The sequence below is a fragment of the Ammospiza caudacuta genome, chromosome 1 (assembly GCF_027887145.1).
Source record: "Ammospiza caudacuta isolate bAmmCau1 chromosome 1, bAmmCau1.pri, whole genome shotgun sequence".
In the NCBI taxonomy this organism is placed as follows: domain Eukaryota; kingdom Metazoa; phylum Chordata; class Aves; order Passeriformes; family Passerellidae; genus Ammospiza; species Ammospiza caudacuta.
The window spans coordinates 133,504,314-133,564,564 of NC_080593.1; the positions used below are offsets into that span (position 1 = coordinate 133,504,314).

The following is a 60,251-nucleotide window of genomic DNA, read 5'->3' on the forward strand; positions in this document are numbered from 1 at the left end:
TCTGTTTTGAGGATCCCAACTTTTACAATGATTGTCCTGATTGAAAGAATTCAGTTCCAACGTTTGCCTGGATATCCTTCTGTCTTGTCTTCACACTTGCTATCAGCTCTTTTGTTTTCCAGCTCCACATTTTGAAGAAGGGTTCCATGTGAAAAGCAAAGCTGGACATAAAAGTTTACTGAAAATAAACTTTTCCCAGGTCTTACAGCTGCCTTTAAGAGTGTAAAATTGTCACAAAGTCATGTTCACGGATGGGATCTTGCTACTCTTTTCCCCTTGGTACAGGTAGTCAGAAAAAGGGTCAGACAGAAAAAGACCCATAGAGTTGAGCAGCCTGTGAGTGTGGTGGTGTGTGTCATGTCATGGAAGAGCAGAGTTTAGGAGGATATAATAAAAGCTGACAAGAAACCAGAAATCGTAAATGTTTTATATTTAACATTGGTAATAATTATTTCACAGTCTAAAATTAATTCCATTTTAAAAAGAATGCCCTATGCATTGTTACCTGCCTGATAGGTTTCACATTAATACTAGGGAGAAAATAATTCAAGTTCTTGCATCCACGATAATTCTAGTAAGTCAGTGTGGTCTACATAAATAAAAAAGGATATTATAATACTATTCTATAGCTATTCTACATTCCAAAGTTTTCAAGAAAATTCATGCTTTAAAAGTCTTTGCACTTATATAATGAAATAATTTTGTAGAGTGCATATAAAAAGATTATTCAGATTATCACTCCTGGGAAAAGTGAGTATATCATGCTATTGTAGCCAAAAACTTGCATCATGTAAGTTACTTGATGTAACATATATAAAAAAGGGCAATTTTATAAGTAGTGTCCATATGTCATGACAATGTGTCAAGTTCCTTTAACTCTGGTTATAAATTTTCATTTGAGACTGAATAGAGTTCTTTAAGCTTCTCAAACTTTGACCCCCACTCTTGGAGGCAATCATAATTCAGATCTTCATCCCCACTGATGGAATCTAATGAGCTAAGGCTCCCTGCTAGAGAGCATTGCCCTTCCAAGCAGTAAAAATGAATAGTGTCAGCTGGAAGACTCTTTAGATCATTGTCTGCATCCCGTACGATTTGAGAAACATATTCCTTGAAGTCTGGGATGCTGGTAACAGCTGATATTGATTGCTTTTGATGTGCATGTTTGGGGAGTGAGTCTCTTTTTGGGCCAGTTGGTGTCCTGGAGTGTGGAGCAGCTGCTCGCAAGGAGGAGCGGGGAGTTTTATGGAGAGGTTTCTTCAGTTCATCTATATTGTAAGCATTCTGGAAACAAAGAGAATGCAAATATCAGAGAGAAACAACTCAAAAGGAAACTGACTGAAAAAATGTTTTACAACACAAAACAACACAAGACTGAATTCTTTGAGTTTTCTACAAGCTGAAGAAGGGAGTGCCTAGTTCAGAGGACTAAGTTCAGATCATACCAAATCCCTTTGTGTAATGGTAATTTTCAGCTAAATCAACAATGAGGTGTCCAAAGCCCACCCTTGAAAGTGGGCACACACGACCAGCATCATTAAAGCTACAGACGGGGCTGAAATAGAAGCCTCCCAGTTAAGAGGATTTCAGGTAAAAAAAGAAGAAGAAAAAAGCCAATTTGAGAAGAAGTTAACTAAAAGGTCTGGGAAAGGAAAGTGAGGAGATGTTGGATTTGCAAAGCTGGATTGAAGCTGCATCATACCTGGTCACGTTCTCCACCTCCTTCTTCATTATAATTGAAGACATTTTCTCTAACATCCTCCCAGCTTTCACGCTCTTCAGGAATGTGGTAAATTCCTCCTTTCCGAAACCCTGAACTTCCCCACTGACTCCACACTGTGTAGGAAACCAAGAGTGCTGGAAGAAATAAAGACACGTACTTGTTATATGAGGTATGACAAGGTATGTTGCATGATAAACAAGTAGTTATATAATTCCTGAGATATTAAATCAACTCTTAATTTGACAGCTAAATTTGCAGGTAAGAAATGAGTATTATTAATATACAAACAACTAAAATTCATGAATGTAAAGAATAATCTATGTATATTACATCATAAACTTCATTAAAAGGGTATTTTACTTACCTAAAGGAATCCATTTAAATAGAAGGCATTTTGGCCAATCTCTGGCCTTTCACCAATCCTGAGTAAATAAGATACCCAAAGTAAGTAAACCACTGTTTTAATGAAGGTTACAAGTGTAATATAATCCTGGAGTCTTCGCTATTATGAGATGTCTGTGCAGTTTATCAACACAGTTTTATGGTATTATTAATTTATGGTGTTACTAATTTTTCAGCCAAAGTGCAGCTGAAAAAGGACACATTATGAACATCTCTCTGTGCCCATGCTTTTAATGAGGCTTGCCTTTTAAGACCATGAACTTTCTAGATCTCTCTTCTTTCCTAATATGTGAAGAGCATATGTAGCTGTAGGTTCTACCTACTATAAATGTAAGGGCTCAGGGCAGGTGGGGGTTTCACATGGATGTGGCTGCACACAGAGTTGGACACAAAGATGGAAAGCTCTTACTTAAGAGGGATTGAAAGTAAGTGACTGGAAAAGTCCTAACTTTGCTAGAACTGTCCTCAAAGCAAGTAAACTCTATAACTATGTCCTGATGTCTGTCTCTTAGCTTCTTCAAATAGTGATCTCCAGAAAAGGCAAAATACTGATCACAAGACTCAAAGGTAAAGCAGACTTAATTCAGTGGAACAAGGTACAAGATTAAAAATAAGGAAAAAGGGTACATGATCTCCTACCTAGGAAGACAAGGAGGCACATGCTGATTGCCAGAATAGAGCCAGAGCTTAGTCCAACAGGTCTTGCAGCCTTCACCTGGCTAATTTCACACCATCTTCCCTTGTAACCTTCAGGGCACTGGCAGATAGTCTTGTCTTGGGACTGAGCCACACAGGTACCCCCATTCCTACAGGTCCAGTGTCCACAAGGGGATGAGGTACAGTGTCTGAGCCCTGTAAGGGTGTCAGTCACTTCTACTTTCCCAGCTGGGCACCTGAACAACCAAAGCAGATGATGTCTTATAGGCAAGCAAAGCATCTGGAGCTGTATGTTGTTTTGTGCAAAGTTTGTTAATGTTTCTTAAAGTAAAGTTTAATTATTCTCAAGCAAACCACAAATCCACATTGCAAGTTTGAAATACATGGAGAGTCTAACTTAGTGAGCTAGTAGACTTATGAAAACATGAACACATGTTCTGGTTTCCTGATTGAGAAGATATGCAGAAGAGCTTCACTCTTTCCTTAAATGAGGGAGCCATCATTTTCTGACTAACCCTTTTTCTCAATCCATGTTCTAATCAAAGACCCTGAAAGAAAATGGACAGCTGAGATCAATAGGCAGAGAGCTAGTGAGCATGTGGTATAAGTTCAGTAATGTTCCTTTGGACCCTGGGGAGAAATATCATTGACCTTGGAATGACTCGTCTTGTCTTTTAGGATTGATTTCTTCTTGCATGTAATTGGAGAGGCCCTGGAGGTATAGTGTGAGGTCACAGATTTCTTTCTGCAATCTAAAGAAAAAATTGGACTGAAAAAATGGCAAAGACTTCATATTGTTCTTTCAGAAGCAGTCTGAAGAATGGAGTGTCCCCAAGCACACTTAAAACAATCTCACAGCCTCTTCTAGCAAAGAATCATCAGACTTCACAAGTGCCAAATTTCGTCTGAATTCCAAGAATTCAAGTGACTCTTCCTCTCAGTCCTGCATGTATTTATGTTTGGGTTTTTTTAAACAGAAATGCCTGTATTTTGGTTTGCATATTTTAATAAATATTTTGAAATTTTTCTTTAAATAGCAGATTTTCTCCAAGAAACTTACTGTGTAGGATAACAGCTGTTGGGCTTCAGCTCTGGCCCTGGGAAGCCAATTCTAGAATCCAGTTTTGTGACAATCTAATTTTGAAAGTCTCATTGTTTCATACAAATTATGATTAATTTCAACTTCTTTACAAGAAATATATGTAAACATGTATTTGCAATACACATATATATTTATAAAATATATATTTTATATACATGTATGTATGTATATATTGATGTGTATACACACACAGAGTCTATATACACTATAAGTGTATATATACACTATGTTGGTATTTTCATACAGAGGACAGACCAAAGCTTTTGCAATCCACCTTTTATTAAAGGCCATTTAATTTTCTCACTGGCCTTCTGGTGATCTTTTCACCATGGAAAAAAAGGTGGAGTAATTAGTAATTTTTCTGCATATCAGACTTGCATAGAAAGGCAAGTCTAGTCCATGACAGGATATGAGATGGAAAGAAGAATTTGTTCTCATAATGTCTCTCTCTGGCCAGCAGCTACAGGGAATTTCACTATTAGAAGCAAGTTGCCTGGTCAAAGGTGGAAAGAAAGAGCTTCCCAGCCATCCCTGGATGAAAACAAAAGCTTCATGTACCGGCACTCGTATTTTCTCCAAAGGTCTACACAAAGGAAGGGGCTGTAACAGGGCTGGCTGCTGCAGGCACTGGAGTGGCAGCCCATGGTGACCCCTTGCCGCCTCAGAATCAGTCCGAACTCTGTGCTCCTGCCCTCCACGAGGAGCGGCTGTCCGTCCAGCCGGACATCGCGCATACAGCCTGTAACAAAGCACAGGAGCACGCACAGGAGCACATTCCGTTTGCTTCTTCCCCACCTCAAGCCTTGCCCCCAGCACATAAGTAGGAGAACTTAAAGCATTGAAGAAAACTTAAAACATTGTTTAAAAATATCCTTATACTCCTCAGCTTTATTTTAGGAGAGAGACAGAAAATATGTCTACTGTGCTCTGGTCAATCTACAGATTGACAGTACTTCTGCAGGAGAGCTGCACTGTACCAATACCACAGTTCAGCAGAATGGTGCTGTGAATCAGAACAGCTCCACTAAATTAATCTAGATTTAAGATATAATCTTAAAAGTGGGGCTGAATAAAAAGCAACAGAATGGGAAAAGCTGTCTTCTTGTTGAACAACAATCTGTCTCAGCACACAATCCCAGGAAATGGAGAGAATACCACAAATTGCCTTGTAATTCTTTCTCCTCCTGCCAAAAGTTGTGTTGCCTGTTCCTTAGATCCTTCCAAGACAAAAACAGATCACACCACAAGTACACTGCTTGAGGCATGAGAAACCCTGATCTGGTAGAAGTGCCTCTGCCAGAGGGCTTGGAACAAGATGATCTTTAGGACCTCTTCCAACCTATTCTATGATTCTATGAAACAAAAAACTGAAGTGCTATTTTTTTTAATATTTACAGGAAATCTCATGCTTTCAACAGAACCAGATACAATGGCACATAGGGTTGAACACTGAATTCCCCAGTAAAGGAAGGGCATAGTAGTCCATATAGGAATTGTTACCTGGGTTGTAGACTATCCAATACACTCAAAGATGCCACTTTCAGGCTTTAATTACCCCCTATTAGGAATCCATCATATCACTTACCTTGGAAATCATTCTCTGAATGACTGGGAAGGCGGTTTCCTAGCACGATGCTTGCCCAATCCATTTCAAACCATCTATTCACACCCAAGACAGAGGTGACTTCCTGATCCCCTCCACCACTGTTAACACGCAGGGTAAATTCATTGTTGTAGCGCTCCATGGTCAGAAGAACCCACTGGCCATTGTTTATACGTAATGTTCTCATTCTCAAAAAGTGGGTGTTGTCCCCCAAACTGAAGTTAACACTAAAGAAACCCTCAACCACCTAGAAGAAGATGATAAAGACCTTTAATAACAGAATTGCACTTCTAAATGTTATTACACAGTCCTGCCTCAAGAAATGGATGACAGTTTTTAAAATGGAAATGGCATTCTTGTTTTTAAGTGCTTTATTCCCAGATAAAAGTTACCACAAGAAAACTACAGGTGGAGGAATTATCAACTCTTTTTTTTTTACAGGCCACTCTTCTAACTCACATGAACTCTTTACAATCAGTCTTCTCCCTATTGATAGCTACCTCTAAGTCTTCCCAGCTGACCCTCCTGTTTCAATTAGAATAAGTAGCCTCTCTCTGGCTAGTATAGTTCACACAGCTTTTTTCAACAGCAACAAAAATGTAGAGGCAAGTTTGACAGACAGGGAAAGAGAGAAGCCAAGGGAAAAAGCAAGCAGGACAAGCAGAACAATGTTCTTCATTCACATGCATCACATGGACATTTTATGGGCAGTGCAAACTAGAATTGATTGCAAAGAGTAATGCTGAGATGGACAACACAAATGAGAGTAGTTACCCTCATATGGAAAATTCTTGCTGTTTTTACATGACAGAACAAATGTCTTTAACCACAAACCGCGTGTTTTTCTCTCGCTGTGGTACTCCATGACAAACTGAGAGCCTCAGGCAGAGCAGCTCTGCTCACCTCCAGTCGGATGTGGCCGTTGCCGTCGGCGGAGGCCAGGCTGAGCAGGGTGCTGTGGGAGATGCGGGTGCGCACCAGCAGCTGCACCCGCGTGCTGCGCGTGCTGCGCGTGCTCCTTGGCTCGTAATGGATCCAGCTGTCCCTTCCGAAAGCCCACTCTGGAAGAACTGAGCACAGCACGCAAAAACAAAGTGAAAACCTCAGAAATGGCTGCTCCCTCAGATTTCTGCTCTTGGAGAATTTACTAGCTCTGAATGTCAGAGTTTTAGATCTTAAGGAATTTTGGTAATACGATGAAGCATTATGGAAAGCAACCTCTGTCCCACTTCAAAGGGAATTAAGAGAAAACCAGCAAATTAAGGATTCAGAATTTAAGCAGGAAAGGGACAATTAGATACTATCCCTTGCAGTCTGCCTGTTACAAGCTAAATGTTCTACCCCATCACTCCTACACTGTGCCCAAATCACTTTGGTTTTTTTTAAATCTGAAGCATATTTTCCAGTAAAGTAGCTTATGTTGATCTGAAAAATAGAAAAACCAAACAACTCCCAGAAAAACCAACCAAAGAAAAGAACCAAATATTTCCTTCAGTAGTTTAATCCCATGGTTAAAACCCCCACTGTTAGAAAATTTGCACTTTACTTCCCATTTCACTTGGCACAAGAGAAAGCCTCCAGGAAGCCACAGGACTTTTTTAACTACAAAGGGAGATTAAGTTAGTGTTTACTATTTTAACTAGGGAAAATGCACTGAAATTATTTGTTTCCCTGTCCCTCTGAGGAACGCAGGGTCCAGCACAGAGTTTGATGAAGTTGCACTGCATACTTCTGTGGAAATCAAGCACCACTAAACTACCCAGGCCCTGATGCTCTTGCAGAGTAGGCACCTATTTCAGTCTCATTAGCTGACAGCGATTCTAGATCTGTTTTGGGTCAAGCTTAGTAGAAAAAAAAAGAAATTTCTTTTCACCAGATAAAGAGATAGTTCAAGTTAGTTAACAGACAGGACAGACACTGGGTCACCAACAGCTCATCAGATGTCAGTGCCGTGCAAGTAGAAATCCAAAGAGTACCCAGCTCATCCTGGGGCATTTAGTTTGGTTCCCAGGACATGAAATATCAAATGATCAAGAGACTTAATTTCTGCACTCTCTTTTCCTTTCACCGTTTGTCTTCTCTCTTTCCTTTCTTGAAGCATGTTTTCTTTTCTCCTCTAGGTTTCCCCCCCACATCATTTTTCTTAACCCAGTTCTTTCTTGTTCACTGTCTCTGCAGCTACAGGTTCTAGCTGATGAGCAGGCATGGGTTTTCCTGGGATGCTCCAGTGACTCCTGTCCTCAGCTGTCTGCTCCTTGCTGTGAGAATGTCACAGTCATTCATAAAGCACTGGCTGGACACCAGCATTTTGCAGCCCAATATATTAGAAGAAGCTGGTGCCAATCAAAGTTTTTCTGTTACATCAGGATATGACTTACAGATTTTGAACAATTGCTTTCTGAGCCCTTGGTTTGTCCCATAGTAATGAGGGGTAGAACCAACACAGCAGCTGGGCTTGTGAAGCAGAATTTAAAAATAGTGCAAAACAGAGTAGGATTTGAATCCAAGCAGACGTTTATAAACCAGTATGTCTGTCTGTAATACAAATAGCTTAACTATATTAACCAATTTTTTGGTCATTATGAACACCTTAAACAGTGAATGCTCCAGTTACAATTCCAGTCTTCCCCCTTATTGGACAGACAGGGTTTCCACTGAGTAATGTACAGTCAAACTATTTAAGTCTTGTGTGGCAGATGGAGAAAGAGAGGGTCTGGCTGCCTGCATTGGGTATTATTGTTCTGTATACAAGAAGGAAAATTAAGTGCATTGAGCTGAAAGGATAAGAGTAATGCACTATTGTCCTGTTCATGAATTCCAACATATTGATCCAACACTAGCTTGTAAGCACTCCTTTCCAGCTGCTCTCTGCTCCTCATCCTCACCTGTAGCTCAAACTACAGGACTGAGTGGGACAATTCTCTTCCAACAAAACCCCCCAGAGTTACAAGGCACTGGTGCTCTTTACAGATTGTTATGATCAACCACATTGTTTGTACCTTGTACCTAGAGGCAGGTGAAGTCCCAATAAACATCTGTCACTCACTTCTGATTCCTGCTTGGCTGATGAAGGTTTTAAGATAGAGGGGACAAAGGCAACTTCAAGTGTATATCCCCTGTACCCCAAACATGGATGTGGGCTACTAGGAGTTAAATAATTTATTTCCCAAGTTTTTGAATTGTGCTAAAATTTTCCACTTTCTTACAACATCTCAGAGGTTTTCATTATCCACCACGGGAAACTTTTGTTCTCTGATACATATTTCATGCTGGCTTTTACAGGATAACACATTTGGTGCAGGCAGCGTGATATTATGCCCTCACATACACCAACAGCTGTGGTCTAGGGGAATTGCTCAACTTGCAATTCATTCTAATGACAGATGTAAATGCAATTATCACCATTTCACAAATGGGAAATGGGGTCTGAAGATAACAAGAGGGTTATGCCCACAGGTTTCATATGTTCATTAAACTTCATTTTGGAATCAGCGTGAGCAGAGGAAAAAGGCACAATGCAGAATATTTCCCTTTTCACCACTGGGAAATAGGATGGTGATAAAAATGACAAAACAACCTGTCTGACCATTTCCCTACCCTGCAAAATAAAGGAGCTCTAAACATAACCCTCATCTGCGACATTAATTAACAAGAATTAGTAGGATCTTTACATCTTTGAAGATCTAAATCATTCCCAGAGTACAGCATGGTGTTGTTATTCTATTTTGTTCAAAGTCATGGCAGTATGACTTTGAACACTGGAACAGAGGGTCTGATGCTGCTTCCACAGATCCTCACCACAAATTTCTCCCTAGAACTTGTAGTACCTTTTTCACATGCTAATCCAGCATATCCTGGGGAACAGTCACAGTGGAAGAAATCCCAGCCACCAACACACTTGCCATGGGTGCCACAGGAGGCCATCCCACCACTCTGACACATTTCATCCATAAGGATACAGCCTGGAGCACTGTTCAGGGACTCTGCAGGGTGCTCTAAATCATAGACCTGGAAAAGGTCAAAGAAAACCATCACAGCAGGTGCTTACAATTAGCAGTAAACCCAAAAGTGATCTCTGTGGCCCTACCTTACTGTCAACGATGACGTTGCGTATGCAGCCCACAAACCCTCTGAAGTGCCTTTGGGAGTCACGGTAAGGCAAGGTCTGCTTAACTCCCCCCAGCTGCAGGGGCTGATGGCCACTGAAGAGCTTTCCCATGCTGGAGAGGAGGGAGGGAAAGAAAGAATTAGTGCCATGCAAAATACAGCAGCCTGGCTGATTTCACCACCCCACCCTCACCTTTTTCTGTAGCTCTTTTGACTAGTTGTGTTTCAGGGGGTTTTGTTGGTTTTTTTTGTTGTTGTTGGTTTTTTTGTTGGTGGTGGTTTTTTTTTTGGTTGGTTGGTTTTGGTTTTTTGTTTGTTTGGTTTTGTTTGTTTGTTGTTTGTTTTTTGTTTACCTCTGAGATCCCACAATCTCTCCAGAGGCTTCACAGGCAGACAGATCCATTTGGGAAATCTTCTTAGTGACACTGCCATTGTCTCTAACTGAGACATTCATACAGTTGTCAAGAATCAGCTTCACTTCCTAGAAAAAGGCATTATTTAAAACAATTATATCCAGAGACATGCATATATTTTAATTCCATATTTTCTTTCACTTCTCAGAAGATAGAACAGTAACTAGCAATTACAGTGCAGGGAACTTTGTTAAAATAATAAAATACTCCACATATTAATCTGGAAAGTTATTGCACATGGCATGTAACTAAAAGAAAGATTTAACTCTGCCATGACCATGACAAGTCATTGGCATAGTAGAGGGAGCATAGGACATTCTTGGAGTTTTCTGCAAGATCAGAACACAGAGAGATAACCTAACAGAGCAGAAGGTCTGTCAGGCTGCATCCCATATCCTGACCTGCCTTTTGGCTTGTCTTATGTGGGAGAGAAGGGGAGCCTAGCAGATGCCTTCAGCAGTGTTGTATCAGCAAGATATTCCCTGTACACAAAAGTGCATCTACCTCCTTTGTGCTACACATCTAAAGTCTCTTGCTGGGGCAGGGCTTCTCACTCAGATAAAGTACAAATGTTTCACCCAATCACATCAGGAAGCATTTAGGCCCTGGATTATCACAACTCTGTTGTCCAAGCAGCAGACAGGATAACTAAAGAAAGGAAATAGCATGGCCAGTTTCATAACTGGATCAGACTTCTCCAGGCCTTGTTTTGCTTCACTACTTCAAGACTAAGAGGATGTTCGAACTGACAAACTTCTACCCCTGCCATTTCAGAGATGATGGAAAATTGATTGATTGAGTTCCACAGAAGAGAGGAAGGATTTGGAAGGAATAACTAGGTACATGAATTAATGCTTACATAGGACTGCCTGTGCCATATTTACACTTGCCTTTCCATCATTTATAATTTTAATATTGTGCCAGCGGCGATCTGCAACATTAACTTTTTGTGACAGCTGCAGGAAAAGCTCACCAGAGCTGTGGCTCACAGTCAGCGATGGGACACCACCAGAGAGTTCTGCAAAGGAAAGACTCTTATTGGATATGCAGTAACCATGTTCCCATTCAAATGAAGTTGAAATTACTGTTGCAGTTAGATCTTAGTTGGAGAAGATCTTTAGACAGCTTAAAAAAAGTCCAGCTTCTAACAGTGACACAAAGATATGAATTAGGCATACTGGCAAACTATTGTGCATTCTCCTTATTCTCCAGGAGTAACTTTCTGAGCCTTTTTAAAAATAAAATCCCAAACCTATGAACTAAGTAGAATCTCACCTTCACATAAACACAAATACTCTATAAGGTGCTAACCTAAGGCAAGGAAGTTTTCTTTTTCTCCAGGCTGCCCTCGTGCCGCTGGTCCATGGTATAACAGAAGGCCATCGGCAACTTCAGTGACAAACTCTAAGGAGATGCGGCTCTCAAAGCAGGGCTGAAGAGGAGGGAACCAGGCATAACCGTGGCCTCTGAAGCTGTGTTTTGTCTGCTGGCAGTCTGGTCCATGAAAATTTGCAGCACATTTGCATCTATTTAATAAAAAAATAAAAGCAAATATGCACCATGCAAACAGAAAATGCAAAGGTGTTCTGAGAACAGGACTCTCCACATTAAACACAGGACTCCATGTTCCCTAGGTCATAGTACAGGTAAAGCACTAGCAAAACTTCAACAAATGTTTTGACTTGTTTGTTCAAACACAATATAAATTTAGTCTACATTATAATATGTCTATGCAAGGATATTCTGTGAGTAAATGATGGACCTGTTGTAATACATAAAGCTCATGAAAACCTCTTACACCTTCAGCACAAAAAAAGAAAAACGTTTTTCACTAGGCTTAGTTATCAGCTTGTCTGAAGACTTTGTAATGCTGACAGGAAAAGCAAAGGAAAATCAGAATCACAGAATGCCAGGTGGAATGGCCCTCAAGTATAATTTGGTGCAACTTTTCTTGGCAAAAGAATGATCTAGACAAGATGGCCTAGCATCTTGGTAGAGTCCATTGCTGGGTAAACCACCACCTCCCTGGGGAGATTAATACAATGGTTGATTATTCTCATTGGGAAAGAATTTCAGCTTGTGCCCAATCGGAGTCTCTGCAGGAAGGGTGTGGGGAGGAAATATCACCCAGAAAAAAAGGGCTATGGCAGTCATAAATCTTGACCTCTTCATATTTATTGCAAGATACTTGCTAGTTTATTTCTTTTACACTATCAAACAAGAGACACTTGGAGTTCTTTCCTTAATGATCTGTAGAAAAAAATAGCCACAGTATGACAGTAACAGAACCTCTAAGTGGGAAACCAAAGGAACAACAGAAATGGGCAGAGGGACAGGAAGGGAGATCAGCTGGGCTCCTATTTCAGAGTTTCTGTTTGCTTTAGATTGCTAGTACATTTGAGAGCAGAATGATGGGGGTAGGATGCAGGAAAAGATGACACCCAAAACTACTGAACATGGAGCAAAAGCAAAGAAACCTCAGAATTGAACAAATCATACGTGGCAGAGCCTGCCTAGAGTTTCTGAGCAGCAAAATTTCCCTGTCTGATTATGCCTGAGTAGCAATAAGAACTTTTGCATGACAAGAGCTTCTGCAGCTTCAGTCTGAGTCCTGTCACCCCTACTAGGGGTGCTATGAAGACACTGGCCAATGTTTCTGCTTTCCTATATTGGGATGATTTTTTTAAGCAAAACATGCTGGAAGCCACATTCTGGAATGGGATCAGGCTAATTCTGAGCTAGTACAGTCCTATAATTTCTTTTTCATCTTTATACTATATTATCTATGAGATCTCATTTTTGGAGAAACAAATAAGGCAAGAAATGTGGGGAAGAGGTTATTAAGTGGCATAAGAGATGTGATTAAAACATTTAACAAAATTAAAGTGTTTAGGGCAGGCTGCACAAACTAAGAGCATTTTGCAGGGTGGCATTAATGGAACTGGTGCAGCCTGGAATGTTCCCAAGGTTTTCCTGGAGACTATGTTGAACATAAAATATATGTACCTAATATATGTACCTGAGAATAGAGGTTCTTTTGCAAGATCTGTGTGTGAAGTAAAACAAAACTTAGATTTGCCACAATGAGAAGCCATGAAGTGATGGTTCCTGCAGCTTTGACTCATCCTCCTTACAGTCTGCTCTACATGCACTGTGTTTGTACACCTTACAGAGCTTTACCAACCTGTAGCCCAAATCGGTATCCACACATGTGCCACCATTGAGACAAGGGTTTGTCTGGTATGAGGAGCAGGAAAGATGAGGATTCTCCCGAGCAGCACAGCCACACACAGCATGGCTCAGGACTGTCACAGACACCAGTGAAACACTTCCAGCTGTGGTTATGGTTGGTACATGGTTCTGTTCATGCTTACTGACGCATCCGCTGCTGTGAGTGCACTCTGCAGTCACACACTCATCAATGCCAGTCTGGGTGATATTTATGTCCAGAATGCTTTCCAGCTGAAGAAGAATAATTAGTTGCATTCATCTGACTTTTCCACTGAGTTCACCAATGACAGCAATGAAAAGCCCAAGTCTTATTTATTTGCAAAACTGGTTGCTATGCCAATTCCTTCCAATGTCTACCTCACCCTATACAGCCAAAGGCAGCTCAGTCTGGCATCTGTTAAGGCCAAAGCCTTGGTATAAGTCAATTATAGCATGAATAAGCATTTTAAAGGCAAAAATACTCTCAATATGCATTAGACTGAGTGGATAATTTTTTTATCACTAATGGTTCTGATGCATTGTTTACACAGCATATAAACTATATTTTTAATCTGAATTTCTGACTTAAAGATACTGGGAATTGGCACTGGATAGTGAAGAAATATCTTTCCTGGCAAGTATGAGTTGGTACAACTCTGCACCAATATGTTTTCAACAGAGCAAATAATTTAACTCTTTTCAATGGTGGTTTTGGTTTGGGAGGTTTTTTGGGTTGGTTTTTTTTTGGTTTTTTTTTTTTTTTTTTTTTTTTTGCTAGAGGGAAAGGAAATTTACTAAATTTTAAACACATATTCCAACCTGGTTTTGTACTGGAGAGTGGCTCTTTTACTACTTTGCTCTTTTAAGTCTAGAACCTTGAAATGTTTGACTGGTTTGGGAGTTCCAACTAGAGAACTAAAAATTGAAACATTAAAGCATCATGTAGAAAGGCAACAGCCAAACACATTCTTTATACAGTGTTTTACAGTCTTTTCAATAGGAAAAACGTGTTCGCAGTCCTAAAAGCATATTGTGTTTAGGTGACTTGATATGTATTTAGAGTCTGGCTTTCAGAACATTAGTATTTGAAACTTTTAGTATAAGTGCAAAAGGATTGTCTGATTTTACTGATTTAAGCTATCTATTTAAAACTATCACACATTACTCTCTCAATCATTCTAATTGTTCACATTCACAGGCATTACCTGAATAGACACAATGAGAAGATGCTGTGGTTTCATACACAGGATGGATACTTACCCAGGCTCTGGAAGCTGCTACATTGCCATTAAGTTTTTCTGCTTTATAATAAGGTGGGCCATAAACTGCAAACCAAACATCAACCCCTCGGATTGGACTCGGGCTATTCAGTACACTGAAAATGTGAACATTTTCCAGTTGAACTGAGATAATTTCTGAAAGCAGCTTCTTCATCTGGTAGTATTTACTTTGTTTTTCAGGGGACTGGGATATGAACTCCTCTGGTGTGATACCTGTAACAGCAGTTGAAAATTTGACACCTGTTTCTTGCAACTGTTGTAGCAATAGAAGAAAGGAGCAGCACAGAATAAATCATAAGGTTGCAGAAAATGGACTCAACTGCAAATTCAGGAGTATTGTAATTTTTAGGCTCTGAAATTTTCCAATTTTCCATGCTTGCTTCTACTAAACCTGTGTGTTCTGAAACTTTTTAGACTTTTATTAATTACCAATTTTTTAAAATTATTTTTTAGAAGGAGAAACATGTTTAAGAAGATTTTACTTTTCCGCAAAGGTTGGGGATTTTCAGGCAGGCATTTGTTCAAATAAAGTTTTCCTTCTGAAATATAAGTTGCTGCATATTTTAAAAGTTGGTATAGAAATGAGACAACTTTTCCTTGCTGTCAATTTTCTCCATAGGTGCCTCTCCACATGCAGCATCAGAGGACCATGCAAAGATGCATTTTCAAATCCTAACCTGGAAAACTATTAATTCTCATCCCATGTCTAAGAGCATTCCAAGCAGAATTCAAAGTATCAGAGCAGTAACATTGCAGACCTAGACCGTACTTGAGCACATTGCTTACCTGTTATTCGTACAGAACCAGCGTTACGGAGGGCGTCATCCTTGATTTCCTTCACTATAACCTTTACAGTGGAGATAACATCTGGCCAGACTCCATCAATGACTCTAACTCTTATGTTGTATGTTCCTGGGGGGGTTCCTTCTTTAATAGTCAGCAAACCTGAGTTATCATTAAGGATAAAGTACCTGTAATAAGAGTTAAGCCAAGGAACAAGCTATGAGAAGTTCAAAAGCTAAGTTCTAATTATCATCACTGGTGGTTTTTCTGAGCCACTTTCTATTTATCAAAGATAGCAGATGTGTTCTCTCATGAAAGGACAGAGCAGAACAGAACTTTTTTACATTGTCTCCTGTGGCTCCTAATGACTCTTCACCAGTGTATCATGAAGGTTTTGTCCTGCTGCTGTGCTGTATTAACTGTGTAGGAAGACTAAAGCTGCAATAGCCATAACTTTGGAAATAGTGCAAACTCCTAGTGTAGATACATTCACTGAGAGTGACACTCTGTCAAAACCTCTGAATGGCACATGTACATCTCAGCTCCAGTCACAATTCAGACACTCCCAAGTCTATACATCTAGTATTAAAAAGGTCTTGAAACCAATGGTGACATGGAAACACCAGGAGCTTGGATGAAGGAATTTAGAAGTTAGTAGGTATGTTTCCTGTAGCAGCTCACTGATACAGATTGTGGGAATGACTGTGAACAGGAATTCAGAATTCTGGCCCATGAGGCAATGGGCAGCAGACTGGTTAGGCATGCAGTGTTATTTACTGCAGCCTCACACTCAGAAGGGCTTTTGGAAATCTGCACACTGAAGTGTCTAACCAACAAAATTATTTTGTACTCATGTTTTCAAAAAAGAGTCAGTGTAAAAACTTGCTGTGATTTTGTATGTGCTCTATTTTCCCAGAAAATTTATGCAAAATTTTTCTCTCCAAATACCTTGATGTCTTCCCTTCAAATTGGTAGATTTTGCGATCCCAGTCATCAGCATCAGGGGCAATGACCTGGCCCAGCACAGTCGTGGGGAGAATACCTGGAACAACACAGCACACAGGTGCACAGTCAGAGCTCTCACATGTACACAGACAGGTTCTGGTCTAAGCACATGTGTCATAAGCCTTGAGAGCTCTACAAAAACAGTTGTGGTAGTTCTCGAGAGCCATGCACTGGTTTGCAAATGCCACATGGTGCCCTGCTTGTCACATGTTTGCTGTATGATTACACAGATTTAATTCTACAGGTGACTGCAAAGAAAAGCAATGGGAATGAAAAAAGAAAAGCCGCCTCTGAGAATTTTCAGTTTTATCTGCATTATTCAACCAACTTACAAAGTGGTTTAGACAGGGATTGGTGTTTGGGCAGGACAAACAACCAAAATGCAGACTGGGTTATAAAAAGCAAAAACAGTAGCAATTACAGCAAGACAGAAATAACAGCAAGATAGAAATTACAGCAAGATAGAGAGGATGCCCAAAATACAGTGGCCAGGCTTATTTTGAGTAGATGGTGAGACTGGGGTGAGATGGAAAGCAGCATGTATTCTGCTTGTTTTGCATCCTCTCAGCAAAACTGACAGATTAGTATTTTCTGGATTTACAAAACTTACTTCTGAAGGAAAGGTTCCTCCTTACTTCTGAAGGAAATAGTTTTCTGAATTCATAAACCTACTGAGTAAAGAATCAAGGATACACAAAAAGGATAAATGCAGGAGTTCACCGTATGACAAGGAGCAGCACAGACCCTGACAACCGAGGAACTGAATGCAAGGAGAGGAAACTGTACCTCTCTGGCAGCTGTGGCAACACTCACTGGGTATTTTGCAGGAGATACAGGATGCCCTGGTGTTTCATTCCCACAGGATATGAATGTAACATACAATGTGATAGTAGCCTTTTGATTCTGCCTCTCCTTTATATTTTAATTAATCAAAGATCTGAGGTCTTGAATAGTCCCTCTCAGAAATTAACTGATGTACCGATGAAAGTAACAACTAATATGGAATTCAGGCTTGAATGAAAATGTTTGGTATTTAAGCTACAGACAGGGTTTCTCAGCAAATAGAAACAGACTTGGTTTCAATTTAACAAGAAGCTGAACTGGAGTAATTATGCAACAGGCAGTACAAGGCTTCAGTACAAATAAACAGCATCTACTCAGAAGTAGTTCCTAATGTGCCACAACAGATAATCTATCTAATGCGCTATCAAACCATAGGACACAGAGCAGAGTAGAAGAGGAAGGAACACCCTGAGCCAACATGCAAGCATCCCAAAATATTTTTACTTGTGTGTTTTATTTTCCTGATGGGCTTATTATGGGGGCACCAGATCACAAGAATACTGCTGCCTAATTGCCAAAGCAAGAAGGGAAAGAAGCTTCTCTCACACTGCATGCAGCCAGCATTCACAGAAAACTCCACCATAACAGCATCTTTCAGCTGAAGACTTAGATGAATGTTTCAGCAGTTTACATATGAGTTCAGTATAAGTGTATTCATTAAAATTCAATGCAGTCTGGAGAAGGAAAAAGGTTTGAGGAGAAAAAGTTCTCAGCATTCAGACTCATAATTTCTCAGCAACATTATGAACTTTGGTAATTTTTTCTCCCCTGATATGTTAATGCTGCTGAAAAACTGTATCTGAAACCAAGAGACCATTACTCAAGTTTGACAGAAAGGTGCCAAGAAAAGCAGCCAGTTATGCTCCTTCTTCAAGGCTGGCTCACTTTCTTCTACAAATCAAGTGGCCCAGAGACCTGTGCCCCACATACCTACTGCTCTCTGTTGGGGTTTAAGCAAACTTCAGTAGCACCCCTACTGACAGCTAATGTGGAACAGGATACAGTCCTCCTGTAAAACTTAAAGCTGCCTCTTTTGACCCTGTGCCACACTTGGAAGCAAACATCAGGGGGTGATTTACCATCATAGCTGTAAATGAGACACTCCATGTACCCAGCAGAATGCGGGTGGTCATTTTGGTCCCCGATGTTGACGGTCAGCGTGTTGGTGGAGCTCATGGGTGGGATCCCGCTGTCTGTGATCAGGATGGGCAGGAAGAATGCCTTGTGCACCTCCCTGTCAAAGGTGCGCAGGGCAGTGAGCACGGCACTGCCGTTGTGGAGGTCCTGCAGGCTGAAGCTGGTCAGGCTATCCAGATCACCGAGGAGGCGAAAGGAGAAAGGGGCTCCGTTCGCAGCAGTGTCCCGGTCCTTGGCATACAGCAGTGTGGAGGTCTCATTCATTTGGACAACCTGTGGAGAAGCTGTGTTTTCCCAGACCACTGGGTTATAATGTGCCTCGAACTCTGGCCCATTGTCATTTACATCCTGCAGAGTCACCAAAACAGTGGCACTGCTGGTCAGAGGGGGCTGTCCCATATCAGTGGCAATCACAATGAGTTGGTACTGAGCCGCCGTCTCATAATCCAGCAATCCTGCAACCATCAGCCACCCATCACTAGCCAAAGAGAACTGGCCACCTGGATCAGACTTGTTTAGCAGGTGGAAAGAAAACCTCCCATTCAGGCCAGAATCCAAGTCAACAGCAGAAACCTGAATAATTTTGGTGCCAACTGGTACATCTTCCCCAAGTGCAGCCACTTCATAGAACTGCGGATAGAAGACAGGAGCATGATCATTTGAGTCCTCCACATAGATCACACAGTGAGCAATGCTGAAGAAATCCATGTCCTCTGCTTTCACAGTCAAATTGAATACCCTCTCATGAGGTTTCTCAAAGTCGACCCGTTTGCGTAGTCGGATAAACCCACAGTTGTTGACTTCATCTGTCTCTATGGAGAACTTGAGGTCATTGTCCCCATCAACAATGCTGAATGTCACCATGGCATTTTCTCCCTCATCTCTGTCCACAGCAGACACCACTGCCACCTCAGTGTTAATACTCGCATTCTCGGAGACAAACGCTGTGTAGATCCTTTGCAGGAAGACTGGAGCATGATCATTCACGTCAGTCACCAAAATAGTGGCAGTGCCTGTCCCAGTGAGCCCTCCTCCATCTCTGGCCTCAACCACCACTAGGTATTTGTCTTCCTTCTCATGGTCCAAGGACCCAAGCACCGTAGAGATGGTGCCACTAACTGAATCAATTGAGAACAAGTTCAAATTAATTTCGTTTTTGACGTTCTGAATGATACTGTATGTTAGCACAGCATTTATACCAGCCTTGGGGTCATCGAGGTCCACTGCTGTCATTTCCATGATAGGAGTGTCAGCTGGAGAGCCCTCAGGGATGTGGCCTGTGAAACAGCCATCCGACACACAGAGGAAAAGGGGCGCATTGTCGTTCACGTCCCTCACTTCTATGATCACGTCTGCAAAGCCAGTCAGGCCCTCTCCGCCCTCATCCGTGGCGAGAACGAGGAAGCGCCACATGGATCGCTTCTCCCGGTCCAGCCTGGTGTGTGCGCTGATCTCACCTGTGCTCTCGTCGATGCTGAATTCGCTGCCGGCTCCCTGCCCGTGCAGGGAGTAGCTAATGGCAGCTTGATCTGCTGCTTGGTCAGGATCTGTTGCAGAAGCCTGGAACAAGCCACAGCAGGCAAGTGTTTATGTTACAAAAAAGGAAAATCACACTTCTCTTACTGATGGCAGCTGCTACAGTGCAGGTTAAATGAACAGTGTGAATTTTAACAGCAAGCATCTATTGGCTTGAGTCATTCAAGTACTCTTTCAAAAAATATTATGCACAGCCTAGAGAAACAAAACCAGGACATTTCCACAGACTAATATATTCTACTCCCCCATTTATTTTGGAAAGAGAAAAAACTGTAGGAAGAATCAAAATAATAACAGTTCTGCTGAGAAAATATTTGTTGTGAAAATTTTGGAGCTGGAATACAAAGGCATGCAGAGGCTGATTCTCTCTGAGTTTACAGACTGCTGTGAAAACAGGCCATACATCCAAGCTGATTATCAGCATAGGCCAGAGAGAGCTCCCAGCTCCTGATTTACATCCAGGGATTGTTTAGGAGATTGCTAGTTGGACCTACCAAGAGCTGCTCTAACAACAAAACAATGAAGATGACTGAGCTGGAGTCAAAGAACAATCCCTGGTAAAGTTTATTTGGTAGCAAAAATTTAACCATTACATGCATAAAGTACACATGCCAACCATTCTGTGCTTATAGAGTTACTCAAAATGTGCCAAATCTTCTTTGTAAAGGAAATTATCCCATTTTCCAATAACTAGAAATCAGTTTGAAAAAGACTCTAAGATCAAAACCAGCCGCTATTTATGTAGGTGAGGAGAGCAAGTCCACCACGAAAAATTACCAGGTTTACTTTATTCTATTCTTTACAGAAAGTTGCTAGCTAAGTCCTAATAACAGGCCTCACCCACCCTAAATGCACTATCTTTTTGTATTTGTGTGAATGGATGGGATTGGCTGAACACAAAGCCAGGTTTTGCCCTGCTTTGTGGAAACTGCTTTACCTTTAGGACAAGTACAGGCAGATCAGTGAGCTCCTCCAAGACACTGCCCTGGTATTCATTCTGAGTGAAGACTGGTGCTTCATCGTTCTTATTGACAACATTGATGATGATAAGAGTGTGGTTTTCCCATTTTCCATCAGAAGCTACAAGCCGGAGCTCATAATGTTGTTCTTGTTCATAATCCAGAGGCTGAGCAATGAAGACAGTTCCAATCTCAGGTTCCACATCAAAAACCCCTTTCACATTTCCTGAAGTGATCTGATACCTTAGTTTGGCATTTGCACCTATAAGAGAAAGAAACAATTGCCCCCTGTTCTCTCTATGAAATGTTCAATCCAGCTATGCACAAAGGACATGTATCCAACAGAAACCTTATTTTCCAAGATTGTTGTGGTGTGTGCTTGTGAGATAAAACATAAAAACACACACAGAATGATCTGTATATGAAATTTGAAGGTTTTGTGTGTAGTAGATAGGAGGCTAGGTTTGCATTTATATTTACAAGTATAATTTACAGACACAGACAAGCACTTGTTGATTGATAATGGAGAGACTGTGTGCCTCTAAATCATTGTGCATTCATTTGCCAATAATAAAAATGTAACATACTCTGAAAATACAAGAAAATCAATGTTTCCTAAGCCTCTCATTTCAAATGCCAGTATTCCTCAACTTTTTTTAAACCACTGGGTGGTGCTAAAATAAAACAGAAGTCCTCTATTTTGAGCAAGAATTCATCTTCGAACACTCCACCTGCGCAACAACAGCTCTTTGTTTGCTGTAAAACTTTTAGGAACAACAACAAATAGTTTAGTGCTTCCTGTTTACTTATTTGGAAAGGTAAAAAAAAAAATTGCATTTCAGTATACAAAGTCATTTCCTAAATTAAATAGGTGAGCTGCTAGGAGCAAGAAGAACATTCAGCTTTTTAAGTTGTGAGTCAGCTGTGGATGACATGACTAGAGCAATATGGATGGCTAGAAAGTGAAAAGGCTTTGCAGCACTGTCACTGAAAGAACAGTCAGCTCTCACCTGCTCCCAGCAACACGTCCCTCTGGCTCTTATCCGGGCTCTGTCACTGGCTTGCCTTCTTTTAACCAACAGATTTGTTCCTCTTCAGCAAGTTGAGCTGGACCAGCTCACAAAAGCAACCAAAATGCAAAGACAGGGACTGACTGTTGTCAGCATGTTGTACATGCTGTTGGACTGGCTCTGTCCATCTGGTCTCACCACACTGTAGGGGTAGCTTCACACCATCACAGCTGGTGTCAGGGTGAGCCCAAATGGAAGGTCTGACTTTCCCTTTCTTCCTGACTTCATTTCTGGCCATGCCATCCCACATTTTCCACTGTTTGTCAGTTTCTTCCGCAAGTATATTTAACCCACTAATACAACAAAAAACACAACTTGATTTTTTTACAATAGTGGGAAATAGAACTGACTCCTAGGGAGATCTTGAAAGCACAGGAGTCAGCAAAAAGCACGCATGTGCTCTGGAAAGTGTATAAAGTTACAGCAGTGTTGTGATTCAGGCTGATTTCATTCTGCCCCAAAGACATTGCCAGCTAACTTAATCTTTGCACTACAAACCTGAGCACCTAATTAAAGACAGCACTCATAGACACCCAGAACTTCTCTCCCCACTTTTACAAATGTTTGAAACATGGAATTGTCTCCTGAGTGCAGAGAGCTGTTTGTCCATGTAGGAAGTAGCCCTACACACAAACACACATTAACATGAAAAGGATTTAAAAGGATATGCAGGGGCCACTCACCCTCATCTTCATCATCTGCTGTTGCTGTCACAACAGGACTCCCCACCTCCCTGTCCTCATCCATGCTGACCTCATACACTGACTGAGGAAATGCCGGGGCGTTGTCGTTCACATCGCTGACAAAAATCCTCACGTAGGCTGTGTCTGAGACATGCAGGAGGAACACAGAGGAGAAATGGCAGAGGTGGAATACCCTGCTTTATTCCAAGCAGCTCACATACCTGCCAAGCCTATGAAAGTTAAAAAGCCCAATACAGAATTCCTTCTTAGTTTTACCTGTGTTGGGCTGCCCATGAACACCAGGTCTAGCAGATTCTGATAAGTCCTGAGACTGAACTTCAATCAAGTAAGAGGCTCTTTTCTCTCTGTCAAAAGATGCCTGGGTATAAATAATTCCTGTCTCAGGTTCAATGGTGAAGAACTGATAATCCTCATTAGCATCTTTTAATATTAAGTAGTGAACCTAAAAAGGAAGTTATTAAAAGAGGTTACATTTTCAATTTTCATTTGTATGTCTAAGTGCTGTGACTTCCCCCTTCCTCAGTAGCCTCCTGGTTGTGTCTGCAAAGTAGCAACATTCTGAGGAAAGACAGATCACCTGAACAAATTTTTTCTAAGTATTTTGTTTATTTTTATATAAAAAGTGGAGAATTCTCAAACTGAAGAACATCTGTACCAGTGACATCAAGGCACATCAAGACCAGTATCTAATCTCCAACAGTGGCCAGTTAAGAAAGATCAAGAATAACAGAAGGAGAGAGAATGTATGGACTGGCATTTTCCCTGGTGTCTCCTCAGCTTCTAGTAATTCACTGTGCTTCTGATTTAAAAAAAAAACAAAAACAAACAAAACCAAAACAAACAAAACCAAAACAAAACCCAAAACAAACAAACAAAGAAACAAACAAACAAACTAATAATTTGGGTCCTGTTCAATGAGACTGAATAAATATAAACCTCCACCAATGAAAGCTATTCACATTTTTCCCTTTAATAAAAGTCATTCTCCGAAAAAACACCAGTTCAGTCCCCACTCTCAAGTCATGCCCAGAGCAGCACCAACTGTTCTACCACACAGGTTGCTCTTCAGAAGCTACAAAATGACAGTTCCAGAACAGCAGAGTTCCCAGAGTCTCCACTAGCTAGAGTTTCTTCACAGAAGAGCTAGTAGGATTTTTAGAAATGGCTCAGGAAAATGCAAAGAAAATGAGCAATTCCCTTCAGAATTCTGCTCTTTCCTAGGCTTGGGTCATTATTACTATGATGGTCAAATGCTGGTTTGACCAATGATGGTGTTTAATCGACCATACTTAAAACGCTGTGAATAACTGACAATAATCACTGATGGTCAATTAAAAAATGAGCTAAAGAGGCAGGAGTTTGAAAACATGTCCTGCAGCCACAGCCACTTGTCTTGTCGTGGGAGCAGCCCAGAGAATCATGCAGCAGTGCTTTGTCATGGTTGCTGGATCAGGATGAGCTGCAGGACCCTGAGGTCACTTCTGGCATCTTCTCTCCTGCATCCCGTGAGAGGCACACCAGCCATAAGACACACAAATGCTTGACAAGTGTAAGAACTGCTGGTGGCTCATTACCCTGCACGTTCTCACTAATTACAGTACCACAGCTTGAGTATGGTGAGGAAAGGAACTGGATTAAGGTCAAACCTCTCCATGTAGGCCAGAATCCAAGTCCATAGCTAACACCTGAACCACGGACGTGCCAACATCTGCTCCTTCTGGCACAGACGCCTCATAGTTAGAAGACATGAAGAAAGGAACATTGTCATTGACATCTGAAAAAGGAGGTGATGAGGATCATAGTAAGAAAATATTTTAAAACTTTTTTGTTTACTTTTGTGGTTTTTTGGTATTTTCCCCACAGTTGCATTTTGCTTGGAGGAAGGACTTTTAAGGATTATAGTAATAAGCAATCCTGCTCTGGGTTTTCTCATTCTCATGGTAGCAATCAGGAGACATTTTATAGACACTGGGCAGTTTCTGGGAAACAGTGGCCTGATCCCAGCTGAGATAGTGGCTAATGGTTTGACCAGAGATATACTAAGTCTGTAAATGCCAGGACCAGGAGGGCTTTCATCCACAGCTAAATTGCTGAAAAAGGATTTTTTCTTGTGAGCAGAATAAAGTTTCTGCCAAATTCTGGTACCAATAACTGCACTACATGAAAAACCTTTTGGGACAGGATCCATAACCTACAATGAGGCTCAGACCCTGCGCTACAGCCTGGAGGGGTTTTGCATTGGTGGATTGTGAAAGACAGGACAATGCTGTGATAAACTGAAGCAGGAAAGTTGGATTCCCTTTCAAATTACTACCCCATTTTCATTTCTATGGTGGTGGGCAAGACAAATGTTTTTGCTGGAGACTTCATTTATTCATATTTTCATTTGGATGTCTGCCTAACAAAAGTAACTCCACTAATCCTGCAAAAACAGGGATTAATATCAGATTTATAGTTTTATGTGGATCTACTGGAACAGAGCCTTATGAAAAGACCCCACTATAAGGAGGTTTGGATCAAATTTTTGAAAATTGCATTTATCATAAGGATAAATTTCGTGCCTGTAATCTCAGTATGCAATGGAAAATACTGAATGTAACAAAAACCCCTAAACAGATATCCAACACAAACCTGGCCTATCTGAGCTGTTTTGCTTTCTATAGCACAGAGTATTTTCAGTAATACTCATCTCCTTTCAATAGCTTGGGAACAAGTACTAGGTTTTTCCTCCTTTCGAAAGAAAATCTTTCTAAGTACCTTTACAGAACTACAGTGCTGCCTAAACATTCAAACAGCTCATTTTTGCACTACCACATCTCCACATTTGATGGCTGTACTTAGGAATTGCCTCAGACAGACCTCTTTAATGACTGCAGAACTATTTACAGTATAGAAAAATACAAAGTATTCTGAGGTGGCTTGGCATTTCATGGATATTACCTTAATTCATGGCATTATACTAAAAATAATATTTTTCTGAACAGCAGCAAAGCTTACCTGTTATATTCACACACACAGTGGCAAAGGAAGCTAAAGGAGTCATTGCTACATTTTGTGCCCGGACTGTCAGGGTGAAAAACTTAGTAGTCTCAAAGTCAAGTGGTTCAGCGACTAGAAGAGAAGCAGATCCATCAGCTCTGTTTGGCTTCAGATAGAAACGAACTGGCATGTTAGTCTCTGGAACTTGACCCTCCTCCAGGTTATACGTGACCCTGGGATCACCAAGAGGGGATGTGGCTTTGATGGTCTGAAGAAGAAAAGAGCCACCACATACATTCATGAAGCACGGGGTTGCAAGTGTTGGGTGATGAGTTTGATGGCAGAAACACACACACATGTATGTTCTCCAAGAACATACTCACCTGTATGACTCAGGTAACAGACAAAACAGAAACATTTACAGAGCTGAGTTTTATTTTACAATATCTAGCAGGTGTTAAATCAACAAGCAATTTATCTGCCTGTAAATGTTCAGAGTCAGAACTGCAGCACAGCTATAGGAAATCCCTCCACTCTGCTCCTTCCAAAGCAAAACTGATCCATAAGGAGACCATTTCTCCACTGAATTGTACATTTTACTCCGCAAGTTACAGAAGAAAAACTCAAACCCTAAATTTTTTCCAAGTGCTTCAATATTACATGCAGGAGGAGGAAGGCAGGAATTATGTGGCAATATACAGAAGACTAAGTCTTCTGTCCTTAAAGACTAAATCTCTATGGGTTAAAAAGGAATTGGTTTGGGTTTGAAGAGTCCAAAGCAAGCTATGTCATTCCACACTCTTGTGCTAAACTGAGAAAAGCTTTAAGAAAGACACAAGCAGATAGCACAGCCACTGAGGATGAGGATGGAGGAGTGAGGAGCTGGCTCTTGGAGGGAACACACAAGCATTTCTTCCTTTGGCAGTGCACAAGTCCTGTTCCTGTAATGTAAGAATTCACTGGGCAAACTGCTGCCAGCTGAAATGCCCCCCTGTTCTGTGACAGGTACACCTGGCAAACTTTAATGGGTACAGAGCAGTGAAGGCTCATAAGGGCACAGTGCAATGCAGCAAGGCTGCAGAGTAGGCATCTGTGAACTTCTGACATAGAGCACAACAGAGGAAGAAGTGGAAATGAAGAGGGAGGGAAGTAATCAAGCTTTTAACCTACCACAATCCTGGTGTCACGAATGGTGTTTTCGGGGATGGTGACCCAGTAAGAGCTCTGTTCCCACTGTGGGGGCTGGCTCAGTGCACTGGTGACAGTCACCGTCAGCTCCACGGTGCTGCTTCTGTTCCCGCCGTCTGTGGCTACAATATAGCGGCTGATGCGCATTGTCTGGGAAACAGAGGCACGGGATGCTTGAAAATATTGCAATTAACCCTCTGCAATGGATTTGAGGGGCTGGACTCTCACATTACCTGGGGTAGTGGGCAATTCACGTACACCCAGCCTGTGCTGGGGTTGATCTGGAAGTATTCCAGCTGATGCTCTAGCATTGAGTATGTGACAGCAGCATTCACACCCTGGTCACTGTCGTGAGCTGCAACTCGGAGGAAACTCGTCCCCACCGGAGTGTCTTCGCTGAGGAAGTCTTTGAAAAGACAAAGATCCTGTCAGCAGGACTGCTCTGGTTTAGCAGGCTGTATTTGTAAAGAAATACCCCTGTAAAACATCATTGTTCCCTTCATGGGAGATTAAATGTTTCTGTACTGAAGCAGGTTATAAAGTACTGTCACCAACAGTGTCTATAGTTCTCTTTCAGCTTCCCCTCCCTCTCCCCTGCCACGCTGGGTTGTTAAGTGAGCTGCTGGTGGTGCAGATTTACTGACACTGCTGCTGCCAGCACTGGTGCCACTCCAGGGTGGTGCTGGCAACCCCACAGCAGCTCACATGCCCACTGCTTTGGATCACAGCCCAGCCTGCTGGGCTCAGCTAATGATAGTGCAGAGATTTTTGATAATAAAAGCAGGTTGGTATCAAAGGGAATTCTGTGTGAATTGAATTAGTCTTGAATATGAGTGGTGCCAGCAGCACTGCCAGTGGGAGGCACTAGGTAATTGCAAAGCACAAAGACTCAGGTCACAGAAAAAATGCCTCCAGCCCCACAGTGTTTTGGAAAAACTGCCCAGGGCAAGGGCAAGGATCATTTTATGTATGTCTCTTTCCTTAAGTTTCACTCCCTGTTCCCAGAAATCCACCTGTGTCAGAAGTCGTGTCTTTCTGCCTGTAGTTCTAGAGAGACCAATCCTTCTTTGAACCTGCTCACGCAATTGTCATCTAAAAATCTGCTGGCAAAGTCATGCATTTGAAGAGCCCACTGCACAGAAGAATAATTAATTTTGTCTTCCTAAGGCCTGATTTCTGGAAGGGACACCAACAAAATGATGGGAAATCATGAGCAGTCATTTCCTGCTCTCACCCACTCTGTGAAGCACAGTTTCATATGAAACCATCCCATCCCTGCTGTCTGTGTCTCTTCCACACTCATCTTTACATTGCACTGATTTTTGGTCCAGCTCTTCCCTCTATCCTCAGCCATCCAGTGCCAATTCCTCTTTCAGGTAGCTATGTGTGCTTGCCTGATTGTGTTTTTGAGCTGTTTCCCTGTACTAAGGCTCCACTAGCTCAGGGTATTAAAGCTGACTGCGGGAAGGCTGTTGCAGTTGGGTTTAGGCAACCCAGTCAGTCTGTTAATTTGTGTCTTGTTCAGAAACGATTTCATATCTTTGATGTCCTTTATATGTGTGTCCTTTAGCATTTTTGATGTGGGATAATCAGAACTGCTTATGGAGCAGTCATGTTTTCTGTTTTGGTCTTCTCCTTTAATGCCTACAGTGTGTAGTAGTGGAGCAGTACAACTTTAAACAGCAGCAACCACTTGCTCTATGAGCAGTAATTTGAGATTTAATTGGCTTCACTTGTCCCTGTGCCATTTAACTGTCCTGGGATTCTTGTCTTTGGTATGTCAGTGACAGACAAGTAACAGACAAATCTCACAAGAGATTTACCAGCACTAAGACAGATTAATGAAAATTGAATTAACTGCCATAAATCACTGTAAAATTCTCCTTTTTTGTGTTTAGGCTTGTGTGTGTGTGTGTGTGTTTATGCTGTCTTTAACAGCCAAATTCAGTTAAATTTCATTGTAATAAAAAAGACAAAGTTACTTGGAAGGGTGGTAGTCTCTCATTTCAGGTGCTTTGCTTGCTTCTGACACAACTTTAACGTTTACTGTACCATCCCTACTACAGTTTAGCATTTCTTTAATGTCTGTTTCGCAGACAGATGATAAGATGCATGGCTAAATCAGGAATTTAACCAACATCCTAGTGCTGAGAGCAAAGAACCAGCAGTTGCCAGGATGAATAGAAACCTATGACTAATGGCCTTTGATCTTGTTAGGGAAAAAGCTATTTTTAATTCTGTGACGTTCAAGCATTGATTACTTATGTAGAGACACTGGGAAAGTGCTAGGCATAAGGTGACCTCGTTATCTGCAGGTTTGCCATCTCAAACAGCTGCCTTTCTTCAGAACCTTTGCCAGTACCCTCTGTTCATGAAAAAAGAAAAAAACCCTGCCTGTTTCTCAAAGTGCTGAAGCCACCATAATCACAAATGCAACCTCTCAGCTTCACAGCTTTTGAAAAAGAATCCTGGGCAGTTTCACTTGAAGGACACGTGTGATGGTGGAATAAAAGGTTCATCTTCGCACAAACATTACCTCTACCTTTGCTCCACTCAAAAATATTTCTCTCCAGAAAGATCATTCCTACTCAACTTCTCAGTGCTGCTTTGGCAAGGTTTGCAGAAGACACTGGTAAGACTGTAGAAATGGCTATTCCAAATCTACACATTTTAATGAATTTGGCACTTAGAATTAGTCACTACAAGATACTTTAAAAGGTGCAAGACAATTTTCCTTCTGTCCTTGTACATAACTTTGAGATGTGGATGTATATTTAGCATATTTCCCAGCAGGTCACTTCTTGTTAAACTCCTAAAATATAAACATCCAACTTATTTTTGAATCCTTCTAAAATGGTGGCATCTGTGATGTTAAAGACAATTTTCTTATAAGCCATCTTCATTTTAATAGGGCATTGGTCACTGCTTTGCCCTCCATGACATTTCCACACAAGTGGCAAAAAAACTCCAAAATGAAGCTGTTGGCAGATGCATCAGCAACATTTTTTTTTCCATTTTCAAGCAATTATGCAAGGAAGGACCTGTTCCAGTCCAACAGCTAGAGATTATACTCATGACTTTAGATGTAGAGAGTCCAAGTGTAATGAAATGCAGGATTCTACTGGAGAAGCATCAAGTCAAATTAAACAATAGATCGATGTAAAGCATATCATGTGGGGATGAAAAAGGGAATGTCACCAGGTCAAATGGGAAAAGCTAGCTCAGCAGGACAGACACAGCAGGCATTGGCTCCCAGCCAAAGGCAGCCTGGAAACCAAGGATTCTGTGCTGTTTGACAAGACATAAATGCCACTTCAGTCTATTCAAACAGAAATATCATGCTACAGCAACACCGATGACAATTGTACTTGTGGTCAGGGTTGATGATTTCCAAGCTAGGATGTCATGTTTTGTTTTGGGACATCAAATAAAAATTTAGTGTGGAAAAATTTAGTGTGCAGAGAAAAGCTGCAAAGAGAAGGGATCAGACCTGCCTCATCTGTAGGAGTGAGTATGTAAATGTTTTTAAGAGAACTGCAGTGACTAAAGAGCACTGGTTAATTCTGCTCATTCCTACTGATGATGGGTTAAACAGTAACTGGCTTAGTGGGAAACAAAGGAAGATTGGTCACCTAACAGACTGACTGCTGTTACAAGGAATAACCTCCTAGCCAATTCCCGTGGCAGCACTGGGACAAGCAGTTAGCAGCACTCACACTGGTAGCGGCTGTTCTCAAACTTGGGCTCGTTGTCGTTGAGGTCGGCGATGAGCACGGTGAGCTGGCACACGCCGATCAGCGGCTCCCGCGCCCGGTCCGTGGCCGTGACAGACAGAGTGTGCTCCCGCTGCTGCTCCCGGTCGAAACTCTGCGTGGTGGTGATGACTCCTGCCAACACAGACACTCCTGTGCTGCCTGCCACAGCCTCAGGACTGGGTCTGCAGAGAGCAACCTGCACAACTCCTGCACAAAAGGAAGCTCTGGCTGCGTGCAGCACAGCCGTGAGGCTCGATCCTCACCGATCCTGCAATGTGTTCTTGGACTAGACCAGCTCCAGTTCTCTTGTCTCTCCTCTCCTCACATTCCACATTTTCCTGCTGCCCTGATAAAAAGCTCAGTCTGAGTATCTTGTTATCTCATGGTTCATGGAGCACAGGACTTTCTCCTTCTCATTGAAGAGCCTCTCTAGGTTTAGTCCAAGTAACTGAATCAGCTTATTATTACTTGAGGAAGAGTCACAGCACAGAAGACACAAGCGACATGACCAAAGTAAACTCTGCTACAGGAGTTGGAGGCTGTCTCATTGAACAGATTAAAATTGGGTAAAATCGTATAGTGGATAAACCAAACCATTTCCTACAAATCTTCAGGTTTTCCTCCCTACTAATCAAGTCTCTCCCTACCTCAGCTATTTTCTTCTGGTTAGCAGATTTCAAACTGACCTTCTTGTGGCCACTTCTAGACCTATTTTTCTCCCTATGCTCAGAGTTCTTCAGCTCTGTTGTCATCCTTTCCAATCTCCTGCACAGCCCTGGAGATAACAATATCCCATTTTCCTATTTTGACTATAGAAACATCAACAACTACATAACATCTTCATTTGAAATAAATCGTATATAAATACATCATTGCCCTGTTCTGGTATAAGGGTTTTGCCTGCAGTGCACTGGATTTCCTATTTGTGGATGAAATGAGAAATAAACTGTGGCCACATCATAGGGAAGAATAAACTTTACCTGTAAAAATCATAATTTCTGCTGTGCATTTTTATAGCTACTCTTGATCCAAATAAGAAGGTAATTGATACAGAACACATTTCTATCTTCTTATTGAACTGGGATTGGTTTCCCTATTTAATTTGCATTTGGAACCCTCAATAGAAGAAGGATGTAGATCTGTGAATCCAGAAGAGGGACATGAAGATGATCAGAGAGTTGGAAACCTCTCCTGTGAAGACAGACTGAGCTGGGATTTTTCAGCCTGGAGAAGAGAAGGTTCCAGGGAGACCTTACAGCACCTTCCAGTAACTAAAGGTGACTTACACAACATCTGGAGAGGGTCTGTGGGCATATAGTGATATGAAAAATGGTAATGGCTTTAAACTGAGGGAGAACAGGTTTAGATTAGGAAGAAATTCTTTACTGTGAGGGTGGTGTGACACTGCCCAACACAAGTTGCCCAGGGAAGCTGTGGAAGTGTTCAAGGCCAGGTTGGATGAGGCATTGGGCAACCTGGTCTAGTGGAAGATGTCCCTGCTCACAGCAGGGGGTTGGAAATAAATAATCTTTTAGGTCTTTTCCAACCCAAACCATTATATGCTACTATGATTTGAATCACTACAACCTTCATTAAATCTAATCTAATCTAATCTAATCTAATCTAATCTAATCTAATCATATCTAATCGATGTGCATGGGTATTTACATACCCTGAGCATTTTCCAGTGTTTATCCTATAAACTGTCACAGCTAACCCTGCAGTTACATGGTTAAGCATGAGCCCACATGAACATACTGATACAGAGGTATTTTTATTACAATACAACGTACAATTTTCATTTTTTCTCAGTAACCTAAAGATACTGACCTGTGTCTGGATCAATGCTGAAGCCAAGGGAAGCTCCATCTCGGTGCATGAGCCCATACTTCACCTCTCCATTGATGCCAAGGTCTGCATCATAGGCTTCCACCTGCAGCACATGCGTGCCTGGAGGCTGGTTCTCCAGAACCCAGGTGCTGTCACTGTAGTAAGCGCACTAAAAACACACCCAAACATCCGACCCTAAATATTACACAGAGTCATGTGAATCTGCTGCACAGTGTCAATATTTCTTCCAGCAGGTCTGGGAAAAACTTGGAAGGAAATCACTACTATTACTTATGCACACAAAGAAATCAATCTCTAAGGGAGAGGAAGGGAAAAGGAGGATGAAGATTTTACACTTCCTCTAGGAAGAGAATTGTCTTCTGTTCACTTACAAGTTCCTTCTGCTCTGCACACACAGACCCTTCAGCCCACCAGCAGCCACCAGTAGCAATAGAGACTATTACCCCAGTTATAGTTTAGATGGGAAAAGAGTATCTGCAGAAAGACATCTCACCTCTCTAAAGACCGGCTTGTTGTTATTAACGTCATTAATTCCTACAATAACCTCAGCAAAACTGCTCAGAGGAGTGGGTCCCCCCGAGGCATTGTCATCTATGGCAGTGACATTCAGGGTGTACTGTGGCCCTTTCAGGCTGGGTGGTGGGTTTCTGCGGAGTTTAATGATACCTGAATTTGGAAGCATAAAGTGTCATGTTAATTTGCTCTGTAAACACACAAAATCAAGTGAGCATCACATTTCTCTGAACAGTTACTGTATTTTGGTAGCAAAGCACTGTAACTGTTCATGTTAGTCTGCACAGACTTGGACCAGGATCCCAAGTTTTGGCTGATAGTTAAAGAACGACCATCATATCAAAGAACTAATGCTCACTGATACAAAGCATTCCCATCTGCGGATTATATAAATACGGAGCTTTCTTATGGTTCTTGAGACACAGGTGGGGCAGAATCAATAGAGATTAGACAGTAAATACCTGAGTTCTAAACCCTCTTTCCTTACCTTTCTGGCTATCCAGCTCAAAGTTGCCCTCCTCATTGCCCCCTGTAATCAGATAGAGCAGCCCGTCCCCATCAGGGTCCTCTGCCCGAACAGTCGCCACCAAGGTGCCGGGACCAGCATCTTCCGAAAGGAAGGTCCTGTAACTGATGGACACAAGGGAGCAATGGCAGCACACAAGTGTCAGAATAACCATCACCCTCTTAACCATCAGCAACAGTATGAACTCACTATGAATGGCTTTTTAAAGCTTTGGGCATGCAATCATAAAGCTTTGGGCATGCACGGAATCTTAAATTGGTTCAAGGTATGTCTTCTTTGTTCAACATTTGGTACTTATTTTAGGATTGTAATCCTGTACCTTTGATATACATAATTTTGAAGGATCCTTTGGAGTATAACAATGTGCACCATAATAAGTTGTACTGTAAAACAGGATCATCTGTCTACTAAAGTTGAGTAAAAGGACTAGTATCTGCCATGCAGTGTTTCTTATGCCCCTATATATTAATGGAAAGCATCAGATACTACAGAGATGAATGTAAAATAGTATTTAATTTTATAAATAAATATATGTATGTTTTGTATTTAAAATATGTTCAGACTTCAAAATTGTGCAAAGAATAGAAATTTTCTCAATTGAGGACAGGAAAGAAAAGGAAGTCTTAAAGAAGCAGGAGCTCATGAAATTAGCTTACAATACAATCTTTTGGTGCTAAAATTAAATTTTAGTAGTAGTTTGCTAAGTACCATATTTATTTGTCACCTATTTATACATGGATAATCACTTTGAGACCTAGGAGTCAACACAGTCAAAATCATTCCCTGTATAGACAGGTCTTTGATTCATTCTGTTCTCTCTCTATAAAGTCAATATACTGGTATCACAAATGATGTATTTTTTAATATACACTCTAGAAATGAAAGTCCAACTCCTAAAGCCTTTCTATATAGAAATTACCCTTCAATTTCACTGGTATTTACAGGTGCACAAAGGTTACATGTCAGACCAGCACCATTTAAGAGCGGGGCAGGGGCTGAGGGTGCCTTACAGGGCCTGGGAGAAGACGGGAGCCTCGTCATTGACGTTGGCCATGCGGATGCGCACAGACGCCGTCCCCGTGCGAGGGGGGTGTCCTCTGTCCACAGCGATCACCACAAACTCGTACATGTGGTTGGCTCGCTCAAAGTTCAGCCTCTGGTTAGAATTGACAACCCCGTGACGTGTGATGGAAAAATCAGTGCTCTGGATGAAGTAAGAGATCTCAGAGTTGGAGCCAGAGTCGCAGTCGGTTGCAAACACTGTTAGAGAACACAATTAACAGAACAGTCATACTGCAAAGGAGGTTTGGTTATGCCGTTTGCCACCAAGCCAACTCTGGTTTTTTGTCAGTTTTTGAGAACAGGCATCACCTAAATCTCTTTCATCCATAAAAGGTTTTTTTTGTCGTTTTGTTTTTGTTTTGTTGTTTTTGTTTTTTGTGGTTAGAGTCTGGGAACTTAGGAGGAGGCTGGGAGCGAAAAATCAAAACAACTCTTCCCTCTGCTCCAACCCAACCTGAGTAATCTCAGTCGGGTGAATTTGCTAGAGCTGTGATCCCAGCACTGCACAAAAGGCTTTGCACAAACAGCAGTCAACACTGGTAATTAGCACACAATCAGTATGCACGTTGGTTAACATTATCAGTCATAAACTGGTTCCTCGCTCTTTCCAGGAATGCTATGTTCAAATTCAATTAGCTCCCAGCCAGTTATATACTTTTTAATTACCTGGCACTTCAAGGTACAAAGAGTGATTAAACATTCCCCCCAGTAAGTGTTTATTCAGTACACTGAGTGTCCCATCTGCTCAGGAGCAGCAAACCAGCACAACAAAGCATCAAAAGTGATTTTTAAGAGCAGAAGCTCACCTCTCCAATTACCTTGCAGTTTTTCTAGCCTAACAACGAGGCTTCACATCATTCCCACACTGTTAATAAACAAACTCCTTATTCTACCAGTAGGATCCAGATGCAGCCACCGTGGCAGCCATGTGCAAGCAGAACAGTGACTGCAGCGTGTGGACACCCCAGCAAACAGCTGCAGCACCATCCACAGAGGGGTGGCAGAAACAACCTGCCTCTATCAGAATACTAACTCAAAATAGGAAAAGAGCAGAGAATGATTTCAAAAGTACACTGAAGAACTGCTCTACTTAGTTGCAAAAAATTTCAACTGCATATGCCTATGGAAAGTTACTCATCTTTGTTTACAAGGATATTTAGAGTGGTTCAATATCTTGTTCAAAATCTCTCCAAATCCTGCTGTGAATAAATGTTTGTATTACAGACTACAAAATCAAGGGCTTTAGTGTTAATCACTCTCTTGCTGCACTGACAGACAAAACACAAAAACTAAAATGACAGTGATTTAAGACTGTCAAATGTAGTGGTTAAGTATTGTTTTTAGAAAGGCATGCAGAATGTGAAATTTTTTTTTATTTGAAAAATTCAGATTTAATCTACAGCCATTAGTGAGCCATTTAACCACTCACAGAAATACATTCTATGTGCTTAACGATATGCTTCTTGTCCCCCAGATGTTTTCTGGCAAATAGGGAATGTGGCACTTCTACACGACAGAAACATGCCTTACTTCCCAATAGCACCTGGGAATCCCATTCCTCTCCATTTTGTTCCATCCTGGAAACTGGTGTGCCTTGCAAAGGATATTTTAAGGATCATATGCCAGGCACAAGCAGCTCTGTGCTGGCTTTGCACATGTTCTGAACTAGCTTAGTGCGAGATAACTCTGGCTCAAAAGCTGACTGAGCTGCCAGCTACAGCTCCAAGCCCTGTCCTGCTGGCACAGTGATGCAGCTGAAGGTTTGTGGGTCATTCTGAGGCTGCAACATCCCATCCCTCAAGGAGCTACAGTGAGGGTAAGAGCTATTTGTCTTTTTTCCTGAGACACTTGCCTTGGCAGTCAGACTTGGTGGCCCAGGTCTCATCTGCACAAGGCACAGCTCCCTTGCAGCCACCAACAACCCTGCTCAGCCCTTCCACAGCAAGTGAGTCTTCACACACCCATTTCCACTGACTGCCACTATACTTCCACCTCACATTTTCTTTTCTAAGACGCTCTTTCTCTTGAAATGTACCCCATGTGGCAAGACAACAACGTGGGATGCAATTGCACAGCTTTGACATTCTGCTTTCTTTGGACATGGGGCATAAGTTTTTTCCCCCACAAGTGGAATTTTTATGAGCTTTACAAGTCCTCTGGACAGAAGAATATCCATCTCTTTAAGGAGAATCACATGCTTAGGAATTTTAGGATTTGGTTATTCTGATAAATTTCTTTCTTCCCAAGAGCAATTAAATCTAAAAATTAGGTCTGACAAGCTCTGAACTCTCTTTGCAAATATTTAGAGAAAGCAGGCCCTGCAGCCCCCTTACACAAGGGATGCTAAACTTCTTATCACCTCTGCAACCTGCAGAGTTCAGCTCCAGCTTTGGGAAATTTACATTTTCATCTTTTTGCTAAGTCTTGCCTTGGCACATACTCATTTCTCAGAGTCCATACCCCCTGAAGTGTTTTATCAGCATACCATTTTAGCCTCTAAAAATGTCACCTGTGCACTCAGGGTTTATATGCAAGTGACACATGGCCATGTTAAAAACAAACATGGGATGATGACTGGTAAGCCACAACCATAAATTTAAATTCACAGACTTTCAAAATATTTTTCCTTTAACACTTTGAAAGTCAGTTATACAGCATAAATGCCTATTTGACAAAGCAAGCTGCCCATTAAAAAAAGCCCAGGTTTTTTTCTTAACACATTAAGGAAAGTAAAACTAATTGTAGCTGCTTCTGGCGCACAAAAAGATTACCAAGATGAGTTAAAAGACAGCTACAACATTTAAAGGAAATGAAGTCACTTCCTATCAGCTGTTTTAACTGCCCTTGGATAGCACAGGGTGTCTCCTTGGGGACAGCACAGTGATCCTCACCTGAAGACACTCACAGCTCTACTTCCAGGATAGCTAAGAGTCATCCCCAGACTGCCAGGAAAGCTGCCATCCACACCTTACCAAGAGAGCACTCCCTCACGGCCAGACCATGGAAAGGTAACAAACTAGCAGGCCTGTGGCAGGACTGAAGTGAGAGGTGACAGGATGGTCCCCACCTTGCAGAAGAGACGTGCCAACGGGAATGGTTTCGGGAACGTTGTCTCTGCTGTAAATGGAGCGCTGGAACTCAGGGGAACAGTCATTTTCATCGGTGATATGGACCATGACCTGAGGAAAAAGGACACACTGAGAGTGGATTTTAGCTCTTACACTGCTAAAGGAGCACCTTTTTCTGGACACTGCAGTTGCACTCAGTGCTTTTGCTGCTGTCCCATCCTTACACCTCTGATGCTATTCTTCTCACCCTACTCCTGGAACACAGAGAAGTGTTTTCTCCTCCACTTCCAAGATGGGAGGCAAAGTCAAAGAGTACTAACAAGAGGTTTTTGCAGAGCCCAGATGTGAACCCAGGTCAGAGCCCAGATCTCTGCCTGTACTACAAGGCTCCCTGCTGCCCAGCATCCTCGCTGGGCTATCCATCTGTGTAACTGGTCCTGGAGCAAGGGCTGGCAGACCATGGGTAGGAGTGAAGAGATTCCAGTACCTCAGTCACACTGCTGAGAGTGCTCTCAACTTCCATGGCTTTCAGAAGGAGGTGGTAGAGGTGGTGCTCGCTCTCGTAGTCCACGGGGTGGGTCAGGCTGAGCTCTCCACTCTCTTGCCTCACCCGGAACAGCCCAGAGGGGTTGGTCAGGAGAGTGTAGGAAAGAGGCTGGCTCTGGAAAGAAACAGCCTCAACAACTGCTACTCTGCAAAGAACGAGAGAACAACATTTGCTTCAAAACAATACCAACAAAAGCTGTGTCCTCAGCAGCTAGAGGAGGATGGGGTGAGGAAAGGTGTCTTGCTCACTCTCTGTCAATGTTTGGCTCAGTTTTGTATCCAGACTGGAAACCACTTTTGCTACAGGGAGCTCATCTACCTTCTCTTCTCTCACCAAACTTATTCACCGATATAGTAGTGCTGAAATAAAAACCCATTTCAACCCCCACTTACACTAAAACATCTTTTCCTTCCCTATTGTAGCCTTTGAAATGACAGCACTTATTCCTGAATAACTGAGAAACTGGTTTACCCCCAGTTTCTCAGTTATTCAGGAATAAGTGACCTACTACACTTCTGAGTTTCTCTGTAGTTGTATATTTAGAAAAGAAATGAGTTTAGACATGGATGGGAAACCCATGGAGCACAGGGCTTTCAGATCCTGCTGTCCACCTTGGCAGGATATCAAAGGAATATTTACCTCCCTACTGTGACTTGTGTTTTGAAGCTCCACCTCTCACACCAGTCTTTCACCAGCATAATACACTTTTAGCTCATCTCACTGAAAGCTCCTGTGAAGTAGAGAAATTTCCCTCCTCCTTCTCATTCAGTCTCTCTTAAGGATTAGTGGCACATCTCCAGCAATTTTTTCCTAGGTCATCAGTTTATTTGGAGGTTTCCTGCTCCTTAGAGGCCTTATGGCACTGTTCTACCTGCTCCTTAGATGCCTTAAAGCCCATTCTGCTCTCAAGTAGCTGAACAGTGACAATAAACCCAGAGCCAGCTTGAGAGCATCTCCGCACTGTGGCTTGGCTTTGCCACTCTCCGTGCAACAGCAGAGCCCCTTGGAGACTGAGCTTTACCTATTTGCACTTCACACTGCTGCTGTTATCTCAAAAGTATGGCAATGACTTGTCTTTCTAGAAATTTAAATACAAGTCAAACAGGACACAAACAACTCCAGATCTGGTTAATTAAAAGACTTTTCTTCAAGCATTTGTTTAAGTCACTAGGAGATGCATAGGCAGTAGTTTGGCTGTTCTAATTCACGATGCAATGCACTAAAACCTCAAAAGCATTAAAATAATTCCAGCATCCCAGACTACATGTGGCACATGGAGACCCATGTCACACTGGAGAAACATCAAAAGAGGCATAATTTCTTTTAGAAAACACAACATTAATTTTAAAGTGTGATAGACAAATGCATATGCATGGCATGCATAGGAAGCAAATCACAACAGTTTCACCCTGTTGTACTCTGTGAAGCCCCTCTCAGACTGCAGGAAGGGAGTCACCCAACCAAGCACAACTCACTTTTCTCCAGCTGGAGTGTTTTCAGGGACAAACACGCTGTAGGACATGTTCGTGAACTGCGGAGGGCGGGAGCCGGCCAGGATGGAAACGGAGGCGTAGGGGCTTCGGTTGCCCTGCTCATCAGAGGCTTCCACAGTCACCACGTACTCCTTGTTCCACGTCAGAGGCAGACCAGTGGTCATGATCATGCCAGTGTCCTTATCCACTCGGAATCGCTCGTCACCACCTACCAACACAGGCACAAAGCTGCTCTGAGACATGCCCCACAGCAAGGACATTGGCACTTTCACCATTTCAAAGTAAGCCATCCTCAACTCATCCACCTCTGTCCTTGGATGCACCACTTTTTACCTTTCCAGTTGTTCACCTTATCTTTCACACACACTGTTTTGCTGACCAGCAGTGTAAAAGAGACAAGAACAAGTAAGAAATGGAGCCTTAAGCTAACAATAAAGCTGCCATCAATTTCAAAATAAGCAAAGAAAATGGCAAGAAGGAAGATTCCCATCCATGTAACTTTTACTTACAGCACTTCCAGCTTCTGTTTGCTGTACTTGTTGTATCTTTAAGGATTCCCCACGGGAAAAATTTACCCATGAAATTGTAAACTCGGTAAGAAACATTTGCAACTAAAGAGAATTTCACCTTTTGTTTTCAGACTGGCCCTACCTGCAGTGAGAGTGTAGGTTATGGCAGCAGAGGCGTTCTCAGGGCTGCTGCAACGCGCCGTGAGCTGGTAGACGAGCGCGCCTTTGCGCGCATCGGGGTCGACACGCGCCAGGTACGGGTACGGGTACATGGCCCAGGACAGCAGCTCCTCCTCTGGGGCAAGGAGGGTCACGTGGCACAGGTACCAGTCATCATCTGCAAAACACACGCGCACTTCCACACAGCTTGGTCTCCAGCTTAACGCTAAGATCTTATCCATCAGTATCTGTAAACAAACTGAGAAGGAAGCTTCCACTGCAAAGGACATGTAGAGATTTAATCACGCTATTTTTTACCTATAGGGAGACCTATATTCAAGCCTTTTTAATTCACAGCAAGTCACTAACAGATGCTAAAGTTATGTATGGGCTCCTTGAAGAAATTTTCCTAAGCACATTTGTGTTCTAAAAGTGGCCTTAAGATTTGACTACAAATTAAAAAGAATATATTATGGAATGTAGAGAATAAAGTTGAATAAAAAGAGAAACTACATGTAGAAAGGGGGTATGTAGAAAGGTACATAGGAGAAATGTACGTTTTCTGCCTGTTAAAATATGATCACATACTTCAACAAACTGCATTGAGGCTGCAGGTCTGTTAAGGGCTGCACCGCTACACAATGAAACCCCCACCCAGGTGTGTGTGTCTCATACAGGAAACCCTTCAACTCTGCCTTCAAGAAGGCCATTTCACACAGGATGGAAGAAGGAGCACATGGACAAAACCAGCACCAAAAGCCAGAAATTCCAAACAATTTTAGGTGTGTGTCTCAGGGATGTGATACTAAATAAAAGGCTACCCACAGACAGACATTCCCTGACACACCAGACCTGCACTTACAAGCAGCCTTACCCTGCAGTAAAAATATGTGCTAGACAAATTTCCCAGAGATAATTGTTTCAAGGAAGGAAAAAACTTTACTGAATTTTTGTGGGGTTTTATAGTATTTAAAATAATTTAAGACATGGTTTCCTTAGTTTTCTTAGATTACATGGTTTCTGGTTTTCTCATGTACCAGCACTGATTACAGGAGAACATTGGTTCACTTTTTTTTCTCTGTATTGCTGTGTAGGACGAGGCACAACCCACAGCATGAGGCTGTAGCTCATGCAGCTGGAGCAGTCACTGTTTTATCTATAGCCAAGAAGGAGGGTTGGCAAATACATGTCCTAATTCAGCCTGTTACAGACAGTGTTATTTTGCTAGTAAAGGGATGAAAACTTGTAGGCATGAGCATTTAAAGATATTTTTATTCATTTATTGGTCTAATTCAGGCAGTTCTAATTTCTGCAGAGATTGAATGTCTAGTCAAGTATTTTTCCCTTATAGTGAAACTTACAGAATTATTTTAAAAATAGCAATTATACAGATTATTCTTAATATTGCTCCATGTAGGTGATCCAATTGTTAAGTACCAATCAATAATGAGGTCCTAATCCTGCTGCAGGTATTGTAAAACCCACCAAAAGTCAGCAGTAAAACAGAGATTTATGTTTTAAAAAAGACAGACAAGGGAACAAATTTCACTGAGTTCAGGACAGCATGTCAGAGAAAATATTTGTGTTGCTCAAATTAACCATAATTTTCTGGACTTTTACAAACACTTCACCTTCCCTCTCTATGAAAGGTGTATTTAAATAGAAACATAGAGGAATTCAGATTTAAAAAGACTCTAAGACCATCAAGTCCAACCATTAACCTGGTACTGCCAACTGAACAACTGAACCTGGGATTCACCATCCCTGGAAATGTTGAAAAACCATGTGCACATGGAATTGAGGACATGATTCAATGGTGAACATGGTGCTGGTGCTACGTTGACAGTCAGACTTGATCATCCTAAAGGTCTTTTTGAACCTTAAGAATTCTACAATTCCATGAAACCATGTCCCTAAATGCCACATCCACATGTCTTTCAAATACCTCCAGGATGGTGACTCAACCACTTCCCTGGACAGCCTGTTCTAATGCTTGGCAACCCTTTCTGTGAGAAATTTTTTTCCCTAATATTGACTCTAACCCCCCCCCCCCAGCACAACTTGGGGCCATTTCCTCTTGTGCTACCACTTGTTACTCGGGAGAGGAGACCGAGCCACTCCTGGCTTCAGCCTCCTTTCAGGCATTGCAGAGAGCAATAGAGTCACCCCTGGGCCTCCTGTGCTCCAGGCCAAACACCCCCAGCTCCCTCAGCCTCTCCTCACAGCACTTGTGCTCCAGACCCTTCCCCAGCTCTGCTGCCCTTCTCTGGAAATGCTCCAGCCCCTCAGTGTCCTTCCTGCATTGAGGGCCCAGAACTGGACACAGCACTCGAGGTGTGGCCTCACCATTGCCCAGTACAGAGGACAATCCCTGCCCTGACACAGGCCAGGATGCCATTGGCCTTCTTGGGCACCTGGGCCCTGCTGGCTCATGTTCAGCCCTGTGACACTTAACAAAGCCTCAGATCACAGACTGATGGGATGGGTGAGGGTGGCAGGACCTCTGGAGGGCATCTGGTCCAACCACTCAGCTCAGGCTGGGCTACCCAGAGCTGGCTGCCCAGAAAAATGTCCACAAGGCTTCTGAATATCTCCAAGGAAGGAGACTCCAAAACCTCCCCGGGCAATCCAGTGAACTAAAGTTCTAGGGGCTGGATTTCAAGAAAGACCAGCTGGCAAGTGTCCAGAGAAAAGCCAAGAGCATAACCAGAAAGAATGCCCTTCAAGAGAGGGGAAAAGACCTGGAGATTTTCAGGAGACTGCAAGAGACATGCAAACATTGATATAAGAGGCTTAAGGACTAAGGTATGAAGTCAGTCAGCTGTTCTGTAACCTGCAAACCAAAAAATAGCTAGTTCTTATTCTGAAGGAAAAGACTGGCATTAGATGTTGGGTGGATTCCCTCACCATGTTTTTAAATGTAAGGACAAGGGAGCCCTTGACAGTGGCCAGAGGGGTGAGACAGCCTCCACCACTGAGTCTTTAAGACCTGACCAGACAAATATCTGCTGGCAATCACTTTGCTGTGACCAAACCTGCCCCTAGGCAGGGGCACAGAACCAGCAAGACGGTTAAATCCTTTCCATCACACAATAATCTCCCTGCCCTTCAGCTTCTGCATCTCATTGATTTTTGAGGCATATATGTCCACATGTCACTCATTCCCCTGCAGCTTCAAGGAACTTCTAACATAAACATTCTTGGGACTTTGTGTTTTATCTTTGCTGTTTGCTTAAGGGTAAGAAGTGAGAAAAGGAGTGAATGGCAGTCTACAAACATCCAGCACCACACATGAAAGGAAAAACATGGGATGAAGCCAAACCTGGAGGGCTGCAGTACAGCAGCAGGGGTAATAAACTTCAGCTATAGGGTGGAATATCTTTCTGCAGCTGAGACCTGGCTCACTCCTTCAGGCCCTCAGCATTTATTTCAGATTTTCAGACTTAAAGCTGTTTTCTCCATGCAAATAACAAAATTTAAATTGAAGCAACGTGCAAGCATGCTGACAAAACAGTCCAGGTTATATCTATATAGATCAGAGCTCTAATTCTAGCAAGGCATAAATGGAAGAAAATATGGTTACAAAGAATTTTATCAATTTTATCAATTCAAGTCCAAAACCCTAAAAAAGCAGTGTTGAACATGGTCTGGAGACTGATAGGAGGTCAGTCAAACAGCACTGATTAACCCTAATTTCCCCTATCATGCAGAAAGAGCTGTTCAGAAGCAGCACTATGAGTAGGGACATTTCTGTTCTGGTCACTCCCCTTTGCACACATACCAGGTGTGAGAAACCCAAGGATTTTAAGGTGTTTCAGACACATGGCAATCAGATACTGTGTAAAATTATCCCACTGTCTTGAAACAAGTCAATGAAACAAAACCAGCCTTGACAAAGTAGAGTTTTCCCCAGAAATGCATTGGGTTTTTAACTGTCATAGCTGCAAAGGCATTAACAGATCAAGCCTATGAAATCAATAGTGGTTTATTTTGTTCCTGACACAACCACAGCATCCTATTAAATCAGAATGCAACATCACCCAGTGATGTTGCAGTTCACCCAATTTTGTCAATATGAATTATCCACTGTAAGGAAGGAAATAATCAGGAAACCAGACTAACAACAGGATGGCCTGGCCTCTGCACCACACATTGGAAAGAGTCTTGGTAAGATCAGTCTGGAAGAGAACACTAGGGAGTGCTGATTTTCCTGGAGATACTGGTGTATCCCCAAGGCTCCAGCTTTACCTCCTGCTTACATCTAAAAAAGACATGTAAACAAAAGGGATGCCAATCAATCACCAGTTAAGAGCACCCTAAGTAAAGTGTTAGGATGTAGCAAGTGCAGGAGTGGGGGGAATGAAGAAATGCTAAGCTTGTGTCTTGGAGGGCTAAACATTATTCAGCAGATCAGAGCACATACACCCACACCTTCCTTGGACAATAATATGAAAGCAAAGAAAGAACTGGAAAGGGTTTGGAAACTGCAAGTGGCTATTCTTGCAAGCCTGTATCAATTTCACTCCTTTGATAATTTCATTTCCTCCCTCACCAGAAGAAGAAAGAAGAGAAGAGAAGAGAAGAGAAGAGAAGAGAAGAGAAGAGAAGAGAAGAGAAGAGAAGAGAAGAGAAGAGAAGAGAAGAGAAGAGAAGAGAAGAGAAGACAGGTCTTTTGAGCGTGTCCAAAGGAGAGCAACGAGGCTGGTGAGGGGCTTGGAACACAAGCCATATGAAGAACGACTGAGGGAGCTGGGGTTGTTCAGCCTGGAGAAAAGGAGACTCAGGGGCGACCTTATCACTCTCTTCACCTTCCTGAAGGGTGGCTGTGGTGAGCTGGGGGTCAGTCTCTTTCTCCGGGCAACAACAGACAGAACAAGAGGACACAGTCTCAAGCTGCGTCAAGGGAGATACAGGCTAGATTAAGGAGGAAGTTTTTCACAGAAAGAGTGGTCAAATACTGGAATCATCTACCCAGGGAAGTGGTGGAGTCACCATCCCTCGAAGAGTTTAAAAAAAGATTGGATGTGGCACTTGGTGCCATGATCTAGTTGAGGTGTTAGAACATGGGTTGGACTCGATGATCTTACAGGTCTCTTCCAGCCTAGAATTTCTGTGATTCTGTGATACTTTTCCTAAGATAAGAATTAGAGCTGCACTGACTGATGTGGGTTTGAGGGGACTAATGCTGGAAAATTAAAAACTAAAAAGTGTGCATAAAAAAAATGGCAGTTTATATTGTATTTCTATCCCCTCAGGCAAAAAGAATAATTTGAATTGAAAAGAGAGAGTGTGGTATGTGAAGAAGAGTCTGCAGTGCCCAGGCTGGAACAGAACCCCAAGGTGGGATGCTGGAAAGCCCCCACTGTGCTGTCAGGCCACAGCACGAGTCCTCAGTGCAGGGCAGGACAACAGGAGCTTTGGCTCATCACTGAACCATGGCCAGGAAATCTACACCTGAGAAATGGTTAAATGCTAAACCTCCCTTTCATCTTCAGGACAATAGGCATAATCTACTTGGGCATATTTCAACTTAAACCAAAATTTCTTGTGGCAGCACTTGGTCTTCAACCAGAGTTCATCATCACTTTCTGAATTGCTTTTTTCCCCCCTGCATTTTAATGATATCATTTCCATTTTAATGATATCATTTCCACAGTCATGCTGTCCACTGTGCCACTCTGTCCTGCCCAAGGGGCTTTCAAATCTGGTGGTAAATTATTCCTACAAGCTCAAACATCAGCAGCTGGCCAGAAAATGAGCACCCCCAATAAAGGTATGAGATAAAGGAGAAGAGAAAGCAGCTTGAACTTGGACTTGAGGACTAACCCAGTCAGCAGCACCTATGATGCTCGGGCCTCTGCCCCAGCTACAGCATGTGCTGTCACTCCCCCAGGAGAAGTGCAGGGGCACCAAGAAGCTCTCACAGTGGGGACAGTCTTCACAACACAGATCTCACCCTCAAAAATGAAGGCTTACTTTTATGAATTTCTTTTCCCCAACTCCCTTAAGAAAAGTTGTATGGGAGCACCTTTAGTGCAGCTAGTCTGCTGTCATGAACATGATGGGTCAGCTCCAACTGAAACATTGATGAGAGATTCCTGGGTGTGATGCTTTCAATAATTGACAGATTTGGTGTCTCACAAGTGGTTTGGGTGCAGTGCCCAGGAGTAACACATTCCTTTGCAACATCCTAGGGCACCGACTGGACTCATGTTGGACCAAGCAGTGAGTACTGTGTCCTGAAGGCAAGGTAATACCCTCACCATCAGTTCTGGAAATAGGACTCTTTATTCCCTTGGAAGTTCACAAATCCCTGCAGGAGCCTGGGATAAAGAGCCCACAGCCCCAGCACACCTGGGCAAAGGGACTGTGCCAACTGCCTCAGCTGAAGCTTTGCTAATTTCCATTTTCTCTCCTCAGTTAACCACAACCAGCAAGCTTGAAAAAGCAGCCTGCAGAGATAATCTTGCATTATATCTATTACATATTTCTTAATAGACACCAGCACTGGGACACATTTTCTATGTACACACATCCTCACCCAGCTTAGGAGGCAAGGTCTTGCTTTCCTCAGTGCTGCCTCTGGACTCACCCGGTGGGACCATCAGGCTGAAAGGCAACTGCAGGTGCCACTGCACACATGCACAGCAAAGGAAAACCTTCGGCCCATTTTTCCCTTTCTGTGTGAGTGCACAGCTGCAGGGGGTACCTCCGTCCCATGGGGTGTCTGAGAACCACAGCCTTTGTCAGGCACCAAAGATCATTTCCTCAGGCAGGTGAATGTACACCACAGGAAGAGCTGCAGGCAGTTATAGGAACAGGCCTTCAAAATCCATTGGATTTTTACTGCTATCACATCATCTTGCCTGTGGTGTCCTCCTCTAGTTTTTCAAATCTGTTTTAATTTTGTTGTCTGTTTCCAGAGGAAAGCTCTGAGCACTCTCAGACCTGTGATTACAGAAGTAGCATTTTTGCCTCAACCCTTAAATCCACTGTATCTGCCAAGAGCTGCTTGTTACCACACAATCAGGAGAATTAGAAACACAGTGCCACAGAAAAGGTAGGAGGCACAACAATTCACAGGATCTCAAAAGCTTCCATATAGCAGAATTCCACATAAAACAAGTTTTTATTACAGTTTGCCATGTTGACAGCTGACTAATCCTCAGTAAAAATGTTATTAAATACTATAAAAAATGTATTATTTGCAGGCACATCAGTAGATGAGGAAGTCAGATCACACCAACACAGTAAGAGGAGCTGAGGAGTCAACAGCCCAGAGGGCATTTGGGGGCTTTTTTATGGCTTTTAAAGAAGGAAAGTGCAGTAAGACACAGCTACAATCATGTCTTCTTGTCATTCTACCCAGCACATTGCTCTTCCTCATTGAAGTAGCACTTATTAAGTTTAAAGTATTTTGTGTGGGACATAAAAAAAAATTTTGTTCCTTAGAGGTTGTAGCAGAGTCTGGGTTAGGAATCACTTTGCTTTGATGTTCAGTTTTCCTGTGGAAAAACTATAGGCATTTATCAGCTGTCCTTTAACATAGTTAAGTCTCTTCTCCCTGAAGGTTTTTCAAACATTTTAAAAATAAAAAGTTGCTTGCTGAAGCTTCATGCAGTAAGAGCTATTCCTATGACCATACTTAGAGTCTATTAACTTCTTTCCAAACGCTTAAGAAGTTCATGCCACCAGCAAAACACAATCATTTTAGGACAGCAAATGTGTTTAACATGTACAAAAAGATGCCAAAAAGCTTTGCAATATTATCTTTACCCCTTTACCCCCCCCCGGGTGCAGTTGTGAGGAGCAGCTCAGACCCAGCAGCTAAACATTAGGGGGGGGTTGGAGCAGCAGCCCCCAAAGGAGCTCTCTGCTGGCTGCTCTCTGTGCCCTCAGAAATGAGGAGGTGAAGTTGCTAGGTTACCTTCCAGTTCCCCTTTTATTCTAGATTTCTAAACAGATCCTCTTGCAGAGGCATGGCCCTTGGCACTTTGCTGCTTCTCTCTCCCAGATCAGTGTCTATGCCACACGGGGTTTCCACCCATAGGAACCAATGGCTCCTCACTCTGCTATCATCCAGTACTGCTTTTAGGGCATTCCATCAGCAACATTCATGGCAGAAGCAGAATTCCAAGTCCTTTCCATCAGCCTGTTTGGTCAGGTCAGGTTTTTAAAGGCTTTTATTAAACGTTCTGCTTTAATATTTTTTTAACCTTTGGGCAGTTTCCAGCTGCCAATATCAGGCCAACCTCAGAGGCTGCAGCAGCCAAGGTGTGCTGCTGTGGCAAGGAGCCCCCAGTGCCTGCCCCAAACAGCAGCTGTGAAGGCACTCTGCTCTCTGGGGAGGGCAGAGCCTTGCAAGCCCTCTGGGGACACACAGCAGGAGGAAGCTCAACTCCCCTTCAGCCACGGTCCCAAAGAGAGGGCTTTGTGCACATTCTCCATGGGGAGCTAACATGAATACCCTGCCTGAGCAAACGTGGCAGGTGTGAATTTTGGGGCTCCCATGTGTAAGGCAGGTGTGTAAAGGCAGCCCCAGGTCAGCTGGCTCCTGCCAGCAAATGAAAATCAAACACTGCTGGACCCTGCACAGTGATCCCGGAGTGTGAGACAGCACCAGGAGCATGCAGGGCTGTTTCTGGCATGGTGCAGCTTTGATCTGGGTCTAAAAACAGATTTTTAAATGCTTTCCTGCTGTTGAAATGTAATGCAACTCAGAAATACTAAATCATTGTCTGTATAAAAGGATTCAGGATGCTAATCTTAAGAATAAAGGGTTGAATGTTCTATTTTTCAGGTTTCCAACTGCTTTTCTCTCAAATTTGTTATGATAGAGGTTTTCTCGTGGTTTAAATAGCTTGTGTAACTTACAAGAATACTTGTAACATAAGCGTTACATTTACCTCTCCAGTTCTAAGCTTTTTGTAGGCTTCTCAAAGTTAATGACTTTGTCAGACATTCTTAAAACTAATTTATAGCCTCTGGATCATTATGTATGTTTACTTTTTTTTTTTTTTTTTTTAACAGCAAGGTTTTCCTAAAGATATTTGCAGACATGGTAAAGTAATAACCTTCATCCCAGAGCTTGCTCTTTCATCCAGTGAGCCCTGGCCATTAAAGTGGTTTCATGGGTTAAGTGAGGCAAGCTTTTTCTGTTGGTACCTGAATTTGGAGGCACACTAATGGCATCCACAGATGGTTTTAATCAGTCTGATACCAGGAGGAAACACCCCCCTGACCCCCAGGAAAAAGAAAAAAAAAAAAAAGGCAGCATATAATGTGACCTCAATAGCTGATCAAGTCAAGTTTGTGTTTCTGGAGTGAGACTTATTTTCTAAAAATGTCAGGAGGTGCCAGGAAGCAGTGGGGGACATTTCTGGCTCTGTTAAAAAAAAAAAAAAAAAAAAAAAAAACCAAAAAAACCCAAACCTAACCTATGTCTTGGTTTGAAATCACAGCCAGCAACATACATTAACTACTTGTCACCTTTTACAAAAGCTGTATGACATGGATTGAAAGGTTTCTCTTACCAGTAGGCTTCCTGGTGGAAATTTCCTAAGAAAGTAAAAGGGACTCAAACCACATATTCTTTCCATGTGCAGTATTTACAGGAATGTCAAGCTCTGACAGGAGCCTTTTTAAAATGCAGTTTGCTTCCAGTGAGCCCTTGGAGTTCAGCACTACTCATATTCTACCAGAAGACACTGCACTGAAGGAACTGCACTATGCTACAGCCTCCTCAGTCAGATTTAACATCCATCTCCTTGGCATTCACTTACAGTAGTAAACAGTTGCTATCCCACCTGAAAGAGACCAGGGAATGAGGTATCCACCTCACCTCCAAAGCCAGGAAAATACTGAACAGCCTTGCAACTGTTTTACTCACTTCAGTCTAAAACTACCTGCTGCTGTTCACCCCCTCTGATGCCCTGAGGCATCCCAGAGTTAAGGGGCAGCTAACACTGACCCTTTAACCCTTCAGTGCACTGCAGACACATGGCAGGGGAAGAGATTTGTCTTGCCATGCTTTTTCTGAGTTCCTATTGTTGCCAAACAAAATTACCCTCTGCAGATAATGGAGTGACTTCCTACACAGTTGTTTTCAGTTAGAGAGCATGTGGGGTGTATCTGCAGTGTGAGTGTGTGCAGGAACCTGGACATCTCCCACTGGGGCTCACTACTCCAAACCAAGTGTGCACTCTGTGTGCACTGCCCTTTGTGACAGGCTCTGAAGTTTAAAGAAACAAAAAACCAAACCAAACAAACAAAAAAACCAAACCAAAAAACAAAGCCAAACCAAAAACCAAACCACCAGAAAAGCCTTCGAACCAAACCAGAGAACTAAAAGTCTTCTAGAGTTGGAGAATAGGGGTATGAAGCATGATAGACAAAGTCCTAAACCTCAGACTTCCACACAGTGTACACCAGTACCCATTGCCAGCATCAGAGAGGGCAGCTGAGGGAGCAGAAGAGGAAACAGCATCTGCACATCCCACCCTGTGTAAGTTGGAATGAGAAGGATGAAAACCTGTGTAGGTACTTGCAGGTGTGCATGAAGAGAGGCAGACATGGGAGAGAAAGGGAACTTCAACTCTTCCTCACCACCCCCAGCTTTCCATGCTCTGGCCACACACTGTTCTGATGGTGCAGTCAGTGTTTCCAGGATGTGAAATGTACCAAAAGAAAATCTGGATGAGAAATGTTGGGTCTGCAACTCATACCTTTGTATTGATGCCTTAAGATTTAGCTTTCATATTTTTCAGATTCTGTACTGCTTTATTGTATAACTGTGAACTTCATATAAAGTGTTAGCAAGTTCTCCTCACAGCTGAGTTAGACAGAACAATCCTTTTCCAGCCTGAGCACGAAGGACACCATTGCAGCTTTGGTAAACAATTCACCATTGTTTACCAGAAAGTGTAAACAATGGTGAACTGAAGAAAGCAATCTAGGAGGATGGGACTTCTTGTTTAAACTCCAGGTCCAATCCATAACCATCCATGCACAGAGCCTAGACCAGCAAGGCTTTGACAGACAGATTCAGGCTGTCAGATTGCCAAAGAAGATGCAAAGTGCTCTGTGGAGGTAAATAAGACAAGCCACAGAAGTTCTGCCAACACCTTTACCATGTTTCACAGTCCACGTACCAGGTGTATATTCAGTGGGAGAACAGCTGTGTTTTCACAGTGCCTGCTACAGGGTCCCCACACACAGATGGCAGCCCCCTCCCTATCACTGCTGTGTGTGCTGCTGAGCACTGGGAAGATTCAGAAGGCTTTTGTACTCTGCACTCAGCTTTATTTCAGTGTTTCAACTACACACAGAATTACCTTGTCTTGCTAGGACTGCTGTTGCAGGAAACTGTGCTCTAAGTTACTATCTGACCTACTGTTTAATTTTTTAAAGCTTATTTTTTAAAAAGTTGTTCTTTTCTTGAAAAAAAAAAGGCAAATGCATCCAAAACCCCAAGACACACGCTTCCCTGGAGACGCAGCACCTGTGAAATGCCTAAGTCCATTCATGTTTTTTACATAAGAGATGGCCATTAATAAAGGTCTGATAGCTTTGTTTTTCAATTAAAGAGGTTATTAAAAGTTTGGCACATGTTCCATAATATTGATTGCTTTGTGAGTGATTTTTAATTACATTTAGTAAGAGACATGAGGAGAAATGAGGAGCAGACCAAAGTCAATTCTGTTTGACTTTTGACAGTTCACCAGGTCTCTTCAGATTAAAAAAATGGATGCTCAAATTATTTCACCATTTCACCATACTTGTGTAAAATAAGCAGACAGAAAAACATCCCAAGTTTGTTGCTGTACAAAGTTATGAGAGAGTTTTGATTTTCTAAGTAGCTTAAAGGAGTGCCTAAATGACCTTGTCCCACTTGATCATTGAATTCCTTTCTCCCTGAGGCTCATCTGTTGTCAATACATTATTAGCACACAGACAGTGGTAAAAACATGATGTGCACCACCAGATTGGAGAGGACAACACAATCATATGCTGAACACTGTTCACAAGGTTATTTGCTTTCATTATAAATTAGCAAGACAGCCAAGCTGTGTGTCCCCTTTCCAGCTCCATCTTTAGCTTGAATGAGAAGTTCTACTTTAAACATCAGGTGATTTGTTTAAAGTTAGTAGCTGGAAATACTGTGCAGAGTTATTCTAATGTTAAATGTCTGTCACTTGCACAACACATCCCATTTCTGCAAGAGTAACTTTCTCAGGCAGCAGCTCTGGACTTGCAGATTGCACACAGCAGTCTGGTGAAGATCACAGTCTCCAGCATGCTGCAACATATTTGTTTTCCTCCCAGCTCTATGTTTCACATTTCCTGAGCACTAGACTGTAAAATTCATTGATGTAAATTGGTAAATATTCCCTCTTTTGGTTGCAAGCATCGAAGAAAAAAAGCAAACAATACAAAATAAACCCAAGCAAATGATAACCAGTTGCATTTTTAGCGACCTGAACTGCACTTACAAACACACTCTAAATCTTACTCCAAGATGAAAGTAACACATACATTAATTAGGATGGCTCTTGCAACCATAACACACCTCAAGCTTAATGTGATTTAAGAAGTTTATCAAGTCTAGCCATTTTCTTTGCTGTCCTACTAGGAAAACCTAGTACACAACAGAATATGAACTCTTGACATACAGTATCTCCCTTTAGTTCTCTACACCAACTCCTAGGATTCCTGATTCAGATTTTTTTCCCTTTTTCTTGTCCTAGGCTCGTTGACATCTCTTTTGTAACGAGTCCTTTCCCTTCCCTTCCCTGCTCTCCAGCGCTGTGGCTGACTCCCAGCACCATTCCGTGCGGTTCAGGGTGGGCTGTGAGTGCCCACACCCGGGACAGCGTCACCTCTTCCTTCCCAGCTCCTTCCAGCAGAACCAGAGCGGCAGGAGAGGCTCCCTGCTGGCTGCCCCCACTATGAAACCAGCCGTCTGTTGCGGCGTGGCCCCTTCTTTACCGGGCCCTGAGCCGACGCCTCTGGTCCCACAAAAGTGAACCTACTGTGACAACAATTCCTTACAAGACAGCATAACCGAAACACCATTCCCTTCATTTCCAGCTGCTCCTTCAAAGGCAAGAGGCCGAAGCTCTGCGGGCGGTACCGGGGAAGAGCCCGCACATTCCCACGCCCCCCTCCGAGCTCCCGCAGCCGCCTGTGGCTCTGCGCGCCCCACGGAGGCAGCATCACCGCGGCTTCAACCCCTCGGATGGCAAATGCCCGGCACGGCCGTGCCGGGCCAGCATCCCCCTCCTTCGGGGCAGCCCTTCATGCCCATCCGTTCCTTCTGCGGCCATCCCGACCCACTCGCGGCGGCGAGAACCGACCCCGTCCCGGCCACCCTCGCCGTCCCCTCCCGGAGCGCTACCTCCTCCGCCGCCGCGGTGCACCTTGACCAGCACCTCCGCCCGGCCGCCCGCTCGCAGCTCCCGCCGCAGGTAGAGCCGCCCCGACGTCCTGTCGATCCCCACGGGGGCGGCACCGGGAGAGGCCAGCTCGAACCAGCCGCCCGCCGCCCGCTCCCGGCTCCTCGGGACGGTGAAGACGGTGTCGCCCACCCGCGCCCCGGGGGCCAGGCGGGCCGTGTAGCGCCGGGCCCCGGCCCCCGGCGGCTGCAGCGAGCGCGGCTCCCGCCGCCGGCCCGCCGCCCCCCGCCCGCGCACGGCCAGGCGCAGGCACCGCGCGGGGCTGCGCAGCGGCCGCGGCCGCCCGTGGTCCAGAGCCGCCACGCAGAGGCGGAGCCGGCGCAGCCCCAGCAGCGAGCCCACGGTGAGCACCTGCCCGCTGCGGGGCACCACGAAGAGCAGGCGGCTGCCGGCACCCGGCGGCCAGGGCCGGTAGGTGAGGCGCGCGTTGGCGCCCTCGTCGCGGTCCGAGGCGCGGAGCCGGGCCACCTCCGTGCCCAGCGGCACCAGCTCGTCCACCTCCAGCGGCCGCGCCGGCGGCAGCCGGGGCCGGTGGTCGTTGCGGTCCAGGACCCGGACCCGCAGCAGCGCCTCCCGGGGGGACCGTCCCGCCCGCCGCCGCAGCCGGAGCCCGTACTCGGGCTGCGCCTCCCGGTCCAGGGGCTCGGCGGTGCGGAGCAGCAGCAGCCCCCCGCCGCCGCCCGGCCGCCGCTGCAGGGAGAAGCGGGAGGCGCCGTCGCCTTCCAGCGCCCACTCCCCGGCCGGCTCCCCGGGGCCCAGCAGCCTCCGCAGCGGCACCCGCAAACCCCGCACCCGCGTCCCCGCCGGGCTGTTCTCGGGCACCTGCCCGGAGAAGCGCAGCAGGCGGGGGGAGCCACCGCACTCCAGCCCCGCCGCCCCGGCGAGCAGCAGCAGCAGCGGGAGCGGGAGCAGCCCGCAGCCGCTCCGCCGCGCCCTGCCCATCCCGCCGAGCGGAGCGCAGCGCAGCCCGGCTCTGCGCCGCTCCCACCGCGGGCACACACGGCACGGGCAGCCCGGGCCCGTCCCGCAGCCACGCACGGCCGTGGGCGGGGACGGACCGAGCCCGCCCCGCCTGGTCGAGCGGGGAGCCCGCCCGTGGCAAAGCGCGCAACGCTGAAGTGCAAATTCCTCACTTTCTCCTATTCTGTGGCAAAGCGCATAATGTTGATTGGCAAATGCCTCATCTTCCCCCATTTCACATTACCCGTGAGGGTCATCTGTGAATGATCTCTCCCTGTCCCTGTTTCGACTCGCGAACTTTTTGTTGTATTTTCTCTCCTTCGTCCAGTTGCAGAGGGGAGTGACAGAGCAGCTTTGGTGGGTGCCTGGCATTCAACGGAGGTCAAGCCACCACATGCATCCAGCTGCTCCCTCCAGGTCTTCTGCAAGCTGAGCAGACAGGATGAACTACACTTCCTGGGGGAGTGACCTGGGCGGAAAATGGGCGATCTCTCCCCTTCTCCTGAGGCTGTATGAAAAAATCCACTCAGCCAAGCCAGAAGAACCACCATAAAAGAAACAGAGGAAAAAGCCACTATTGCATAAAGGAGAGAGGACCTTGGGACACTTGAATCATAAGAGTAGTTGTCATTCAGCAGACATGGTCCTCTGTCATAAGCTGGGTTTGTCTTGGAAGCACAGCCTCTCAGAAGTGCACATTCAGGTTGCTGCTCCTTCAGCAAAGATGCAATATTTTTGGGACAATAACAGTGTGTGCTGTTGTTGAGAGCAAGACTGAAATGGTCCTTCTGAACATACTGAGCAAAACACATCAGTCTCACTAAATGTGCAGAAAACAATCTGGGCCTGGAACTCATCACTCTGGTTAGTCTGTGATCAATGGAAGTGTCAATACAAGCCAGACCACTGCAGTGTCAACCACTGCTCATCAAATCAAACAGTACTCATTTTCTCATCACTCCAAGCAGCAGCATCTTCCTGTTAATAAACAAGAGTATCTCCCTTCACACAGTGATGGTAACAGCTCAGGAACAGCCTTTTGTGCAGTCTCCACATCCAGCTGGTCAAACGGTGTTAGGTGTTGCTCCATCAGAAATGCTCCCTCTTCCTGCTTCGAGCAGGCTCGCTAGTTTTACCAGAAGGTTGTTAGGAAGGCAAGGGTGTTTGTTGCCAGCTGTGTTGTAACTTCAGAGGTGACATATCTAGGCTGGAGGTGAAGCTCTGCTCAAGAAAGCCAGAATCCATTTCACTCATCTTTAGTCAAATATTACAGGCAGCAGTCAAAGGTGACAACCAACTGCTAGACCTGCACCTGTGGCACCTGGGGAATTACCAGTTTTAAGGAGAGGTAATTGTTGGGAGATCACATCCCATTATTACAAGCTGTCAACCTTTATTTTTTACCCCCTCAAGGATGACAGCTTCTAAAATGTGGCACAATGCAAGATTTCAGACTGGGAAGGCAAAAAGTAAAACCAGTTTTATAGAATGGTTTACGAGTAACAACATGAAAGTAACCATCCAGAGCCATACCTGGTTAATGTGCTGTAGCAAGCTTTGAGTATGCTAAGGTTGCTCTTTGTGCCCTAATTCCTTCCTTCACAAAGGCACTAGAAGCTCATTAATTTAAAACACTTAATGAGCTAGCCAGACCGTGCAAACAAGCATTCAGATTAGGACAAGCTTAGCTCTGTATGGAGACACAGCACAGCATTCCCTCTTCTGAAGTGTGTTTCATCCTTACACAACTTTCAACAAGCAAATTAAATCCTCTCAAAATAAAGTTCCTGTTTTTAGCCTACATTACAGGACACACTACCTTTTCTATTCTCTTCTATTCAAGCACTTAGAAACATGCAGTTTTCCCTACAGCCTGTGAAGATATAAACTACATTTATTCACAGTATTTCCTCCCACTTATGAGCCTGTGTATTTCTATGACATTAACACAGCATTTTGGTGATGGAAATTCAAGCTTCTCCTGCATGTCACTCCCATTGCCAGAATTTAGAGCACACCTCACAGAGCAGAACCAGAGCCAAGCTCCCCTTGTGGATACTCACTAGCACAACTGTGTTATTTTTGACATCCAGTTACACAAAACCTGTGTGACAACAAAACAAATGTATGGATATTTGCGGCCACAGATCCTACCCTACCATTTAAAGAGATGCAAACACACTTGAGTGTAGCTGTGTTTTCTAAAGGAACTTGTCTCTTCCTGCAAAACTGAAGCAGAATCCACATAGACTGATCCAGTGTTAATCCAAAAGGACTTCTCAATAAAGATAGCGGAGATGGCTCTTGGTTTCAATAGGAAACAACATAGAAAAGAAATAAATATAAATAAATAAGCTCCTTAGTGTGGGGGCTTATGTATAACAATACATATATTCAGGCCCCCACACCTTAGATATTGTCTAAACCAACACAGATATCTTCAGGACAGTGTCAGCTTCTATTGCCAATCATAGTGAAATTTAGTTTTAGGGTTCTTCTTAAGCAAAGAAGAAGTGAACTGATCAAGTGAACTGAGTACTGTGAACTGCAATCACTAAATCGAAGTACTGCCATTCTGAGGCCAAAACATCAGCAAGCCCAACAGCCTTTCTCTGTCCCTGCCTCACAGCTGGGACAAGCCCCTGGAATACAGCCAGCAGTTCCGACTGCAGCTCAGATTGTCATAAAATGGGCCAACTTCTGGGAGGAGAGAAAAAGAAAAAAAAAGGAAAGGAAAAAAGAAAGGAACAGCATTTCTCCATGTGTTAATAATGCTGAAATAGATGAAAATGACTGTTAGTGTTTCAGAACTGTGTGTGTTTCAGGAAGAGGTTTTCATGGTGAAATTAAAAACAGGCTTGATTTTAATGTACTTTTCCAAAGTTGCATAAATGGTTTAGTCACTTCTGCTGCAGTGATTTTGTCTTACTGCCCAGAACTGAAGTCAGATCAGCCAGGGAAACCAGAGGTGCACCAGCAGCTTCTCTGGGGAGACCACAGCCCCTGTGCTCAGTCTCATAGAGAGTGTAACATGAGGCAGTGAAGAATGGAGCTGCATTCTTACCTGTCCTTAATCAGCTTGCTTCAGAGGGGAGAATAGCTTAAGGCATCACTTTACATTCACCCTCACCTTACAGAATTACTCTGGTATTTACTGCAGTTTAAAAATAAAGTCAGTCTTAACATGTTTTGGGTCTTCCTATTCCCAGTCAGCACAGCAGCAGCAGGAGTCATGGCTTGACAGCAGCCAGTACAGTGTAACTGTGAAACAGAAGAATTCCAAGGCATTGTAAAGCTGTTCAAGGTTCTGAAAGCAAATGTACTGATGGTGTATTACAACCTACTGAATAGCTCTGTAATTCTCAGGTTTGCTAATGTTGATATATTCTATATATGCAGTTTAATCCACAACAAGATGCATCTCATCATCATTAAAAAATGTCCATGACATTTATTACCTAAGCAACCTGAAAGCATACAGGGGTTGAGGTATGATAGGCTGGGTCACTGCAAAAATTGGAAGATCTGGAAACTAGGTCCCACAAACAGATTCCAGAACCACTACTTAGGTGGAAAATCATCCAAACCAATAGTACTTTTACCTAACACCTTTGAATCACTGATTATAAACAGAATATGTATTTTGTACAGAGATAGACTCACATAAAACATCTATTTACAGACATATACCAATACAAATTGTATTACATGTAACAGAATGTTCTCTGTTTCACAGCTAGTAACCACAGTCAGTTTTGCATAAAGGCACAGAAAAGTACACAAATACCAACATGAATTTCCTGCTGCCAGGAAGCTCCATTCCCCTTTGAGCTAAGCAACCATAGAGCCTGGTTACTTGAATGGCTAAACTTGGATACTTCATCATCTGCTCATTTCCTGACTTGCCTAAAACAAAGCAGTCTAATAAATGCTCAAACTCAGAATCATTATAAATTTAAGATGCAAATATGTAATTTTTTTTTCATGTGCTAAATGATCTGGTTTTGGAGATGTGCTCTGTAGGGTATTTGTATGGTCTTCAGAATTTAACTAAAAAAAAAAAATCAAGATTTTGTATCATTACATGCTAAATTATTACAAAGTAATATTCATTCAAAGATTCCTACTAATAATATTGTATAAAACAGTAGAGGGCTCCAAAATATGTGATCATGATCTGTAAAAATTCAAAGCAGATAATACATTAGTAGATTAAAAAAAAATTAAATCAGTAAGCATGTGACATTGCATAGCACTTTATTTCCAGGTGATGTGCTCGCTGTACGAAGATCTTTAGAGAGAAAGTCACAGAGTTCAATAATTCCATATGAAGCAGCTCACATTTTGTTGTTCATCCTCACACAAGTATGTCTCAACAGGCAGCCACAGTCAGCACGACATATGGATCCAGTCTGAGCAGGCTGCTTGTCCTCAAGAGCTGCAAGACTGTTTATGCTGCCTGTCAAGACAGACTTTTGAGCCATGTTGCACAGTCTTCCCTTGATTTCTCAAAGGATAAAATGGTTTGTGTCACAAAGAATCCATACTTTCTGGACTTGGCTTTTATTAAATTTTTTTTCTAAAGAAAAAAAAATTGTTACAAGAGAAAAATATTTACTATGTATACATGATTTTGATAAAAAACTGTCCAAGACAACAAACAGGATAAAAGCAATTGTATTCCTTAGACTTGTTATTAAATAGCTGCACATAGATAAGTCCATATGCCACATAGGTTACTGCTGAACATCACTGTGAACAAGTAAAGCACCACTAATAATTCCTCTGCATTACTGAAGTAAACAAGTTTGAATCTTTGAAAGACATTAAACCTTCTGTCCCATCAAATAAATAGGTAACCTTAAACATCACTTGAAAGGCAGAAATACATACATTTAACTGTGCTGAAACCAAAACCACTGCCAGATTTATTACATTTAAACACACTGTTGAGGTACAAAACAATTCAGAAGACCTTTAGGCATCACTAGGTCTGCATTTGGCATAGAGTGCAGCAACATGATGGTGTTTTTCAGCTGTACTGATGAAGTAGAAAAGATTAAGATAACACACAAGGCATGTCTTAGAATTCCCACTCTTTTCCCTCTGAAGTTAGGTTTTAAAAAGAGTATTAAAGCATGATTCTGCAGATTTATGTTGAGGTATTACTTCACATGGAAATTTTGCTTATGTTGGAATGAAGTTCTGCTTCTCTTTCATCTCCAATAGCACACTACTCCAGAGTCCACCTGCCCATCAATATTTACCAGACTCACATATTCAATCCCCATTAGGGATAAGAGAAGTTCCTCATTCCATCTCCAAAACACAACAGTAAAAGAGACACCTTTATAAATGCAAACACATCATGTGTGCACACGCCCAGGCATTCACAAGCACAGCCTACACCTTCTCCTGCTGGAGTTTTGGTTGAAGGACAGCTTATATGAAGTTTTAATAAGTATTTCAAGGATACCTAACAATCCCTACAACCTCATCTTGCAGCTCCTTTTCATGTGAATCGCATGGAAAAGCTGATGGAATGTCACAAGGTCTGGACACTTGAAGATGACTAAGTGAAATTAAGGTGGTAAGAACAAGATTTGGTCCCTAGCCTCTACCTTTCAGTATATAGTAATGCCACCAGAGCAAA

The 60,251-nt window shown here is 43.0% G+C and overlaps 1 protein-coding gene across 1 annotated transcript; it reads right to left on the minus strand.

Annotated features, from left to right (window-relative positions):
• Positions 1-882: 882 nt before the first annotated feature.
• LOC131563818 (neural-cadherin-like) lies at positions 883-40,474 on the minus strand. The gene is made up of 32 exons (XM_058813984.1): positions 40,168-40,474; positions 39,499-39,724; positions 37,964-38,168; positions 37,476-37,587; positions 34,357-34,606; positions 33,308-33,450; positions 32,801-32,973; positions 32,287-32,455; positions 30,418-30,588; positions 26,935-27,107; positions 26,684-26,851; positions 25,532-25,781; positions 24,181-24,308; positions 22,790-22,976; positions 22,514-22,657; positions 20,739-21,022; positions 18,208-19,825; positions 16,229-16,322; positions 15,284-15,468; positions 14,478-14,710; positions 13,192-13,469; positions 11,319-11,533; positions 10,898-11,025; positions 9,948-10,075; positions 9,575-9,707; positions 9,315-9,495; positions 6,391-6,557; positions 5,470-5,734; positions 4,443-4,623; positions 2,765-3,018; positions 1,703-1,857; positions 883-1,284 (listed from the first exon to the last, which is right to left on the minus strand). The coding sequence occupies exons 1-32, from the start codon at positions 40,472-40,474 to the stop codon at positions 883-885; spliced, it is 7,707 nt and encodes a 2,568-aa protein (XP_058669967.1).
• Positions 40,475-60,251: the final 19,777 nt, after the last annotated feature.

Excerpts from the sequence above, each read along its gene's own strand:
- LOC131563818 (XM_058813984.1), bottom strand. The coding sequence starts at position 40,474 with ATGTCCTTTGCAGTGGAAGCTTCCTTCTCAGTTTGTTTACAGATACTG. Across the intron at positions 30,589-32,286 it reads CAGCATTGATCCAGACACAG|GAGTCATCACCACCACGCAG; the intron begins GTCAGTATCTTT and ends CTGTGTTGGCAG. Across the intron at positions 1,858-2,764 it reads GTGCCTCCTTGTCTTCCTAG|CACTCTTGGTTTCCTACACA; the intron begins GTAGGAGATCAT and ends TATTTCTTCCAG.